The 72,089-nt window shown below is 41.3% G+C and overlaps 1 protein-coding gene and 1 non-coding gene across 4 annotated transcripts; both read right to left on the bottom strand.

The window, feature by feature from the left end:
* Positions 1-40,490: 40,490 nt before the first annotated feature.
* sc5d (sterol-C5-desaturase) lies at positions 40,491-51,472 on the bottom strand. Of its 3 annotated transcripts, XM_029627467.2 has the most exons (6): positions 51,375-51,455; positions 50,601-50,693; positions 45,852-46,069; positions 42,978-43,110; positions 42,754-42,854; positions 40,491-42,282 (listed from the first exon to the last, which is right to left on the bottom strand). In XM_029627467.2, exons 3-6 carry the CDS (start codon positions 46,059-46,061, stop codon positions 41,815-41,817), a joined length of 912 nt encoding a protein of 303 aa, XP_029483327.1. In that variant the 5' UTR covers positions 46,062-46,069; positions 50,601-50,693; positions 51,375-51,455; the 3' UTR covers positions 40,491-41,814. The 3 variants fall into 3 exon arrangements, with proteins under 3 accessions (XP_029483327.1, XP_029483326.1, XP_064863364.1); XM_029627466.2 differs by lacking the exon at positions 50,601-50,693 and having other exon boundaries at positions 51,375-51,472; XM_065007292.1 differs by lacking the exons at positions 50,601-50,693; positions 51,375-51,455 and adding an exon at positions 47,989-50,554.
* Positions 42,389-42,526, bottom strand: LOC115106063 (small nucleolar RNA SNORA57). Its single transcript, XR_003859979.1, has one exon. It is a non-coding gene; the product is annotated as a small nucleolar RNA SNORA57 (small nucleolar RNA).
* Positions 51,473-72,089: the final 20,617 nt, after the last annotated feature.

Here is a 72,089-nt window from a genome sequence, read left to right as displayed (position 1 = left end):
CATGAATGTTAACGTTGCGTTATGCTAATGAGCTTGCGGATAGATTTACACAATCCTGGATACAGGTTTCTTTCGTAGCTAAACGTGACGCAGAAAACGGAGCGATTTGTCCTAAACAAATAATATTTTTGTAAAAACTGAACATTTGCTATCTAACTGAGAGTCTCATTGAAAACATCTGAAGTTCTTCAAAGGTAAATTATTTTATTTGAATGTTTTTCTGGTTTTTGTGAAAATGTTGCTTGCTGAATGTCAGGCATAATACTATGCTAGGCTATCAATAGTGTTACACAAATGCTTGTTTTGCAATGGTTGAGAAGCATATTTTGAAAATCTGAGATGACAGTGTTGTTAACAAAAATCTAAGCTTGAGAGCTAGCATATTGATTTCATTTCATTTGCGATTTTCATTTTCATAGTTAACGTTGCGTTATGGTAATGAGCTTGAGGCTGTATTCACGATCCCGGATCCGGGATGGCTCGTCGCAACAGGTTAACTAAATTGATGGTTTATATTTAGGATAATGTTTTACAGCTTTGTCATTCTATTTTTTTATTTTAAAATCATCTTATTTAATTATGTCATATATTTTACATGTGATAAGGCCACACAGAGGGCCAGAGATCATTTCAGACACCTTTGATAATCTGAAGTACCCAAAAGGACCACCAAATGTCTTGTGATAGATTACATAATCATTGAATGATACCAATTCTGGTAGTTTACTTGTAAAATTCAAAAGTTTCCAGTAATATACCTTTCTTTGCAACCCTAATCCTGGGGTTAGGTAATCAGAAAAATTAGGCAGGTTTTACTTTTTCTGGATGTTGCTCCTTTCATATTTATTTTGATCCTGAAAAACTCCCAAGTCTCTACTGGTGTCAAGCATACCCTTAACATTATGCTGCCACCACATTACGTGAAAATAAGAGAGTTTCACTCTGTGATGTGTTGTATGTCTCAATTGTCTCAAGGCTTGAAGTGGATTCAACAGCTTTCACCTGGATTCACCTGGTCAGTCTATGTCATGGAAAGAGCAAGTGTTCCTAATGTTTTGTACACTCAGTGTATGTTGCCCTAAGAGATCTTCAGAGTTGGCATCATCTTATTCAAAATGATTTACAGCTGTAATTGCTGTCAAATGTGCTTCCATCAAGTATGGTAACACTTGACACCCAGCGGCATAACACGTTATGAGACGGTCATAACCATGTCATAGTATGTCATAACAGCTTACATAACTTATCCTAACCTCATAACACTCATGACACATATTTAGACCTGTTGTGACATAAGGTGCGTTATTTTATGGCTGGTTATGACACCTACATAAGTGTCAAAACCCTCAAAAGCAACCAAACAAAGCAGCACATTCCATTACACTATAGCCTAGTATTTTAACATTTTCTGAAATTGACCATATTAAATCATCATTGTAATTGTGCACACATTGATGTCAGACATACTCTGTGTCTGACTGGGATGAATGCAGGAGCATATTTTAGGAGCAGGACAAGACACGCTCTTTGTGAATGATGACTGACATAAGCACATGTACCTGATAGGCATATCTGGCTTATTTGATTATGATGGTCATAATGCTTCATGACAGTGTCATAAAGTGTATTTTCTTAGTCCAAGTAAAGTGACACAGGATGGTCATAATGCTTCATGACAGTGCCATAAAGTGTATTTTCTTAGTCCAAGTAAAGTAACACAGGATGGTCATAATGCTTCATGACAGTGTCATAAAGTGTATTTTCTTAGTCCAAGTAAAGTAACACAGGATGGTCATAATGCTTCATGACAGTGCCATAAAGTGTATTTTCTTAGTCCAAGTAAAGTAACACAGGATGGTCATAATGCTTCATGACTGTGTCATAAAGTGTATTTTCTTAGTCCAAGTAAAGTAACACAGGATGGTCATAATGCTTCATGACAGTGCCATAAAGTGTGTTTTCTACAAGTTATTTTAAATTATTTTTACAAAACACTGTATAGCATTCATTACAACAACAAAGCACTTAAGAAACAAATTATCAATTGAAAGCGAACTTCTTGCCAGTGAAAAAAAGACATTTGAATACATGTGGGTTTTGACACTCTTATGTAGGTGTCATAACCAGCCATAAAATAATGCAATATATGTCACAGCAGGTGTAAATATATGGGTCATGACAATGTTATAACCATTTTATGACAAGTTATGACATGGTTATGGCCGTGTCATAACGTGTTATGGCGCTGAGTGTCAAGTAAAGTGTAACCGCATGTTTTAAAATACATTTTCTTAAGAAATGTGGGGTAGGTTGTGTAGATCTGTAGGGAAACATCTAATTGAACCCCTTTTTTACATTTAAGGCAGCAAAATGGGACAGCTGTGTAAGCTGTGTGTAGACTCACTAGGCATAAAGTACAAAAACCATATATGGGCAGAATGTTTGGATAATAAAACCTACATTTTTAAGCATGTTTGCTCTCTTGTCAATATTTATTCGCTGCAGCATCCTTGTCAATATGTATTTGTTCTTGGATCATTCTATATTAACAACATGACATCAATAATGCTTGGTCCACACTAGACCGACAGACCCACATAAATCAATCATGTGCACAGCCAAATGATCAAAAGAAAAACTCCCCAATATGTCCCAACTCCACAGGTCTTAGGCCAGTAGGCGAGAGTAGGGTAAGTTGCCATTTTTACATTCAGCATCACTCCATCAAAAGGAAATATAGTATTCACTCTAACAAATATATCTATGTATATTTCAGGGTGTTGTGTATCCCTGGAAATAATCAGAATTCATGTAAACATTAGAGTTGAGAAAACAACATAGATGGTTCATGGGGTAAATTAAGCTGCTTACACATTTCTGTACTGAATTCAATATTACCACTAGCTTTTTAAAACCTAACACAATCACAATCGCTTTTTTGAGCATCTTTTAACACAGGTTTAACACCTAACAAACACTTGGTACTTTTAAAAACACTTTTAACATAGGCCAGGCCCTGTTGTTACCTCATATCCCAGTGATAATGCCTTGCATTATGCCTGGGAAGAAAACACTTAATTTTGGCTTAACTTACCCCAAGGCAAACATTTTGACTATATTAGCCCACACAGCTACACGGATGTACTTTCATGCTGGCTTTAGGACCTCATATTGAAACTTATAGAACCCTAACTGACATATAGAATAATCTTTACATTATTTACTTTGGTCACTACAAGCATCATGAAACCTCTAACACAAATTCATTTGATGAAAATCTGTTTTTTGTACCTAACATGCTAACCACTTTTTCCATTTAGTTTCTTCCTTCGCACACTCAAGGAAATTATGACCTCTTCCTAAATATTTGGTCAAATTATTAATTTTGTGTATGGTTTCCTAGAAACAAGACTGTCTCAACATACCCCATTCTCCCCTACAGACTAGAGTTATAGTGGTATAGAGTGCAGTGCCACTGCCACCTTAATCATGCATGGGGTGCTGTCCTGACCAGACCACAGCACTGGCTTGGCAGCACTCTCCCGCCTCCACATTCCCTCAGCGTCTGTTTTTAATTAACTGCTTTACTGGAGTTTCTCCTCCACCTGCTCCTCCTCACTCTCCTCTCCCACTGTCTAGCGTGCCACACCAGAGGCCTGCTCAAACCCATTCAGTCAACATTACTTTTATCAGGGAGCAGCTAGCCAGGCGGCTATCTGTGCAAAGAGAGAAATATTGACAGTGTCTGGCAGCCATCTTATTATCTCGCTGGTTGGCATTGACTGGTGGTGGCTTGAGAGAAGCTTTGCGTGGTGCCCATGTTTGCGAAGCTAACAAATCTGGAAGCGCTGTTGTTGGAGAAAGAAGTGGCGAATGCCTGCCACTGTCCATCACATTAGTGTGGCTGGCTCTGATAGCATGCAGGCAGGGCTAGATAGAATGGGGGCAGTGAGCGGGACAAGATCACTGACTTCGCTCGGTCCTCAGCAGCAAAGCTAGGGGCTACCTTTTGCTTAAGCACTGCCAGGGCCCACATTTATAAGGCCAAAATGAGAACACCAAGTCATGTTGTTGTTAATCACACACAAAATGGCTGTAAGAGGCCAAATTAAGTAATACCAACATGCATTTTGCATCAGACAACCCAATGACAAACGTTATTAACTACTGTCAATCTTCATGATCTGATTTCAAAATGTTTATTGAACTGAGTGAGCCTCAGAGTGCTTTGTATGAGGTAAATGCATTTAACCATACTGTCACAGCTCAGACATACTGAAGAGTTCAGCTTGGGTTCAGACCACAAATCTCCCATCCTTAAGGATACACTTCGCCGATAGCACCAAGCTCATGACAATAGCAATAGTCATAATAAAAGGCAGATTATTTACATTTTAGCCACAGAATCTGTCTAAACATAGCAATGTATCTAGTGGGATGGCTGCAAATATTGAGCTACTCACTAAGACAGTAGATTAATCAAAAGTTTTTTAGATGAAGTGCATGTTATGAAATGTAAATGTTGCCATCACAAGACTCCAAGTCCTTTGTATCTTTAATGCAAGCAGAAATAAAAGCAACTAGGTTAGAATGTGACGATGCAATCTAAAGGCTCTCTTTTTGAAGGTACAAAATCAATGATATGATGAATATTTGTTCCCGGTAAAAGTGTTTTGCCACATTTACATTGAACTGTTATACGTGTCTGAGTGTCTGTGCGTACAAGACGGCAATGTGTATGGTAAATATGTGTTTGAAGATAGTAGAAGCAGTTGAAAAGAAAAGTAGATCATCTTATTCACAGTCACCTAATTGCTATTCATCCTAGCTGCCAGTCAGTATGACAAAGCAATTGGAGAGAGAAAAAATATCTGGCTTTTTTTTGTAGATGGCTGAACAGAATTATTTTGAACTGACAACTTCAAAAGAGATCAAAGTGTATTCATTTTGGAGAGGCTTGAAAACAGAGGCAACTTCCCGGTTGCAGCACATGATAATTGAACACAGTCACAAAAGATAGATGGGACTAATGTATAATAATGTATACGTTTTTTATTTATTGATTTGTGTTTTATTATAGAAACATTTATTGTTGTCACAGTATTGTGATTTATTGTTGTCACAGTGATAATTGAACACAGTCACAAAAGATAGATGGGACTAATGTATAATAATGTATTTTTTATTTATTGATTTGTGTTTTATTCATGAATTCATGTTTCAAAGAGTGGCAATATAAAATAATTAAGAGATTAATAGATTTGCAATGATTGGAGGAATAGATGCATACGACACCGTGGAGAGACTTAGCAGGTGTGCTACAACTGTCCACGCCTACTGCTAAGTAAAATGTAACATATTTTGTATTAGTGATGATAAGATGCTTTTCACAACAACCTCAACTGAGTTGTAAGTTTTGAAATGGGCATATAGACTTACTATTATCATAACAAGTAGGCTAAGTAAAGAATCACCAGTCCCCACTGCTCTCCATTTTCAGATGACATAAGATGCTTTTCATATGTTCACGTTTTGAAATTAGGATACTTACTGTTACCATAAGAGAATGGTAAGGAATGAAAGCTCTGGCCTCTTTCCAGAAACGGAATATTGATCTTCAAAAACGTGAACATGAAAACGCAGAATATTCTGTTGCTGGGGTAGGCTGTTTTTTTTAATGCATCCATTTATGAAATGCAATCTGAACATATTGGCAATACTGGCAACATTTCCGCCACATCAAAGGACATCTCTTTTTGGGGACCAAATTACAGTGGGGCCCCACTTTTGTCTCGACTCCGCATTTGGAGGGGGAGGGACTGTGATCATTCGGATAAACACATTCGGAAAAAGAGAGAAAGAAACAACGCTCACAAAGGAGCTATTAACATCACTGCAGATTTCCTCAGAAAAGATGTAAGCTAGACCACTACTTGTTTAATGTCAAGTGAAGGAGAGCCAGGTACATGGATGATTGAATTCCTGCTATTACCACGTTGTCATGCTTGATTTCAAAGAACGTCAGCAAGTGCCTCAATAACAGGCAAAATATATATGCCGTTTTCCTACTGTCAGTGGAATGAGGCGGAAACAGGAATGGGGGCTAAATAAAAGGGGGGGGGGCTGTCAAGACACCAAGCACTCCTCGGATGGACCACTTACACATGACAGGCCCCAATTGTGGTGGGATAAGGAAAACAACTTGTAGTATTTGGGAGAATGACATTACTTGGCACTAGAATAGACTGATGCTTGTTGTTTTGGAAAGAGAACATTTTACTTTAATCAGTTAGTGTGTGTTGATAGCAAACACTGCAGGTTTAAACAACATCATTATGTTCTGGAAATTAAAATGGAAGGATTCTCTCTATTGAATTGAATCAATGAAGTTGTGCGACACTAGCATTACACTACACTACTGTCTACACTATCGTTTTTAGACACTAGGGGCATTTTGGTCATGTAGTTTGTTTTCAAGTAATACCGTGTCCCTAATCATCCACTCTTTGTACTTTATCATCCTAAATTCATTATCTAGCAAAAATCTCTTTTTTTATTACTATGTTCAGAAAGTTGCTGCCACACTCATCAACTCATTCACCGTTTCACAAACTTAGTGAGGAAAGATGTACATAAAAATAATGTTTCATCAATGTCTCTTGGAAGTCAAATCAGTTAATTGGTGGTTTTCATGAATCATCTAATCTTTTAATGACGAAAGCAAGGTGTGCAGTACCGCTGAGCATCACCCCGGAGAGGTTCGATGTGGCCAGCTAAGAGGACAGCTGTCTTCTGGACATGGCAACATTCATTTGATATTTCAGAGAGCTGACCTCCGTTTCCATGAAAGTAAACTTCAGGTCTTCCCCGCTTGGCTAGCTCGGGGAAAGTCAGCCACACTAAGCCTTTTGATAGATGAAAGGAAGATCGTTTTCTTAGCTTGTTAGCTAGAGTTGAGGTGTGCACCACTTTTCTCAGTAACTTTCTGTAGAGTTATTGGAGAGCAACATATCAGGGACAACTAGTCATATGGAATAGGTCAAGTAGTTTAGACCACACACTACAGTTCACTTCCACATTCCATTCCCCCTAGGGGCAGCAGCAACCATGTCCAGATATGCTGAGCCTGGTTGATAAGAAGACAGGTGCTGCCAATTAAGTGATCGCCAATCAGTTTGTCAGCTTGCAATCCCTGAGGCTGATTGTGTTGTTTGGTGGCCATGAGGCCTTTCGTTTGTTTTTTTGAGTCTTTAGTTTGGGCATGCCTTTGGTACACATTTATGTGTACATTTATCTGAACAAATAATAATGCGCTTAGACTGGCTGACCAAAAGAGTTGGCCCTGGGCCAAGGTAAGGTCGCTGTCTCCCTGGGCATATGCACATTCAACACCTAAGACCTCTAGACATCACGAGTGCAAAACAAAATCATCAGGCTAGTTATTGATAACACAAGAAAGAGGTGTCCCTGTCTTTTCAGAGGATTCGACTGAGACTATGATGGTGCAACATAGAGAAAGCACAACACAATGGTCTAGAAATACCATTCTAACATCATAGCCAGGTCACACTTAACATATGAACTCCGCTGAGGCAGGTTTTTCACCTGCTATACAGGACAACATTTTGCAAGCATGAGTGTGAGAGACTTTATCCTGTTCTCAAGTGTGAACTGCGTGTCAAAATCCTGAAACGGCCAGTATGTTGCCTGTATAAGGCTAACAGGGTTGTGGAGTAACTGATTACGCATAATCAATTACATGTAATCTGATTACAAAAAAACAAACTAATCAATTACCTTACCAGCTAAAATATTGTAATCAGATTACAGATACTTTGAAAAACTAGACACTTACTTCTCGGATTACTTTTAAATTCAGAAAGAATGTTTGCGGGAAAAAAGTACACTGACACCTTTTCTTTTTTCTCAATGACATTGAAAAAAGGTGCAAGTTTAAGTTTGTTCCACCTGAGCTAATCTGACCACAAGTCACAGACCACTATGATGACACACCAAATGCGTTTGATGGACTCTTTCAGTCATCTTATAATGCCGCTTAATTAAGGGGAAAGTCATCCAAAACTAACCACAAGTAATCAGATTACATTACTTTGGGTAATCCAAAAGTTATTTTACTGATTACATTTTTGCACAGGTAACTATACTGTAAATGTACCAGATTACATTTAGAAAGTAACCTACCCAACCCTTACGCTACATCATGAAATGCTCCTATTCCAGACAATCTTCAGCGAACACCTTTTTAGTGACTGATACATTCATATTTTGTGGAGAAATCGAACAGTGATTCTAGGACCTAAATAGCCCTGCTTTCAATAGTATACATTTTAGGATACTGGAGGGGCAATACTCAAACATGACAATGGAATCACATATCAAGGTTCATTTGAGATTGAGGACTACTGAAATAATTAATTCAGATGGAAATTAAAGATCCTCAAAAATACGTCCCATTTCACTTTCACATTGTGTGACTATGCCATGTGGGACAGTTTTGATCTTGGAGCGCTATCTCAACGCACCACCTGTGGTTGGGTGAAAAGACACGGCCGTCTTAGAATACCCTGCACCTCCTTAATTGGCTCTAAGAGAAGTCGAGACTCCCAGTCTAGTGTAGCCTCAGTTCGCTGCCGTTGAGCCACCCTGTGTAACACACTCTTTCACCACTTCGGCCAGTCCTCCGACCCCTCCTGGCTGTCTGTATTTCATGTCTGGTAATCTGGCTGTCTGCAGCGTGGCCCGTTTGAAGAGACTGAGTGACGGCCTTCTTTCCTCCTCGAGGACTGACAGAGTGGTGGCGTCTTGAAAGCTTTTCAGCAGGATAAATGCAAATCTAGCCGGCTGCCTGCCTGCCTGGTTATCTGCCTGTCTGTCTGCCATTGGAATTTTCACAATTTTTCTGTGGAGAAGTGGTTGCCTGGTTCCCTGGTTCCCTGGTTGTATCAAGTATAAATAGCGACTGAGATCATCTTTGTCTATTCATTCTGACACAAAGGAAGAGCTTGCACCAATTTGGATTATTTGAGTCCTTGTTCATTTAGCTCTACCTGGATACCCATTATGGGATTTGAATGTTTGAAGTCTTTGGTTTGTTTATAAGCCGCAACCAAAATAGTGTATAATTTACATCGCCGAAATAACAAGTTAGACAAGTGTTTGGAAGCTGTTAATAATAGGATGTCTTGTTAATATAGAAATGTTATTATTTCTCCTCAAAATAGCAAACTCGTTAGATAGGTATGAACACTAAGGATCAAGAGAACCAAGTGTGACAGGAGTTGGTGCTGGTATTGCATCATCAAAACACTGCCAATGTCACTGTCAGAGAAGCAGATGGCTTTAACTCTCTACAAAATCAAAACACTTGACATAATGTTTTTTCCCCCTAAGACAGCTCTTGCATGTCCCCCATAGCTACTGCACTTTTTGAAAATAATATACGTAGGGCCATTTCCTGACATCTCCTTGTTCCTAATCCAAATTGACAACAAGGCATATCTTCCCTGTCAGAGAAGCACGGCAGGGCAATTGAAGCAAGGATTCCCAGGAGTACGAGCCGAACAAAAAAAAAGGTTGAATCAGTGAGAAGGCTCTTTGGAATTCTGAGTTCCCTGTTTGGAATTCTGAGTTCCCTGTTTGGAATTCTGAGTTCTCTGTCATGGTTTGGTTTAAGCAGCTGCAATTTCCCGGCCATCAATTATGTGTCTCATCCCTCAAAGCACCTGGAACTTGAATCCTTTTACTTTAAATGCACTAAATATCCCTCCTCACCTTCTCATGCTGTGTTGAACCCCCAAAGCTTCTTCTGAAACAGCCTAGGACATATACCTATAATAGTGTGCTGGTTGAGTAGCATCTATTCTAAAATGTCACAAGGCAACAAATAGCAATGCTCTCAAATCCCTCTCCACAGTATTACCAAGTCTACTAGAGGGGCTGTGCTCTCCAAAGCAGACTTCTTCCCTTTTCATGTTGTCTATAAAAAAAATGATTTCTATTTAAGGGAAGCGATCCGCAGTCGGTACCTTGCTTTTGAATACATGTTGCTGTGCACTGTCCCAGGGCTAGGCCTTGCATCTGCACTGCTGCTGCTGAATCATTACTGCACACGGGTCGCTGAGCTTTCAGATGTGCAGGATGAAATTCTCTTGCCTGAATCACCTTCTCTTGCCTTGTCAGTAGCTGTTCATTTGAGATGATAGTCTTCTCTTGCCTTGTCAGTAGCTGTTAATTTCAGATGATAGTCTTCTCTTGCCTTGTCAGTAGCTGTTAATTTCAGATGATAGTCTTCTCTTGCCTTGTCAGTAGCTGTTAATTTGAGATGATAGTCTTCTCTTGCCTTGTCAGTAGCTGTTAATTTCAGATGATAGTCTTCTCTTGCCTTGTCAGTAGCTGTTAATTTCAGATGATAGTCTTCTCTTGCATATTAAATTCTGTGAGGATGATCTCCCAATGAGTATGTATGCGGGGCATCTGCAATCGGCGTTAAATACTGGTACCATCAAAACTGTGTTGCTCACAAAACTGCTGCACACTGTACAGATTGTTTTCAACAGATACACTACAGATTAAGGAGAGATCTCTAGGTGAGAAAGACTGCGCATTATAATCTAAATGTATTATTATTGTATTATTAAGACTGAGCGAGATGACAACCCATGCAGTTGGTTTGAAGTGGAAATGTGGAAAGCATTTGTCTTGTTAATGTGTCTCTGACGTAATGCTCGTACTGTCCTGCATATCCCTGTTGGCACCAACAACTACACCATGAATAACCTCTAGATCTATCTACTGTACTACCTGGCACAGCCAGTCATTTGGTCATCTCATTATATAAATCTGCTAACTCCGGAGAAGGCGACAGGAAAACTTCAACACAAAACAGAATTCAACATATTCAAGCTTTATGTTTTAAAGCTTGTTGAATGGGAATATAAACTCATACGTACAAATGCCATCATCAAAACAATTGTATGGTAGTAAATTGTATTCAGTCTATTCACAAAAAAGATAACATATTGGGTATTTGCTTTTTCTTCCAAAGTACAGTTATGTAATCTATTTTAAACCAATATGCAGAAACAGTTTGGGATAAATTGAAAACCTAAAACCTAAAATGTGCTATAGACACAAACATCTACCACAATAATCATATTACTTGTATTTTTTTCAACAAGCACCTTATAAACTGCACAAGCACCAAAACGCTGTTGTTTTGACAAGTAGCAATAAATCACTGATATAGATTAGGGGGGGTAGTACAGTAGATAGATCTAGAGGTTATTCATGGTGAAGTTTTTGGTACCAACAGGGATATGCCCTATGAGTCATCATCTTCCATAATTTTCAGCTGATCACTATCATTGTACTGCAGTACCCCAGTCAGTAGCCAGCTATATAAGTAGTTATTGTACAGAGTAAATTGTGACTCCTATACTTGTGGAATGACTACAAGAATGGGATTTCAATAGCTTGATGTATTCAGTTGTGCGGCGAGTGGTGCTTGCATATCATCGGGAACATCCTACCTTGTAGACCTACTTTCTAAGTTCGCATGCCATAGTCATGTTGTTTATTACGTCTTAGGTGGTAATCAATAATTCATCCACTGTACAGTCTGCACACAAAGATAAACCATCCTTATCCCATTTACTATTGTTTTTCGCGGTCTACACAGGCTCAGTTTCACATCAAATCAAATGTTATTAGTCACATGTGCTCGAATACGACAGGTGTAGACCTTACAGTGAAATGCTTACCTACAAGCCCCTAACCAACAATGCAGTTTAACAACAACAAAAATAGATACAAATACGAATAAGAAATAAAAGTAACAAGTAATTAAAGAGCAGCAGTAAAATAACAATAGCGAGACTAAATACAGGGGGGGTACCGGTATAGTCAATGTGCGGCGGCACCGGCTAGTCGAGGTAATTGAGGTAATATGTACATGTAATTAGAGTTATTAAAGTGACTATGCATAGATGATAACAACAGAGAGTGGCAGCGGTGTGGCGGGGGTGTAATGCAAATAGTCTGGGTAGCCATTTGATTAGATGTTCAGGAGTCTTATGGCTTTGGAGTAGAAGCTATTAAGGAGCCTCTTGAACCTCAACTTGGCGCTCCGGTACCACGCTCCGGTACCACTTGCCGGAGTCTATGACTAGGGTGGCTGGAGTCTTACACAATTTTTAGGGCCTTCCTCCGCCTGGTATAGAGGTTCTGGATTGTAGGAAGCTTTGCCCCAGTGATGTACTGGGCCGTACGCTCTACCCTCTGTACTGCCAAGCGGTCGGAGGCCAAGCAGAACCTTTTGAGGATCTGAGGACCCATGCCAAATCTTTCTCCTGAGGGGGAATAGGTTTAGGTATGTCCTGCCCTCTTCACGACTGTCTTGGTGTGCTTGGACCATGTTAGTTTGTTGGTGATGTGGACACCAAGGAACTTGAAGTGCTCAATCTGCTCCACCACAGCCCCGTCGATGAGAATGGGGCTGTGGTGAAACAATCATCTCCTTTGTCTTGATTACGTTGAGGGAGAGGTTGTTGTCCTGGCACCACATGGCCAGGTCTCTGACTTCCTCCCTATAGGCTGTCTTGTCGTTGTCGGTGATCAGGCCTACCACAGTTGTGTCATCGACAAATTTGATGATGGTGTTGGGGTCGTGCCTTGCCGTGCAGTCATGAGTGAACAGGGATTACAGGAGGGGACTGAGCACACACCCCTGAGGGGCCCATGTGTTGAGGATCATACGTGGCAGATGTGTTGTTACCTACCCTTACCACCTGGGGGCGGCCCGTCAGGAAGTCCAGGATCCAGTTGCAGAGGGAGGTGTTTAGTCCCAGGGTGCTTAGCTTAGTGAAGAGCTTTGAGGGCGCTATGGTGTTGAACAATGAGCTGTAGTCAATGAATAGCATTCTCACGTAAGTGTTCCTTTTGTCCAGGTGGGAATGGGCAGTGTGGAGTGCAATAGATATTGCATCATCTGTGGATCTGTTTGGGTGGTATGCAAATTGGAGTGGGTCTAGGGTTTCTGAGATAATGGGGTTGATGTGAACCATGACCAGACTTTCAAAGCAATTCATGGCTACAGGCATGAGTGTTACAGGTCACTAGTCATTTAGGCATGTTACCTTAGTGTTCTTAGGCACAGGAACTATGGTGGTTGGCTTGAAACATGTTGTTATTACAGATTCATACATGGAGAGGTTGAATATGTCAGTGAAGACACTTGCCAGTTGGTCAGCACATGCTCGCGGTACATGTCCTGGTAATCCGTCTGAATGTTGACCTGTTTAAAGGTCTTACTCACATCTGCTGTGGAGAACGTGATCACACAGTCTTCCGGAACAGCTTTTGTGCTCATGCATGCGTCAGTGTTATTTGCCTCTAAGAGAGCATAGAAGTAGTTAAGCTCATCTGGTAGGCTCGTGTCACTGGGCAGCTGTCGGCTGTGCTTCCTTTGGTAGTCTGCAATGGTTTGCAAGCACTGATTTCTTATAAGCTTCCGGGTTAGAGTCCTGCTCCTTGAAAGCGGCAGCTCTAGCCTTTTTAGCTCAGAGTGGATTTTACCTGTATTCCATGGCTTCTGATTGGGGTATGTACATACGGTCACTGTGGGGGCGACGCCATCGATACACTTATTGAGGAAGCCAAATACCAATGTGGTGTACTCCTCAATGCCATCGGAGGAATCCTGGAATATATTCCAGTCTGTGCTGGCAAAACAGTCCTGTAGCTTAGCATCTGACCACTTTTTTATTGATCGAGTCACTGGTGCTTCCTGCTTTAATTTTTGCTTGTAAGCAGGAATCAGGAGCATAGAATTATGGTCAGATTTGCCAAATGGAGGGCGAGGGAGAGCTTTGTATGCGTCTCTGTGTGTGGAGTAAAAGGTGGTCTAGAATGTTTTCCCCTCTGGTTGCACATTTAACATGCTGATAAAAATTTTGTGAGACTGATTTAAGTTTCCCTGCATTAAAGTCCCCGGACACAAGGAGCGCCGCCTCTGGTTGAGTGTTTCCTGTTTGCTTATGGCGGAATACAGCTCATTGAGTGTGGTCTTGGTGCCAGCCTCAGTCTGTGGTGGTATGTAGACAGCTACAAAAAATACAGATAAACTCTCTAGGTAGATAGTGTGGTCTACAGCTTATCATGAGACTCTACCTCAGTTGAGCAAAACCTCGAGACTTCCTTAGATATCGTGCACCAGCTGTTATTTGCAAAAATATATAGTCCACCACCCCTTGTCTTACCAGACGCCTGCTGTTTTATCCTGCCGATACCAGCCAGCTGTATGTTGATAATGGCGTCGTTCAGCCACAATTCCGTGAAGCATAAGATATTACAGTTTTGAATGTCCTTTTGGTATTTTAATCTTCCGCATTGGTCATCAATTTTATTTTCCAAAGATTTCACGTGTGCTAGCAGAATGGAAGGCAGTGGGTGTTTATTCGATCGCCTACGAATTCTCAGAAGGCAGCCCGCCCTCCGGCCCCTTTTTCTCCGCCTTCTCGTCACAAAATGACGGGGATCTGGGCCTGTTCCCGGGAAAGCAGTATGTCATTCACATCAGACTCGTTAAAGGAAAAATAAGATTCTGCCAGAACGTGGTGAGTAATCGCAGGTCTGATGTCCAGAAGTTATTTTTGTTCATAAGAGACAGTAGCAGCAACAGTATGTACAAAATAAGTTTGAAAAATACGTTACAAACAACGTAAAGAAACAAACAAAAAAACACAATTGGATAGGAACACGTAAAACGTCAGCCACATAGTATCACATTTGAAGTTCAGATGGGAAGCAGAAATGATAGAGAACTTTACAGATGTCAATTATTGTTGATTATGCATTCATTCTATTGATTTATTACATTCTGGTGGGTAAGGCTTTACTTTGCAGTCTAAAGCATTAAGTAATGACAGAAGAGAAGCTGCATGTATCTAATTATAGACAAGATGCCTAACAAATAGCCTACCTAATGTCAGAAATTATAAGCAGAATAATATTTAAATGAGGCTTAACTTTTTATTTTCGCAAGTTCCTGCCCAAAAAAATATTCCACCGTCCCTGGGTAAGCTAGGAATATTCTGTTTATTCATGGATACAGGGATACTCGTGAGTGGGATATCAAAGTTGCATGTAAACAGTTTATCCTGAGTAAGACCTTAACCGGAATATGAGCTATTATCCTGAATAATGTGTGTGTATAAACGTGGTCAATAAGACCCTCCTATAAACTCTGGGCTTCATTAGTGCACGGCTCATAGCAAGGCTGAAGGGCGATAAACAAGCCAAAGGAGACGTGTTCTGTAGCGTTCACTCACACAAACACAAACAACAGAGAAAGAAACCGTGTGGGAGAGAGGGGGTGGTGTAGAAAGAGAGCAGTCTAGTGCAGTAGATTCGAGGTGAATCTTAGTAGGCACAACATGCTCAGTGAGATACTGTATGTATCCTATTTGGTCTCTCTTTCTCTCTCCCTTCCACTCCCTCACTGTATATCACTGACACGCTCCCATAGGTGACAGCAGCATTACAGAGCAAGCCTGGGTACACTTGTGCTAACAAAGGCAGACTTCTACTCTTGATCACAACTTAATGCAATACCAAAACAAGACATTCTGGTTATCATTATAGTGAATATAACAGCAGTGTGTCAAAGGTTTTATAGGCAGCAGGTGATGGTTTGGAGCCTGATGCAACAGGGCATCTAAACCAAAACTAGCCTGTGTAGGAGGGATGGAGAGCAGGCGTAAAATCTGTTGCATGGAAAAGAGGGAGAAGTCTGGCTGAGAGGTTCCAGGGAGGATGGATATGCTTGAAGGAGCCAGATAGAAAAATATCAAATGAGGCATCAGAGGAATTGTGGCCAACATATTCTGATTTCAGTGTGTGTGTGTGTGTGTGTGTGTGTGTGATGGCCTGCCAACTCTTGGCAAACCTCATCATCTGCAGGGAGAAGAGGATTCCAGGCAACACATTTACTGAAATCATCATGGCCATCGAGCAAAGGGGGCTTTGATGGGAGGAAGACACTGGTGAAAGTATGACATGGCTCCTAGTGGTACCATAGGCCAGGTCAGGGGCCTAGCAAGCACAATGGCCTCAGGGCCAATGGACAATGTCACCCACATGTCTCAGAGTGGATGTGTGACTACATTAGTTTCTAAGGTAACTATACATATTGTAAGTATAATAGATTAAACAGCCAAAACAATTATTCCACTTAACAATGCATAGGTCTTTAGAAAGCATCACTGATTAGTTTTATCGCTTCCTTCTTTCTTCCTGAATAAAAACGCCAAATACTCTTGTCATGTATTGTTAAGTAGCTGTCAGTGAAAAACTCATTATTGAAGAAATCAGTATATTAATTTGTCCAATCTAACACAGAACATTTAATGATGAACAATTTAATTGGTTCACTCAAGTATATTGAAAGTTGCAAAACAGCAATCTGTGACCATGTTTCACTGTCAAAGGAACAGGTTCATTTGTTGGCTTTTTTAATGCAATCAATCATTCATTGAAGCAACAGAGAATCAGTTATACTGATAGCTTCAGCCACTCACGACTGCCACCATGATACTAAACACAAGCCCTCAAAGGCAGCAATTTCTACTAGTTTTCCCTTTTTTGCAATAAGTTTTGAGCTGTGAGAGTCAATGATTTTATGGTCAGGCCAATCAATGGCTAAATGATCAATGACGTGTTACAGAAAAGCCAAAGCAGCCACCATTTCTGCCCTCAAGGACGAGAGTAGTGCAACACTGATCTTTATGTATGGCACATAGGATTAAGGGTTTCGCATTAAATGACATTCGGCTCATAAAGGCTTCAGAAAGGCTTCATAATGCCTTCATAAGAACTACATACATGTGTTACAAAGCATCTATAACCTTATTTCCTGCTTTATAAAGGGTTCATAAATGTGGCATAACTGTGTGACATAATCACCAAGGTCAAATGTGACATAACCCACTATGTCAAGTATGATGTAAACATATGCTTTATAAAGATAGACATGTAGTGCTGAATGATGACATAAGCTCTAAAGTGATGTCATGTTAGTCACTTTACACCTAATCTTGTTCCTAGACACTTCCGCCCAAATGCAAGGAAGGTCTGGTGGATCAATGCATCAAACTTAGCCTTCATTAGTTATGGTTAGGTTTAAAATAAAGTTTTATGAAGTTAAATTGTGGTAATGGGCAGGGTTTAGCAATAATTATGACTTTTGACTGTGACGATGACCAATACTTTACCTATATAATTGTATTGTCACTCCCACTAAGGCCAACTTTGGAATGGATGATAGCACATACAAGCCTGGGATGTGTGCAATAGCCTAGGGACGACGTTACACCAAGATGAAAGCACCAACCTAAAGAAATGTAAAGCGTCTTTCTTCTCGAACCAAGTTACATGATCCTCAGTACACAAACATGCACATAACAAAAACAAGCCATACTGTGTGGTCTTTGACACACTCACCCACTCTCTCGCTGAAAAATCTGCCACAAAATGGTTAGCCCCATTGTAGCAGGTTATAATCAAGCCCTGGCCTGCAGCATGGGAACAGAAGAGGAATACCTGGTGCGGTAGTCTCAGGTTGGACTACTCCAAATCATCTTGGTTCTGACACACACACACACAAATGCAAGCTTTGCAGGTCCATCAACCAATTTAAATACTTCACACACCCTACAGTAAACTGTGGATCATGAGAGAACATTGTTTAATCCTCTTAAGTTAAACAGCAGTTACCTTGCCAGCTACATCACACAACTAAAGAGTAGCCAGTTTCTGTTCCTTTTGCAACTCGGTGAAAGAGCGCAACACGTACACTGAACTATGCTCAACTCTCCCTTGCTGGTCCAGCCAGCCTTCCAGAATCTTTGTCTTCACACAGCCTGTCAGCCCACTCTGTGGTGTCCACGTGGTCCTAAATCCAGTCAGTTAAATACTCCAAACAGTCTACACAACAGCTTGGAGGCCTCCGCATGGTCCTAAAGCACACCGTTGCCCTGTTTTGTGTCACCTTCCAATGCTAAAACTGCGGGGGACAAAAACGCAATTTCAGAATGTGGGGGGTACACATGTCCATCCCCAGTGAAAGTTGCACAGGTTTTATTGAACAATTACCATAATGTAGTATAACATGTACTGGCTACAGCATTATGTTCTAGCACAGTGGTCGATGGGTAGGCATGGGGAACTCAGTCCGGCTTTAAACTTATTCTGGAAAGTTGTAATAGTAGAATGTACAAGATTCAAATTGGTTAGTGCATCGTCAGTTCCTCTTGTCACATGAATATACATTACAAATGGCAAAATGTATAGAATTGCAAAATACTTGGCTTTAACACTTAACACTGTAGAATTGCAGAAAATAAGCTTTAAACCTGCAAAATTCTCTCCACCAATAAGATGGGTGTGTGTCATGAAAAGTGCTTCTGTCCACAGAAATAGGCGTGGAATGTGTGCATGTTCAGGGGGTGTGTGGGATGTTCCTCAATGCTGGAAGGGGGGCCCCAAGTGAAAATGTTTGGGAACACCTGTTCTAGCATACCCACCAGATGCCTCCACTGACATTATCTGAACGTTTTCCTGTTTAAATGGATCATTCTCCTTGCCCGTTATAGTGTAATGCAGTGAAGTTCACCCTCATCGCTATATCTACAGTACCTGTGTTATACAATACTATACAATGCTTCGAAAAAGCATATCATTATGAGACATTTTGTAAGGTGATTGTCATGTTTTGAGAAGCACGTAAGGAAATCGCCAGGAGACGGACAAAGGCGCCCAATGCTAATGTCATCGGTTTGAAAGACCACTGAAGTAAACGGATACCTTGTCTCCTCATCCAATTACTCATTATTTTCAAGTTAACCGGTAAGCAGCACAGATAAAGCGGTGACCTATAGCTTTAAAAGGAGAGAAAAACAATAGCTACAGTACCTTACTGATGATGAATGACAGGCATTTACATGAGCTAGAGGGGGAGGGGAATCACGTCCTGTTCCACTGCACTCTGTAGACACCAGGTTGACCGTGGATGTTAATACCACTATTCAGTCCTTAAGACATTTATGTTTGTAACCTAAACACATATTTCCATTTTCATATTCTTAGTAAAGTCCTTCTCTTTGCAAATGTTTCCGTTTCAAGTGTATTAGTCGTATATACGGAATACACATGTTATGCACCATCTAACCAAATACTTACTTGCCGATTCGTTCTCGACAGTGCAATATCGGTAATAAATAAGAATACGAACATAAAGTAAATGGCTGTAGCTGATATTTGAGAGAGGAAAATCTTTCTTCATCAAAATGGGCCTGACAAGATGTGCCATTCATGCAGTGACACTTCTTGAAAGTGGAGGATGCATATTACCCTCAAGGAACTTAGAAATCTATATATACACTGAACAAAAAATGTAATGTGTTGGTCCCATGTTTCATGAGCTGAAATAAAAGATCCCAGAAATTCTCTCTACTCTTATTTCTCAAATTTTGCACAAATTTGTTTACATCTCTGTTAGTGAGTATTTCTCCTTTGCCAAAATAATCCATTCACCTGACAGGTGTGGCATATCAAGAAGCTGATTAAACAGAATGATAATTACACAGGTGTACCTTGTGCTGGGGACAATAAAAGGCCACTTTTAAATGTGCCGTTTTGTCACATAACACAATACCACAGATATCTCCATTTTGAGGGAGCATGCAATTGGCATTCTGACTGCAGGAATGTCCATCAGCGCTGTTTCCTGAGAATTGAACATTAATTTCTCCACCAGAAGCCACCTCAGCGTCATTTAGAGAATTTGGCAGTACGTCCAACTGGCCTCACAACCCCAGACCACGTGTAACCACACCAGCCCAGGACCTCCACATCTGGCTTCTTTACTTGCGGGATCATCTGAGACCAGCCACCTGGACAGCTGATGAAAAAGGAGTATTTATGTCTGTAATAAAGCCCTTTTGTGGGGAGAAACTCATTTGGATAGGGCCTAATGAATGTATTTCAATTGACTGATATCCTTATATGAACTGTAACTCAGTCAAATTGTTGAAATTGTTGCATGTTGAGCTTATATTTCTGTTCAGTATATATTCAAAAAGAAGTCAGCTTTATGATGAAATTGTGTCATAAAGTCCCTTGACATTCAGCTTTTCTTCTGCTAGGACAATACATGACTAGCTCTGTGGAGACGGCTTTTGATGTTTGAAGTGCAAGGACGGGAATGGAGTTAGGCAGAGCAATCAAGCAAAGCACCAATTAAATTAGACAATTGTTCAAAACGAGAACACAGGTCACCAAGGCAACACTCCTTTGAATCAAACTGCTCCTGCGGCAAGTAACGGATCAAGCAATCATCTATCAGTAGGTTTGTACAGTGGGGTAAATGTATTTCTATTTTTCTCACTGGTCGTGTGTTTAAAGAATTCTCCTTGACCCTAAAGTCGATCTGCTTAGAGTCATCGCCGCCTCACACAGTGATTGACCTAGCCCCACTTGCTATTAACATACCGCTGTGCTACATTGGTTAAAATAATTTATTAAACCCAGCTGGGAAGACACTTTTTGCTATGGCAATCATTTTCTCTCAAAGTCTTTCGAAAAACATACATGGCTCCGGGCGAAAAGGCTACTGATGTGACCACAGTACACAGATGTCCCTTTATCATTTTCCTACTGCGCCGCAACCAAGTCTGTTTCATAACAGCGACTTATCTGGGCCCCCAAGAGAGCTACATCTACCGCTTCAGGCTTTTAAGGCTACAGGGAGGAGATTGGGCAGATAGTTTAACCTTGTTCCAAACAACCACTGCTGAAGCTTATAACAAGGGTTCTAAAATGGTTATTCTACAGGAACAAGGGTTCTACATGGTTCTAAGAGGGTTCTCTGGTGGGTGAAAGGTTCTACAGGGAACCGAAAAGAGGTACACGGGCAACGCAAAGAACGGTCTCTTAATGATTCTTGGAAGAATTGCTTTAAATGGTTTATAGTGGTTTTACTGCAAGGTCCACGTGCACAATGATTAGCGCATTATCCTTGGCTATAGACACATAACCATCACCCAACGGAGGACAACTGTATGCCCAATCATCTTGGGTGAACCTGTAGAACATAGAACATACACAAGAACAATAGCAGTCGCTGCAAATCTGTTTGCAATTGGGTCATAATGAAGACACTCGTCTCTCGTAGTGCAAACACTGCTGACATTTCCTTCTCGTTGTAAATACCATGACATTTTACCAGCCTGTAAGAAAGACACCAATGAGAACTAACAATTAGCTATCATCACATACTAAACATGTGTTCCTATTCACAAGCCATATGTATACACTGGTTTGTATGGCTATCTATTATTCATAAAATTATAGCACCCAGAGATAGCACTCTAAAGTATGTACACTACATGACAAAAAGTATGTGGACACCTGCTCGTCGAAAATCTAATTCCAAAATCATGGGCATTAATATGGAGTTGGTCCCCCCTATAATAGCCTCCACTCTTCTGGGAAGGCTTTCCACTAGATGTTGGAACGTTGCTGAGGGGACTTGCTTCCATTCAGCCACAAGAGCATTAGTGAGGTTGGGCACTGATGTTGGACGATTAGGCCTGGCTCGAAGTCAGCGTTCCAATTCATCCCAAAGGTATTCGATGGGGTTGAAGTCAGGGCTCTGTGCAGGCCAGTCAAGTTCTTCTACACCGATCTCTACAAACCATTTCTGTATGGATCTCGCTTTGTGCACGGGGGCATTGTCATGCTGAAACAGGAAAGGGCCTTCCCTAAACTATTGCCAGAAAGTTGGAAGCACAGAATAGTCTAGAACATCATTGTATGCTGTAGCATTAAGATTTCCCTTCACTGGAACTAAGGGGCCAGATGGTGAAGCGTGATTCATCACTCCAGAGAACGCGTTTCCACTGCTCCAAAGTCCAATGGCAGCCAGCTTTACACCACTCCAGCCGACACTTGGTATTGCGCATGGTGATCTTAGGCTTGTGTGCGGCTGCTCTGGCATGGAGGCATATTTCATGAAGCTCCCAACAAACAGTTATTGTGCTGACGTTGCTTTCAAAGGCAGTTTGGAACTCGGGAGTGAGTGTTGCAACCGAGGAAAGACGATTTTTACACGCTTCAGCACTCGATGGTCCCGTTCTGTGATCTTGTGTGGCCTACCACTTCGCGTCTGAGACATTGTTGCTCCTAGAGGTTTCCACTTAACACAATAATAGCACTTACAGTTGACCGGGGCAGCTCTAGCAGGGCAGAAATTTGACAAACTGACTTGTTGGAAAAGTGGCAGCCTATGACGGTGCCACGTTGAAAGTCACTGAGCTCTTCAGTAAGGCCATTCTCCTGCCAATGTTTGTCTATGGAGATTGCATTGCTGTGTGCTTGATTTTGTACACCTGTCAGCAACGGGTGTGGCTGAAATAGCCAGATACACTAATTTGAACGGGTGTCCACATACTTTTGTATACATAGTGTATGTATCAAGGTGACATCTAGATGGTTATCAATATTAGTTATTTATTGTGTAGGCTGTTATCTAACTTAGCCACATTAGCTACCGCCAGCAACACGACCATTAACCTGCTGCCTAGTAGGAAGCACCTCAGGTCAGCAGGCAACACCGGTGTACTGGTCGCAGGTTATCAACAGCCCAATCAGCCAACCAAAACGGTCGAGTGGCAACAAATCTGCCCAATTAGCTGATTCGCTTCCCATACACCCACTCATTTCAACACACCCACTCGCCCATACTCCTGTCAAACATATTAGGCTGCAGCTACCCATACTTAAAGCTACAGCGGTGTTTGTCAGACCAGGAAAAATAAATGGAAATGAATAGGCATTTCTATGTCAAGGTTTTTTTTTTTACCTTTATTTGTACTAGTCATTCCACAGTAAACAACCATTTTTTTGCTTTCTTACATATAGGACAGATACCACGTATGGGGCAGCAGGGTAGCCTAGTGGTTAGAGTGTTGGACTAGTAACCGAAAGGTTGCAAGTTCAAATCCTCGAGCTGACAAGGTACAAATCTGTCGTTCTGCCCCTGAACAGGCAGTTAACCCACTGTTCCTAGGCAGTCATTGAAAATAAGAATTTGTTCTTAACTGACTTGTCTAATTAAATAAAGGTTAAAAATGTTTTGATTAATGTGTTCTTTTCAATGTGTTGCTTTAGGTTAATAGCAGTAAGGCCAAATTCAATGGTTCATCAAATCAATTTATATATATACCTACAGAGGTCCTAAAACTGTATATCAAACAACTAAATGATCCATGGTACAGTTTGACCATCTTAAAACAATTCCATATGTTAGTTTAGTACACCCCCTCCTTTTCCCTGCAAAGGATTAGACTCGAGGCGGGGCACAGTGTAGCTATGGCTCCCATTGAAACAAAAAAAACACTCCATGACTGGGAAAGACCTAAAGGAAAAAGTGTCTGAGACCAAGCGTCTGCCTGCCGTGGGTTGCAGACAGACAGGGATAGTAAGGAACTAGTTGATGTGTACAGGGGCTAAAAAGAGTAACACTGAACAAGCTGCAATGTAACTTAACAGCATGAAACTTTTTTAAATAGCCTCTCTGGTACAAGCATTATTCAAAGCGTACAGACATTCATTTTTCTTATTACAGGGCATTCCAAGCCATAGTGCCACAGTGCTGGTGTAGCAGTGATTCGTCATCTTGTGTAGGGACGCTACTTTCCCAGACCTGTCACGAAGTGGAATTGTGACACGTTCTTAGGATCTGGGTTGAGCAGGCAGACTACAAATGACCCGTTTCAAACATTTATATAAGGCATGGTTTTTCCACAGCTGAACTCAAGACCATTCTTCATTCATATTTTCAAATTATTCCTGAGGGGTATACTACAATTGAAGCTAGATATACACAGAGTTTTCTAAAGTTAGACAGCTTCAGCTAGCTTCACATTCCAGCTAGTATTCATCCGTACCACAATGGTGGATATTGTTTGTCCACCTGCCCCTAACTCTTGCAGGCTTGTAACTGCGCGTGTATGTCGTACGTGGTTAGTTGAACGCTGAACTCTTCAGGCTTGTTAAAGTACCATCTTATTTTATTGCTTATTGTTAATGCCGTATTTGGTGTACTTTAATGTACTTATCAATGCACTAGCACCTATTTCCCCACTCCTATCATAAAATAATTTGTGTTAAGGCATACACAAATTGTCCTGTGCGTGAAGTTTAAAATGCATTCTGTTATTACTAAATGTGTAATGTGATAGGTATTTTAACAAAAAAAAATTACACAAAATATTTGATTAACAATATTTAAAGGTCCAATGCAGCTGTTTTATCTCAATATCAAATATTTCCTGGGTAAACAATAGAGTCATACCTTACTGCGAGAACAATCTATTAAAATGGTCAACAACAAAAAATAAACAAATAGGTTCTTAGCAAAGAGACATTTCTCAAGCAATAATTTTGCTAGGACCGTCTGAGAGTGATATGATTAGGGAGGGGATAACTCAAAACCAGCTGTCATTGGCAGAGAGGTTTGGAACTATCTTTCTTGTTGGTCTATTAACGAATGTATCACCTGGCGATTTCACCAGGCAGGCCAAAACTCCATCCCACCAGAACAAGCTGAAGTTTCAGGTGGTGTATTCCAACAGTTTTTACACTAAAAGGGTATTAATCATAATGTTCACAGTATTATTCCAACTTTGACTGCACTAGGCCTTTAAATCAGTCTTCCTCAAATAAAAGGGGATGATGCAAGAAGAGGAAGGGAATTGGATTTAATTGGTCCTCAACTCACAGCACAGACATTTCATTTAGGACATGGAGTTAGCCTGCACAGGAGCAGGTTAGTTCTAAAGGATTTCTTGCCATAGATATTTACCTGGCTGAAAGGTGAGCCACTTTCGTGGTACCGGTTATCCCGAGTTGAACTCTGAGTTGACCAAAGTTACCTGACTACTGTAACTCCTCAAACCACCTACGTAGTATAGGGCTCAGGAGGCAGGCGTCCATTTAAAAAAAAAAAAACAGTCCATCTCACAACCTTTAGTAGCCATGTGCTCTCATCAAACGCTTGCCACACGCTCTCTGCAACAGGGCTCCACCATGCCTCTGGACTGCATCACTTCCTGTGGGCTTTGCACCTCAAACAGAAAGATATACAAGTCATGTGAACATACAATTACTAAATGAACCAATGAAATGTCTGGAGAGTTAATGAGACAATCAATCACATATGGGAAAGACCCACCAAGTGAGCTGTCACCCATTTGGGTGGCTAGGTAGCCAATAAAGTTTAGTTGTTAGAACTGCTGATGTTGTAGTTTGGGGTACTGGAAGAAGCATGAGATCTAATCAAGGATCAAGTTGAAACACATTACAAAAGGGTATTTATTTTTCATACACAGTGCCAGCATTCAACAACACTAAGAGTTATGAATGCACACACATTCCGAATTCACCTAACATGAACGTTTCATTACATTCTCCTTTATATAAGCATCTTGGAGTGTCCGGCATAGTTTGAGTATGGTAAATGAACCAGAGAAGATGCTCAACATTGAGTTATTGGTATAACATTTAACAACAAAAAACGTGACCTCACTCCAAGTCATGTTCTCCAACGTGCAGTAATGACCAGAGAGTCTCTTGTTCTCTTCTCAGATCACATGTTTCTGACTGGGTAGAATTCCAGATTCCCTTCAGAAAACGAATTTGTCTCTTTTATGTCAAAGTACAAATAGTCAAAATAACATATTCTCTTTTGCTGCAACAAAAAATAAATAAATTAGCTTCACATCTATACTTTACACGAGCTGTTCTGAAAGAATTGCTCAATTAAATAGCATTTTTAATTACTCCACAGATCATCAAAGCTAGATGGCATCTCTCTCTGTCATCAGCAATCTGCATTTGAGATACTTTCAAGCGAAACAGTTTCTCATGCGTCCTAAGTTGTGGTGGCGAGGCAGACTGTAAATGGGACACGTTGGAAATGCACACTATGCACACTACTTTATGTATTTGCCTGTTACACGTTTCAAATGGTTAATAAAGATAGGAGGACACGAGGTGTTTTTGAGAGAAACTAATAACCACTATAAAACATGATTCAATATCGCCAAAGTAACCGTCAGTAAAGGTCTTTTATCGCTCATAAGGCAAAACAAATGCAAAGACAGTTGGATTTCCATGTTAAGGATCTAGAATAGAACTCAATAGACTAAAACTTTATTGTTCATCCCTTGTTCTTTGGCGTCACCTTCCATTAAAAGGATCACATACGCATACATACATTCTCACATCATACACATTTATACCAGTCAGTTCATCATGTTGCATACACTAAAAACATGTATACATTCAATCACAATCGACCGCTGTCCCAACTGCACTGCGTAGAGAATTACATACAGTATACTGATACAATTTACTTTGCATTTAGTAGTTCAACAGCACAAGGAACTAATGAATGTTTGATCACGTTCTACTTGGCCATGGGCATTCTGAGACGCCGGCTAGAGGGAAGCCTCTAGAGGGTGGGAGGGGTCGCCAACGACAGCCAGTGCCTTCTGTTTGGTTGCCTTGTGGAACAGACTGCTCAAATGTGCCTGTGGTCGACATATTACTTTACTATTCTGGACAGTTTACTTTTGCTCCTCACGCTCAGATTACCATACCAGACTGTCATATTGAACGTCAGGATGCTCTCCACCAAGCTGCTGTACACCCTCTCCGGAACATCCTGGCTGACCCCAAACTCCTTCATTTTCCTGATTAAAAACAGGCGCTGACTTGCTTTAAAAAAAAATACAGTCTGTATTCTCTGTAAAACTCAGCTTGTTATCAATTTACCAATTGAAATCATGAGAAATCTATACCGTAAGCTGTACATAATCAATAACCTATTTCGTCCATATATCCCTGTGGACATTCACTGTCATTTAGACAAAGGTAAGGTCAGAATGTTTATAATTTAATAGACTACTGGCTCAATGCAGCAAGGCCAATCCATTGGGGTTTCTAATATCACATTTGTAATAGTGAATTGTGCATGTCCAGCCCAGTAACCCATGGCAAGGAGAGGTTGCGCTATGACAATTATTCACTCCTACACATGGCACAGGCTGGGTTCATATGCATCCAATTATGCAGTCTGAATGCAGTCCATCAATTATCGACAATGAATGGCTGGGGACAAGCATTTTATGCTCAACAAAAGCAAAGCCCATCCCTCCCTTGCTCTTATACACATACCTCCCCTTCCCCATTAATTTGTAAAATAATGAATTTTAATTATATAGTAGCATCCCATCTCCTGTGAAGCGCACACACACACACACACACACACACACACACACACAGTCCGAGTACTGACCATGCAGAAGCTGAGCTTCAGCAGAAAGCCAGCACAGGCATGCAGGGAGATTGACTGACTGCTAAAACCTTCCCTGCGGTAGAATTCCCAAATTCTGACCTTGGGTTAAGGTGATTTATTCTCTGCACCCAAATGCTGCTCTGAGGGTAAAAATGAACCAAAATTCGGAATAATGTATCGTGGGCCTATCTGGGGCCTATCGTGGGCCTATCTAAAAGCTTTGAGGATGTCATAACATACTACATAAATGCCGACCCATCCAGAATGCTCTAATAGATAGGATCAAACACTAGATTGCCGCTCCTGGGGGAGCCATAATAAATTGACAGGATACATTCATCCACTGTCGCCAGGCAAGGTAATTGTTTTTGCTCGCCTGCTAAGCCAGCCGTAAATGGATGAAATAACGGGACTCTAAATCCATCAGAAGCATCTTTAGGCAAAACAGCCATAAGTAACACTTCTCTAGTAGGAGAGGAGAGATTGGAGGAGAAATTACAGCTGGCAACCCACATGAGTAAAACTAACACTCAACCTAACAGGACTAACACATATTCATGCCATTTCGGTGTTAGCAAAATCAGTCTTCAAAGTGCTTTTTCAGTCAGCGAAAGCACTTAGTTCGGAGACTGGTATTTCTTGCCTGAGTGCATTTTGTTGTGATCCCTTTATTTACTTATCGAGTGCAAATGATTGTGTAGAAACTGCGTATCTCTCTCCTGACTTGCCTGATTCAAATCAGTGGTTGATTCAAAAGTCCAGCTGCCAACCGTCCCGTCTTGGGTTCAAATCAAGGGTTGGGACCGGTTCAGAAAACAGAACTGAAAACCAGAAAATAACGAAATTATTTGAGGAAGAGAACCCGAACCGAAAACGAATGTGATCTATACTGTTCCGGAACAGAATCGCTATGTTAAAAGAATGGGAACTTTTTAATAATGTTTTACATTCTGGGCATTTTTTCTTCTTCAGTCCCACAAAGATGTCAACAAAGCGCCTATGCAAAGCAATCACTATTTGCCAGTAGGTGTGCATGTATGTGTAGACTACCTGCCCCTCCATTCTGAAGCATAAATTACTGTAGCCTACTGACTACATTACAAGCGTAATCCAGAAATTAGGGAGAGATGTTTAATTAAAGAAGAATGGATTTACTTTTCCAATGCTAGTTAAGGATACTAAATGTATCACGTTCCACATTGGATTAATTAACAACAAAAAGTGAGGAGATTTTTTTATTCTAGCGCTGTTCTGCATGCACAAATTTGTTAGCTAGTTAACCCACGTTAGCTAAACCACCCCAGTTTTTCAAGGCAAGCTTGTTCCATCCTCACTCGCTCTCTATTCACCCTCAAAATGTAATTGCGTCTCGATCCCTACACTGTGACTGGCAGCACAGTGTGTGTGTTTGTCTTTCATTGTGATTAAACCATGGTGTTACCGCAAAATACAATGTTCTTTTAATGACTTTCCAATACAGATTAAATCGCTTATGAGCCACAACAACCTGCTCTATCCGCACTGATTGGTGAAGTAATTTAATGTTTAAAAAAGTATGCCTATATTTCAAAGGTTTAAAAAGGAACAGAAAGGGGCGATATAAACCAGTGATTTTGGGGGGTTCAAACCGGTCCAGAACTTTATTTTGCTGGTCAGAAACAGTGGAACGGAACAATTTTTTAGCGGGTTCTGTTCAGAACTAAACAATTGGAAAATTATTTTGGTTCCAACACCTGGTTAAAATACTATTTGAAATCTTTCATATACTTTTAGTTTACTTTAGCCTGCCTAGAGTGCCAGATAGGCAGGGATTGCACTTTTGCAATTATTAAATTTGTTCCATTGTGCCAGTCAAACTCAATCAAACCCAGCTTTGAGTATTTGAAATTAGTTGACATAGTATTTAAACCCAGGTCTGCAACCTTGAGACACTGTTGGGAAGCGTTGCCTCTTTGCCACCACTGCCACAGTGCAGGGGGAAAACAGCTGTTAGATGCATAATGAGATCATTTAGACGGCACACTGTGACATTTTGTCTCAATCACGAACACTGGGTCAGGGCATGGATGTCTTCCAAGAGGAAATATAGTCCCAAACAGACAGTCAATCTCCCCTTGAGCCAAACTTGGCATCCTATCGTCCCATTTCATTAATCAACGCAGATCTAAACACTGGGCCAAGTGAGATCTAGATTCTAGAGGAAATATTTGGTATGGAGGGTAAAACTCCAGTCTCCTATGAAGATATGTAACCAATAAGCAGTCTGTACTCTCTTGAGTATGATAGAAAATACATACAAATGAGGCTACACAAAGTCTGACCTGTAGAGTTCCCCTTTACGCAAGGATTATGATGGCACTACGGTAGGCAGATAAATGCTGACAGATTGGTCCACTACCGTGGACCATTATCAGTTCTCTTTAAGGTGTCCTCATGGCGATGATCATAATGGGGGAGGGAAGTGCTGTAGCATGGCTGTCCACAATGTGGCCATCACCTCTGCACGGCATCTCCCAGAGTATTTCTAACCCAGTAAGTGAACTTTTAAATGATGTGTTCCTTCACCTTCACGAGTTGCCAGGATACAAATGAGTCACACAGCATCCCACACGCTCATGCGGTATAATAAACGGTATAATAAACCCATTTCACCCAGCAGGAAATAAAATATCATTTTCAAGTTCAGTGATTGGGTTCATGAACACTCTCTCTCTCTCTCTCTCTCTCTCTGGGTTTCAAACAAACACACAGACACACACATGAATTTAAAATGGATTCAATTGACATTTTGTGTCATTGGCCTACACACAATATCCCATAACGTCAAAGTGGAATGATGTTTTTAGAAATGTTTACAAATTAATTAAAAATGAAAAGCTGAAATGCCTTAAGTCAATGAGTATTCAACCCCTTTGTTATGGCAAGCCTAAATAAGTTCAGGAGTACACATTAGCTTAAGTCATATAATAAGTTGCATGGAGTCTGTGTGCAATAATAGTGTTTAACATGTTTTTTTTAATGACTACCTCATCTCTGTACCCCACACATACGGTCCCTCAGTCGAGCAGTGAATTTTAAACACCTATTTAACCATAAAGTCCAGGGAGGTTTTCTAATGTCTGGCAAAGAATGCACCAATTGGTAAAAAAGCAGACATTTAATATCCATTTGAGCATGGTGAAGTTATTAATTACACTTTGGATGGTGTATCAATACACCCAGTCACTACAAAGATACAGGCACCCTTCCTAACGCAGTTGCCTGAGAGGAAGGAAACCGCTCAGGGATTTCACTATGAGGTCAATGGTAACTTTAACACAGTTTATTGGCCATGATAGGAGAACACTGAGGATGGCTCACCGACATTGTTGTAACTCCACAATACAAACCTAAATGAAAGAGTGAAAAGAAGGAAGCTTGTACAGAATAAAAATATTCCAAAATATGCATCCTGTTTGCAACAAGGCACGAGAGTAAAACTGTAAAAATTGTGGCAAAGAAATGAACTTTATATCCTGAATACAAAACGTTATGTTTGGGGCAAATCCAACACAACACATTACATTACATTTTTAAGTCATTTAGCAGACGCTCTTATCCAGAGCGACTTACACTAAGTACCACTCAAGCACGGTGGTAGTGGCATCATGTTATGGGTATGTTTGTCATCGGCAAGGAATATGGAGTTTTTTAGGATAAAAATAAACGGAATAGAGTTAAGCACAGGCAAAATCCTAGAGAAAACCTTGGTTCAGTCTGCTTTCCAACAGACACTGGGAGACAAATTCAATTTTCAGCAGGACAATAACCTAAAGCACAAGCCCAAATATACAATGGAGTTGCTTACCAAGACGACATTGAATGTTCCTGAGTGGCCTAGTTACAGGTTTGACTTAAATCAGCTGGAAAATCTATAGCAAGACTTGAACATGGCTGTCTAGCAATAATCAACAACCAATTTGACAGAGCTTGAATAACTTTTAAAAGAATAATGTGCAAATTTTGTACAACCAAGTGCACAAAGCTCTTAAAGACTTACCCAGAAAGACTCACAGCTGTAATCACTGTCAAAGGTGATTCTAACATGTGAGAATCAATGTGATTCTAACTCAGTGGTGTGACTACTTATGCAAATGAGACATTTCTGTATTTATTTTCAATTCATGTGCAAAAATGTCAAAAAACATATTTTCACTTTGTCATTATGGGTATTGTGTTCAGATGGGAGGGTAAAAAAAATATTTAATCCATTTTGAATTCAGGATGTAACACAACAAAATGTGGAATAAGTCAAGGGGTAAGAATACTTTCAGAAGGAACTGTATATACAGTGCATTTGGAAAGAATTCAGACCTCTTGACTTTTTCAAAATGTTGTTACGTTACAGCCTTATTCTAAAGTTGATTAAATTAAAACAAATTCTCATCAATTTACACACAATACCGCATAAAAACGAGGCAAAAACAGGATTTAATTAAAAAAAATTGCAAATGTATTAAAAATAAAAAATAAACAGAAATACCTTATTTACATAAGTATTTAGACCCTTTGCTATGAAACTTGAAATTGAGCTCAGGTGCATCCTGTTTTCATTGACCATCCTTGAGATTCTACAACTTCATTGGAGTCAACCTGTGGTAAATGTAATTGTTTGGACATGAAAAAGGCACACACCTATCAATATAAGGTCCCACAGTTGACAGTGCATGTCAGAGCAAAAACCCAGCCATGAGGTCAAAGGAATTGTCCGTAAAGCTCAGAGACAGGTTGAGGCACAGATCTGGGGAAGGGTACCAAAAAATGTTCTTGAAGAACACAGTGGCCTCCATCATTCTTAAATGGAAGAGTTTGGAACCACCAAGACTCTCCCTTGAGCTGACCACCCGGCCAAACTGAGCAATCGAGGGAGAAGGGCCTTGCTCAGGGAGGTGACCAAGAACCTGATGGTCCTCCTGACAGAGCTCCAGAGTTCCTCTGTGGAGATGGGAGAACCTTCCAGAAGGACAACCATCTCTGCAGCACTCCACCAATCAGGCCTTTATCGTGGAGTGGCCAGAAGGAGGCCACTCCTCTGTAAAATGCACATGAAAGCCCACTTGAAGATTTCCTAAAAGGCACCTAAAGGACTCTCAGACCATGAGAAACAAGATACGGTGGTATGATGAAACCAAGATTGAAGTCTTTGGCCTGAATGCTAAGTGTCACGTCTGGAGAAAACCTGGCACCATCCCTATGGTGAAGCATGGTGGTGGCAGCATCCTGCTGTTGGGATATTTTTCAGTGGCAGGGACTGGGAAACTTGTCAGGATCGAGGGAAAGATGAACGGAGCAAAGTACAAATCAAATCAAATTCTATTGGTCACATACAGTTGAAGTCGGAAGTTTACATACACTTAGGTTAGAGTCATTAAAACTAGTTTTTCAACCACTCCACAAATTTCTTGTTGACAAACTATAGTTTTGGCAAGTCGGTTAGGACATCTACTTGCATGACACTATTGTTTACAGACTTACAGACAGATTATTTCACTTATATTTCACTGTATCACAATTCCAGTGGGTCAGAAGTTTACATACACTAAGTTGACTGTGCCTTTAAACAGCATGGAAAATTCCAGAAAATTATGTCATGGCTTTAGAGGCTTTGATAGGCTAATTGACATCATTTGAGTCAATTAGAGGTGTACTTGTGGATGTATTCCAAGTCTTACCTTCAAACTCAGTGCCTCTTTGCTTGACATCATGGGAAAATCAAAAAAAATCAGCCAAGACATCAGAAAACAAATGTAGACTGGTTCATCCTTGGGAGCAATTTCCAAATGCCTGAAGGTACCACGTTCATCTGTACAAACAATAGTACGCAAGTATAAACACCATGGGACCACGCAGCCGTCATACCGCTCAGGAAGGAGACATGTTCAGTCTCCTAGAGATGAACGTACTTTGGTGCGAAAAGTGCAAATCAATCCCAGAACAACAGCAAAGGACCTTGTGAAGATGCTGGAGGAAACGGGTACAAAAGTATTGATATCCACAGTAAAACGAGTCCTATATAACCTGAAGGGTCGCTCAGCAAGGAAAAATCCACTGCTCTAAAACCACCATTAAAAAAGCCAGACTACGGTTTGCAACTGCACATGGGGACAAAGATCGTATTTTGTGGAAAAATGTCCTCTGGTCTAATGAAACAAAAATATAACTGTTTGGCCATAATGACCATCGTTATGTTTGAAGGGAAAATGGGGAGGCTTGCAAGCCGAAGAACACCATCCCAACCGTGAAGCACGGGGGCGGCAGCATCATGTTGTGGGGGTGCTTTGCAGGAGGCACTGGTGCACTTCACAAAATAGATGGCATCATGAGGCAGGACAATTATATGGATATATTGAAGCAACATCTCAAGACATCAGTCAGGAAGTTAAAGTTAAAGCTTGGTCGCAAATGGGTCTTCCAAATGGACAATGACCCCAAGCAAAATGTGGCAAAATGGCTTAAGGATAACAACGTCAAGGTATTGGATTGGCCATCACAAAGCCCTGACCTCAATCCTATAGAACATTTGTGGGCAGAACTGAAAAAACATGTGCGAACAAGGAGGCCTACAAACCTGACTCAGTTACACCAGCTCTGTCAGAAGGAATGGGCCAAAATTCACCCAAATTATTGTGGGAGGCTTGTGGAAGGCTACCTGAAATGTTTGACCCAAGTTAAACAATTTAAAGACAATGATACCAAATACTAATTGAGTGTATATACACTTCTGAACCCACTGGGAATGTGATGAAAGAAATAAAAGCTGAAATAAATCATTCTCTCTACTATTATTCTGACATTTCACATTCTTAAAAGAAAGTGGTGATCCTAACTTACCTAAAACAGGGAATTTTACGAGGATTAAATGTCAGGAATTGTGAAAAACTGAGTTTAAATGTATTTGGCTATGGTGTATGTTAACTTCCAACTTCAACTGTACATACGGTTAGCAGATGTTATTACGAGTGTACCGAAATTATTGTGCTTCTAGTTCCGCTATCCACAAGTAATCTAACAATTCCACAACAACTACCTAATACACACAAATCTAAGTAAACGGATGGAATAAGAATATGTGCTGTACATATAAATATGGATGAGCAATGATTGAGCGACATAGGCAAGATGCAATAGATAGTATAAAATACAGTATATACATATGGATGAGTAATGCAGGATATGTAAACATCATTATTAAAGTGGCATTAATAAAGTGACTAGTGATCCATTTGTTAGAGTAGCCAATGATTTTAAGTCTGTATGTAGGCAGCAGCCTCTTGTGTTAGTGATGGCTGTTTAACAGTGTAATGGCCTTGAGATAGAAGCTATTTTTCAGTCTCTCGGTCCCAGCTTTGATGCCGCTGTACTGACCACGCCATCTGGATAGTAGAGGGGTGAACAGGCAGTGGCTCGGGTGGTTGTTGTCCTTGATTATTTTTTTGGACTTCCTGTGACATAGAGTGCTGTAGGTGTCCTGCAGGACAGGTCGTTTGCCTCCAGTGATGCGTTGTGCAGACAGCACCACCCTCTGGAGAGTCCTGCAGTTGTGGGCGGTGCAGTTGCCGTACCAGGCGGTGATACAGCCCGACAGGATGCTCTCAATTGTGCATCTGTAAAAGTTTGTGAGGGTTTTAGTTGACAAGCCAAATTTCTATAGCCGACTGAGGTTGAAGGGGCGCTGTTACAGAGAGATCCTTGATGAAAACCTGCTCCAGAGCACTCAGACTGGGCGAAGGTTCACCGTCCAACAGGACAACGACCCTAAGCACGCAACCAAGACAACGCAGGAGTGGCTTCGGGAGGAGTCTCTGAATGTCCTTAAGTGGCCCAGACAGAGCCCGGCCTGGAACACGATCGAACATCTCTGGAGAGACCTGGAAATAGCTGTGCAGCAACGGTCCCCATCCAACCTGACAGAGCTTGAGAGGATCTGCAGAGAAGAATGAGAGAAACTCCCCAAATACAGGTGTGCCAAGCTTGTAGCGTCATACCCAAGAAGACTCTAGGCTGTAATCACTGCCAAAGGTTCTTCAACAAAGTACTGAGTAAAGGCTCTGAATACTTACGTAAATGTGATATTTCAGTTGATTTAACATTTTACATTTGCAAACATTTCTAAAATCCTGTTTTTGCTTTGTCTTTATGGCTTATTGTGTGTTGATTGATGAGGGGGGAAAACAATGTATTCCATTTTGGAATAAGCCTGTAAAGTAACAAAATGTGGAAAATGTCAAGGGGTTCGTATACTTTCCAAATGCACTGTACTGCACTTAATATGTAGAGCCAGTTTCCAGACACAGATAAATCCTAGTCCTGGGGCCTCATTTATTAAAATGTTCTTAGATTTACACTTGAACTTAGTCGTAAGATCATTTCCGATGGTGTGCTTACGTTCGATTCATAAAAGATACTGAACATAAAAACCTTGCTTACGCAGGTTCTAAGAAACCCATTTGTAACTTACGCACCTGTGATCTATAAATCTCAAATTAACTTAAAATTGACGCCACCTGAACGTACCTTACAATCAGCGATTTCCCCTTATAGAATGCTTGCACAAATGAGGGTTTAGTCAGGAATAGCCATGGACCAAAAGAGAAAAGCAAACTTTTTGGAAGATGAGATCACGGCGATGGTAGAGGAGATTGAAGACAGGCAACACGTATTATTCGGTGGACTAAATAGTGAGTTGACAAACAAAGCCAAACAGGTAGCTTGGGTGTGTGTCGCTGCTGCAGTGAACGAGGTGGGGCAGCAAGACAGAACTTTGGCTGATGTGAAAAAGACATGGACCGACCTTAAACTGCAAGGGGAAAAAATAATAGCCATACATAACCAGCAGGTAAATCACTTATGTCGAGTCTAGACTTTGCGTAGCGATAAGATCATTTCCACATCAAAGTAAGGTTTCATAAATAACTACTTATACGTGGTTTTCTGCGTAAGTCATACTTAAGATCAAAATTGATCCTACGTCTGTTTTATAAATGAGGCCCCAGGACTAGGCTTCATCGGGGTCGGGGGAAAAGGCTGTAATGTTTAAGTATTTGGTACAATGCACTGCACAAGGTGGCTTTGAAACTGATCATGCTAGAAATCTAAAAGGTCTGGAACTGAAAGGCTCAGCACTGGCAAAACTAGGGACTGGAGAGATAAATTCCACTTGAACCCGAATCGCTCCCATCCATCAGTGTATGATCTTCAAGAATCTTCCCAGTCTGTCATTTGTCCAAGCTCAAAAGGCAAGACTGATCAAGGACTGAGGACAATAAAGTTGAAGCACTGACTGCCGTCTCAACACGAAGGGCACTAGAGTAACAAAGATGTTTTATCTCCAGCGCCGGGCATGAAATGGAAGAGCGCAGGATGAAAGGAAATAGTGAAGGAGGAGACCTCTATGGCCATGTGTCAAAAGCAAATACTGTATGGAGACATCCTCTTTTAAATCCTTTCAAAGGTGTTTTTTTTACAGAAAGATACAGAAGGAGCAAGACATAGTTAGGTCCATATTTATTGGCACCCTTGATAAAGATGAGCAAAAAATAATGTATAAAATACATAATACAAATACTGAGCTATATTGTATGCTACATTTACATTTTTGTAAAAATATTTTTGGTATTTTACCCCCTTTTTCAATCTTGTCTCATTGCTGAAACTCCCCAACGGGCTCGCGAGGTGGAGGTCAAGTCACATGTCCTTCGAAACATGACCTGTCAAACCGTTCTTCTTAACACCCGCCCACTTATCCCAGAAGCCAGCCGCACCAATGTGTTGGAGGAAACACAGTTCAACTGACGACCATTGTCAGCCTGCAGGCACCTGGCCCACCACAAGGAGTCACTAGAGCACGATGAGCCAAGTAAAGACCCACAGGCCAAATACTCCCCTAACCCGGATGGTGCTGTGCCAATTGTGCGCTGCCCTATAGGACTCCCGATCATGACCAGTTGTAACACAGCCTGGGAACGAACCGTGCCTCCACCACTGTGGTGCTGTGGCTTAGACCGCTGCACCACTCAGGAGGCCCCCTGCTACATATTTTTTTACATTATTATATTTTATACTAATACGATTGCTCAGAGAAAGAGATTTTGTTTAACAAGTAATACAAAAAAACACAAGAAGGTAGGGTTGACAATTATTGTCACCACAGTTTTCAATACTTTAGCACCTTCCCCTTGCAAGGGTAACAACACTGATAATTTTTCTAAATTGTTTTATAAGATTGGAGAACGCGTTAGGAGGGATCTTAGACCATTCCTTCATACAGAATCTTTCCAGATCTTTCAGATCCTTTGTCTGCTCTTACCACAGATTTTCAATGGGGTTCAAGTCTGGAGACTGAGATGGCCATTGCAAAATGTTGATTTTGTGGTCAATTACCATTTTTTTGTGGATTTTGATAAGTGCTTATGGTTATTGTCTTGCTGGAAGATCCACTTGCAGCCAAGTGTCAACCTCCTTGCAAAGGCAACCAGGTTTTTTGCTAAAATGGTACTTGGTAAAGTTCATGATACCGTTGACCTTAACAGGGGCCACAGGACCATGGAAGCATAATAGCCCCATAGCTTAAAATATCACCATATTTGACTGTAGGTATGAGTTACTTTTTTGCCTATGCTTCTGTAGTTTTTTTTACACCAAACCCACCACTGGTGTGTGGCCAAAGAGCTCTATTTTCATGTCATCTGACCATCTGACCAGCACTTTTATATACCATTTTTAAAATCAAGGGTGCTAATAATTATGGACATAACTGTATATAGTACAATTAAGCCATTTACAGTATTTACGACCTAGCCAAAGAAGCAGTACAACCAAGTGATTGAAGCAAGACAAATTTTTAGGGGCACTTGAGTGGCACAGTGGTCTAAGGCACTATATCTCAGTGCTAGAGTTGTCACTATAGACCCTGGTTCAATTCCAGGCTGTATCACAACCAGCTGTGATTGGGAGTCCCATAGGGTGATGCACAATTGGCCCAGTGTCATCCGGGTTAGCGTTTGGCTGGGGAAGGCTTTCATTGTATTTAAGAATTTATTCTTAACTGACTTGCCTATTTAAATAAAAAATGAACAATTTCATGCCAATAATTAAGTGTATTTGCTGAATGATTTTGATGGTAGATCAAGAGTGTTTGTAAAATGTGCACAAAGAGGACATTTTTATTCCCCAAAACACTCTTCCAGCCAAGACAGCAATGTTCATCTCCTATTCTTTTATATTGCTCACTTGGTTTGTTTGGTTCATAACTCAATTAAACTGTTGATGAACTGTGAGAGTACACTACAATTTCAAATGGATTTAATGCCAGAGACTCTCACAGTAGAAGGTGAGATTGATCAATCTTTTTTTTTTTTAAATGGGTGCCTGCAACATCACTTCCTGGAATAGCTCAAGATGTGCAGATTATGGTTGAGCTCCTCTTGCTCAGACTTTGCATGCATCAAACAATGGTTGCGTGCGACGTCAACGATTGTGTCATTGTCTGACAGATTTTAGCTGATACTTAAAATGCTTATCCAGGAGTTACAATATCTGGCAGGCGTCAGCAACACCTGGGCAGAGGAACGCGCCCATCGTCTTCATGAGACGCCATCTTAATCGACTTCATTTGGCTTCAATGCGCTTTTGAGTCTTCACATAGGAATGAAGGGTGTCACGTGATCGATGGCTTTGTCCATTAATTTATACAGTCATTGAATTATGTTAATGTAAATACAGCCAATTGTGTTTGTCTCCTCGCATCTCAGCTCAAGAGGTTTCCAGTTATATTCGTTATATAGTTATATATCTGTACAGAGCTTATTATTGAGGTTATTGTCCACACAGACTATTCATTTAGGAATTTTTGGGCTACATGTTTTGAGTCTTTGTTGCACCAATTGATTTTATAGAAAGGGATCCTAATGAAAACACAATAAAGTGTTATTTTGCTGTGTGTTCACCTGATGTTTTTATTCATAAGTTGAAAATATAAGACACTGAAAATAACCTTGTCATCTACATACTTTGGGTAATGCAATAGCTCCCTCTGCTGTACTTTGTCTGAAATAACACTTCAAGAGTGCTGAGTCATGCAAGCAAACGTCTTGGGAACATTCCATCCGTATTGCTAAGTATCGGTGGGTCCCCTGCGGGACGGTTGAGCTAACGTAGGCTAATGCGATTAGCATGAGGTTGTAAGTAACAAGATCATTTCCCAGGGCATAGATATATCTGATATTGGCAGAAAGCTTAAATTCTTGTTAATCTAACTGCACTGTCCCATTTACAGTAGCTATTAGTGAAAGAATACCATGCTATTGTTTGAGAGTGCACAATTTTGAACTTGAAAAGTTATTAACAAATTAGGCACATTTGGGCAGTCTTGATACAACATTGTGAACAGAAATGCAATGGTTCATTGGATCAATCTAAAACGTTGCACATACACTGCCATCTAGTGGCCGAAATCTAAATTGCACCTGGGCTGTAATAATACATTATGGCCTTTCTCTTACATTTCAAAGATGATGGCACACAAAAAATACAAAAGAACAGTTTTTTTTTCTCTGTATTATCTTTTACCAGATCTATTGTGTTATATTCTCCTACATTTCTTTCACATTTCCACAAACCTCAAAGTGTTTCCCTTCAAATGGTACCAATATGCATATCCTTGCTTCAGGGCCTGAGCTACAGGCAGTTAGATTTGGGCATGTCATTTTATGCGAAAATTGGGAAAAAAGGGTCAGATCCTTAAGAGGTTTGAGACAACACAAAGAATAATTTATGAAATCAAACTGTTTGGTTTAACAGATATTGCTTCTCAGATATTGTGATATAATTGTGGCCTTTCTAGCAATTTCAAATGGGAGATTCCACAGCACTTTGATAAGATTTCAAGTTCTAAATTCAAACTCTGCTTACGTCACTGGAGATTCAAAAGACGAGTTTAAAGGTGGCCTTTGTCAGACACTGATAGAACTACTCATTTTTCTGCCACCTGCAGACTCTAAATAAAAGGACAGAGACGTTTTCATATTAGTTTCCATGTTTATTGAGAAAATAGGATAGAACCAAGTCACACTACTGTTATATTGAAAACAACCAATATATTTTCCCGGGTATCCATGGTGGCAGGTAGCTTAGTGCTTAAGAGCATTGGCCAATCCCTGAGCAGACTAGGTGAAAAATCGGTCTGCGCCCCTTGAGCAAGGCACTCAACTTGAGTTGCTCTGGATATGAGCATCTGCTAAATGACTAAATTGTAAAATATCCATGAAAACTTCTCCCTTCCATTTATAGACATAAATTATTTACAACTAGATTATGTGACTATGTGCATTACTGTACACATTGCCTCATTCCATCTGTGAGTTTTGTCGCCAACTTCTATCATACATGGTAATGCAATAAAAATAAAAAAAAGAGTTGGCTGCAGCACATACAGTAAGTAGCCGATGGGATAAGGTTAGTGTTCATGGACATGTGTCCACATACAATAGGATTCACTTTGCTCAACTTCCCAAATGGCCACGTTTTTTGTATTTTATTTCATTCCCCAGATATGTCTGCTTTAAAATGCAAAACATTCAGGTAAACACACTTCCATTCGTCATAGACGTTTTACTTTTATCTTGTTGGAGAAAAGTCCCAGAGGGTTAACTACTGGATATGAGCATGACCAAATCTGACGAGTCATGGTGTGTAGAATCCCAGTTCCTGCCATTAACCACTACAACCTTAATATCTTATAGTACATAGGGGTTGTAGGAAGTCATGCATTTTCATTTTCTTGCATTAATCAGCACTAGACATCCTATTTCATTGTCACCTCCCCTCAGATACCCCAAAAAATCCATACAACACATAACACCTCCAAACAGGCACAATCAATCAGCATGCACTCAATGAACTTCATTAAAATAAGCAATTATTTCTCAAGTCAATGATGACAATCCAAGAAATGGCCTGCTAGGTTTCTATAGCTTTTGACTATGAGAATAGCTTGGTGCATTTGTCTAAATTCTCATTAAGTATTTGTGTGGCAAATGCAGAAACTGAAATTAAGTTCCAAACAATTATATCACCCACATGTTCAGTATATCAGTGCTTTTCAGTGAAATGTCAAGACATTATTGCCTCCTCCATTTCCCTAGCATTGAAACAATGAGGAAAATTAATAAAGGGACAGTTTAAGAAAGATAAGCAACTGTAGCTTGATTATTTATAATGGGATAATGAATGAAAACAATCTATGTGTGAAGGAGTATGTGAGCTATTCCTTATCAATGACACCTAGCTTAGCTTTATCAACTAAGAACTCATTCATCATGACACTATACCACATGTACCAACTACTCCTCCTTACTCTTTGTACCGCTTACGTTAGCATGCCCATTCGTGTGCCCATTGGCATTAGCCCCATTAGCGCTCATCTTCCCCTCGGCAGTCAGTCTACGAATGCAGTCGAGGGGGCCCTTCCCTTCGAGTACTGAGGGGTTGCGGTAAGACCCGCCAATGCGGTCCCACAGGGTGAAGTACTGGCCATAGTTGACGTCGAAGAAGAGGTGGTGGTCCGTGTGGTGGGCCGCCCCGTTGACCACTTCCTGCAGTGGTCCGGGCACGCGGTAGTCGCCGTCATGGATAGACACAGTCCAGATATTGACGAAGATGTAGAGGGCCAGGTAGAGCACCTTGTGCAGAGGGAAGAGGAAGGGGTAGATGTGGTAGGGCAGACCCTGCAGGAAGCCATCCAGCGGGTGGAAGGCGTGGCTGGCAAACGGGGTGGGGATCTTCCACACATGGTGTGGCTTGTGGAAGTGCTGAGGGGAGGGAACATGCCACCATATTCAAAAGGAACTGTATGTAGAACATATTTGCTGAGGAACAGATAGCATATGAAACTTATGGCCCCGTTGGATCACTTTCAAGTGTGCCAGCGATTGAAGATAGGACCAGCAGACGATAACACACACTGGTACTGAAGACATAGCACTGGCTTTGTTCTAGCTCCGTACATTACATACACAAGTTCTTAGCAAATACATGTATGCCAAAAAATTGAGGGGAAAAACTGCACATTTGTTAATCAACATTAAGACAATGTCAACTACCTTAATCTCATTAAGAAAAATGAGCAGAATGATATGACTTAATATACAGGATGTCTGTCATTGTGGACTGATCTGTAACTGTAGATCACATCTAGAGTAATAATCCACATTCAATTGACAGTGAAGGGACCTACCCAGTAGCACACTTCCCCATTGGTAACAAGACTTTGTAATGCTCACCTTGTAAATACTCTTGTGGTGAAGAAACCGATGAATCCAATAAATGCACCCGTCCGTGAATAACAAGAAGGAAATCATGCTGAGAAGCACAAACGGCCAGCCTGAAAAAACAAACCACCATTAGCATCATAATGACAATCCTGTTAGACAAAGTTGCATAACAAAATGAACAGTATAAACATTACATTACAGTCCCAGCGTCGGTGAACACAGCATTGTCTTACCCATGGGAGACTCTTCGACGTGGTCATAGAGCTTGCTGTATCCTCTGACCTCAAAGAAAAATAACGCCACAGTGGGTATACTGATTATGGGTAGCGAGGTCATGGCGTATTTGATCTCCCGCCGCACCTGGTTCTGAGGACCAACAATGATCTGAGATCAGGGATCAATTCCAATAATATATATATATATATATATATAAAATATATATACACACTGCTCAAAAAAATTAAGGGAACACTAAAATAACACATCCTAGATCTGAATGAATGAAATATAGTTATTAAAACCTGTTAATCCTACCCCCTACTTTTTCGAACATTCTGTTAAAAATCGCGCAACATTTCAGTGTCCTGCTACTCATGCCAGGAATATAGTATATGCATATGATTAGCATGTGTCGATAGAAAACACTGACGTTTCTAAAACTGGTTAAATCATGGCTGTGACTATAACAGAACGTGTGTTTCATCGAAAAGCGCAGGAAAATCTGATCACTGAAAAATATATCAATGCGCCACTTGCATGTATTGTTGAATGGAAACCAAATTACATGGGGCCGAGATTGCAATTCCTACAGCTTCCACACGATGTCACCAGTCTTGTCATTTGCCTAAGCTTTGTTTCTTGGTCAAACGAACAAGAGACAGCCCATTTCTTCCGGTCTCCGACAGGACGTTTTGGATGGGAAATATCCGGACATGATTTGAAGACTTGGAGCTATTGAATACACATCGCCCCGTGATCAATTTGATAGATTATTAACGTTTACTAATACCTAAAGTTGCATTACAAAAGTATTTCGAAGTGTTTTGTGAAAGTTTATCGTCAACTTTTTTAATTTAAAAAAATGACGTTGCGTTATAAAACGCTGTTTTTTCCTTGATCACACAGTCTTCATAGATCGATATCTAGGCTATATATGGACCGAATTAATCGAAAAAAAGACCCAATAGTGATGTTTATGGGACATCTAGGAGTGCCAACAAAGAAGATCAAAGGTAATGAATGTTTTATATTTTATTTCTGCGTTTTGTGTAGCGCCGACTATGCTAATTATTTTGTTTACGCTCCCTTTGGTTCTTTTGGGGTGTTGCATGCTATCAGATAATAGCTTCTCATGCTTTCGCCGAAAAGCATTTTAAAAATCTGACTTGTTGGCTGGATTCACAACGAGTGTAGCTATAATTCAGTACCCTGCATGTGTGTTTTAATGAACGTTTGAGTTTTAACGAGTGCTATTAGCATTTAGCGTAGCGCATTTGCATTTCCAGATGTCTAGATGGGACGCCTGCGTGTCGGGTCGACTTAAGAGGTTAAATACTTTTTTTTTTTTTTTACATAGTTGAATGTGCTGACAACAAAATCACGCAGAAATTATCAATGGAAATCAAATTTATCAACCCATGGAGGTCTGGATTTGGAGTCACACTCAAAATTAAAGTGGAAAACCACACTACAGGCTGATCCAACTTTGATGTAACGTCCTTAAAACAAGTCAAAATGAGGCTCAGTCGTGTGTGTGGCCTGCAACTGCCTGTATGACCTCCCTACAATGCCTGGGCATGCTCCTGATGAGGTGGCGGATGGTCTCCTGAGGGATCTCCTCCCAGACCTGGACTAAAGCATCCGCCAACTCCTGGACAGTCTGTGGTGCAACGTGGCGTTGGTGGATGGAGCGAGACATGATGTCCCAGATGTGCTCAATTGGATTCAGGTCTGGGGAACGGGCGGGCAAGTCCATAGCATCAATGCCTTCCTCTTGCTGGAACTGCTAACACACTCCAGCCACATGAGGTCTAGCATTGTCTAGCAACCGCACCAGCATATGGTCTCACAAGGGGTCTGAGGATCTCGGTACCTAATGGCAGTCAGGCTACCTCTGGCGAGCACATGGAGGGCTGTGCGGCCCCCCCAAAGAAATGCCACCCCACACCATGACTGACCCACCGCCAAACCGGTCATGCTGGAGGATGTTGCAGGCAGTAGAACGTTCTCCACGGCGTCCAGACTCTGTCACGTCCGTAATATGTGCTCAGTGTGAACCTGCTTTCATCTGTGAAGAGCACAGGGCACCAGTGGCGAATTCTCCAAACTTGGTATTCTCTGGCAAGTGCCAAACGTCCTGCACGGTGTTGGGCTGTAAGCACAACCCCCACCTGTGGACGTCGGGCCCTCATACCACCCTCATGGAGTCTGTTTCTTGCACAAAGGAGGAGGTAGCGGTCCTGCTGCTGGGTTGTTGCCCTCCTACGGCCTCCTCCACGTCTCCTGATGTACTGGCCTGTCTCCTGGTAGCACCTCCATGCTCTGGACACTACGCTGACAGACACAGCAAACCTTCTTGCCACAGCTCGCATTGACGTACCATCCTGGATGAGCTGCACTACCTGAGCCACTTGTGTGGGTTGTAGACTCCGTCTCATGCTACCACTAGAGTGAAAGCACCGCCAGTATTCAAAAGCGACCAAAACATCAGCCAGGAAGCATAGGAACTGAGAAGTGGTCTGTGGTTACCACCTGCAGAACCACTCCTTTATTGGGGGTGTCTTGCTAATTGCCTATAATTTCCACCTGTTGTCTATTCCATTTGCACAACAGCATGTGAAATGTATTGTCAATCAGTGTTGCTTCCTAAGTGGACAGTTTGATTTCACAGAAGTGTGATTGACTTGGAGTTACATTGTGTTGTTTAAGTGTTCCCTTTATTTTTTTGAGCAGTGTATATAGTTTGTCGCAGTTAAACTGCATACAACTATATTGTGGCCTGGTCCCAGATCTTTTTGTGTTCTCTTGCCAAGTCCTACAGGCGTTGTGACATTTAACAAGATCTGGGACCAGGCTACAAGTATTGAGTAATATAAAGAAGGACATACCTTTAAAAACTGTGGATGTTTCATGAGGTTGTGGTCAAAGATGAAGTGGTAGCTCAGCCACCCCAGGCCCAGGTAGAGGACTGCGGCTCCCAGGTTGGTGACTACCAACAGGCTGATGATCTGGCGCAGCGCCCCGTCTTCAGGCCACGACGACGGGTACACGTAGGGGGTGAGGACATAGTGGTCGGCGACATTCAGCACAAGATCCATGTCTGATTCTGCCAAGTTGATAAGTAATGGCTTTGAGCATAGCCTTGTAGACTCCTCCTCTCAAGTAGCCTATCCTACCCACATATCACAAGTGACAAATAATTTCTCACTTCTCAAAACCACAGAAAAGGCTCCGACACAGAGAAGGCTCCGACACAGAGAAGGCTCCGACACAGAGAAGGCTCCGACACAGAGAAGGCTCCGACACAGAGAAGGCTCCGACACAGAGAGGCTCAGACACAGAGTAGGCTCAGACACAGAGTAGGCTCAGACACAGAGTAGGCTCAGACACAGAGTAGGCTCAGACACAGAGTAGGCTCAGACACAGAGTAGGCTCAGACTCAGAGTAGGCTCAGACTCAGAGAAGGCTCAGACTCAGAGAAGGCTCAGACTCAGAGAAGGCTCAGACTCAGAGAAGGCTCAGACTCAGAGAAGGCTCAGACACAGAGAAGGCTCAGACACAGAGAAGGCTCAGACACAGAAAAGGCTCAGACACAGAGTAGGCTCAGACACAGAGTAGGCTCCGACACAGAGTAGGCTCCGACACAGAGAAGGCTCCGACACAGAGAAGGCTCCGACACAGAGAAGGCTCCGACACAGAGAAGGCTCAGACACAGAGAAGGCTCAGACACAGAGTAGGCTCAGACACAGAGAAGGCTCAGACACAGAGAAGGCTCAGACTCAGAGAAGGCTCAGACTCAGAGAAGGCTCAGACACAGAGTAGGCTCAGACACAGAGAAGGCTCAGACTCAGAGAAGGCTCAGGTTTTGAGAAGTGATGAATTCGCAGCTGGAGCAGACAATGTCATAAATTATTTGTGGGCAGAATTGACTTCTTGAGAGTGACACATCACATGTAAACTGGCTTTTGGACAGGGTGGGTAGTCAACTAGTCAATGTTAGATCTATAGGCAATATCAATCATATTTTCATCATACATATACAGTAGTGGTTTACTAGGGCTGGGCGGTATACTGTATTTTACTATATACACCGGTATTGATGCACGAACCGGTTTGGGTTTTTACTTTACCTTCTATAACGGTATTTTAATGTTTAGTTTGTTAAATGTGATACGCCGTGTGTAACGTCCATTTTTATAGTTTACTCCGCTACTTGAGTCATCCCTCTCCGCGCTGCTTTCCACACAGACCTAGTCCCACCCCGTCACTCAAGGAGCGCATTTGTTGTTGCTTGACCACGAGACACTTTCGTTCAGTCTGCATAGTCAATGCAGCACATGCAACAATGTTGATGACAACAATGTTGTTTCCAATTTGATCTTAATATATATCCACTAGCGTTCTATAATTACAATATTACATCTGTAAACAGCTAGTTTGTATTTTCTTAGCTAGTTAAGCTAAATCGTCTTAACCAATAATACTAATCGCTAGTTAGCTGGCTAGCTAATAAAAGTACTGAGTCAGAGCAAACGTAGCTAGCTGGTGGAGGCCTAAATCAGCATGTTGTTTGTGCAACTATATATTCTAAATCAGAGGAATAGGCGAAGCATGAATATGTAGGCTATATGAATAAAGATTTACACGTTTGGTTCCTACCCTGTCACAATAACTCATCCATGGACTTTTCATTCGTTGTCACATCAAACAACGATAATGATAATAAATTATAATAAACATTCTATTTCCATGATTCCAAAAGTTCACCCAAGTGGTTTGATCTAAATTGCAATTGCAAAATTTGGTTAAAAATATGGGCTAGTATTTTTGCCCACAACGTTGCAGTGTGGAAATGATCTCAAATGAGTGCAGGAAATGCAGATTGAAGTTGAATTGAACAGTATTTTATTTTACCTTCATTTAACTAGGCAAGTCAGTTAAGAACAAATTCTTATTCACAGTGACGGCCTACCGGGGAACAATGGGTTAACTGCCTTGTTCAGGGGTAGAACGACAGATTTTTACCTTGTCAGTTCGGGGATTCGATCCAGCAACTTTTCGGTTACAGGCCCAATGCAGTGGGTTAACCACTAGGCTACCTGCCACCCAAAGTATAAAACAATCCGAATGGAATAATTTAGAATATATGTGTTGCCACCCTAGGGTCACGCACTACTCATAAAGAAAATTTGGAACTTTCATTAATCAAAAACATAAAATACTGTCAAATACGTCACACCGTCAAAAATGTGAAAAATACCATACATGTTATGATATTTTGGCCATATCGCCCAGCCCTATGCGTTACTAGAACTCAGATAACGTACAGTAAATAACAGTATGATAAATGGGAGGCGGGCCTAGTACTGTAGGTGTATTTGGGGGAATGCTACTGATAGTGCTTTTTAAAGCAGTGACATTTGAGAATACCTTGGGGTAAACTACTGTAGTGTTTCACTAGGCAATCTTTTCAGTGTCCCGGCACTACCAAAGGTTTTCCAGGAATGTGAATTCTTATTTGGGTACAAGCTAGTCATTTTTTATTTTTTATTTCACCTTTATTTAACCAGGTAAGCCAGTTGAGAACAAGTTCTCATTTACAACTGCGACCTGGCCAAGATAAAGCAAAGCATTGCAACACAAGCAACAACACAGAGTAACACATGGAATAAACAAATGTACAGTCAATAACACAATAGAAAAATATATATATACAGTGTGTGCAAATGAAGTAAGATTAGGGAGGTAGGGCAATAAATAGGCCGTAGTGGCGAAATAATTACAATTTAGCAAATAAACACTGGAGTGATAGATGTGCAGAAGATGAATGTGCAAGTAAAGATACTGGGGTGCAAAGGAGCAAACAAATAAATAAATAATATGGGGATGAGGTAGTTGGATGGGCTATTTACAGATGGGCTATGTACAGGTGCAATGATTTGTACGCTGCTCTGGTAGCTGATGCTTAAAGTTAGTGAGGGAGATATGAGTCTCCAGCTTCAGTGATTTTTGCCATTTGTTCCAGTCATTGGCAGCAGAGAACTGGAAGGAAAGGGGGCCAAAGGAGGAATTGACTTTGGGGGTGACCAGTGAAATATACCTGCTGGAGCGTGTGCTACGGGTGGGTGCTGCTATGGTGACCAGTGAGCTGAGATAAGGCGAGGCTTTACCTAGCAAAGACTTGTAGATTACCTGGAGCCAGTGGTTTTAGCGACAAATATGAAGCGAGGGCCAGCCAACGAAAGCATACAGGTCGCAGTTCCATTAGTATATGGGGCTTTGGTAAAGAAACGAATGGCACTGCGATAGACTGCATCCAATTTGCTGAGTAGAGTGTTGGAGGCTATTTTGTAAATTACATCTCCGAAGTCAAGGATCGGTAGGATAGTCAGTTTTACGAGGGTATGTTTGGCAGAATAAGTGAAGGATGCTTTGTTGCGAAATAGGAAGCCGATTCTAGATTTAATTTTGGATTGGAGATGCTTAATATGAGTCTGGAAGGAGAGTTTACTATATAACCAGACACCTAGGTATTTGTAGTTGTCCACATATTCTAAGTCAGGATCGTCCAGAACAGTGATGCTAGGCTGGCGGGCAGGTGTGGGCAGCGATCGGTTAAAGAGCATGCATTTAGTTTTACTTGCATTTAAGAGCAGTTAGAGGCCACGGAAGGAGAGTTGTATGGAATTGAAGCTTGTCTGGAGGTTAGTTAACACAGTGTCCAAAGAAGGGCCAAAAGTATACAGAATGGTGTTGTCATTGTTGATCCTTGGTATTTAAGAAAGATGATAGCATGCATATCCCATATGATGGGTCAGAAGATACATGCCATCACCTTGAATTTTTTGGAGTACCAAGGATCTAATTTGGTTCAAACAGGTGCCATTAATACAGGTAACGAGTGGAGGACAGAGGAGCCTCTTAAGAAGAAGTTACAGGTCTGTGAGAGCCAGAAATCATGCTTGTTTGTAGGTGACCAAATACTTATTTTCCACCATAATTTGCAAATAAATTCATAAAAAATCCTACAATGTGATTTTCTGGATTTTTTTCCGAATTTTGTCTGTCATAGTTGAAGTGTACCTATGATGAAAATGACAGGCCTCTCTCATCCTTTTAAGTGGGAGAACTTGCACAATTGGTGGCTGGCTAAATATTTTTTTGCCCCACTGTATGTGGAAGCCAGGATATGCTAAATGTGTTTATGTTAATTAACGCTCAATTACCGTGCGACCAGCAGTTATTTGCTTGACAATCACCGTCTGACAAAATGTCATGACCACCACAGCCCTACTCAAGACCGCTCATGCTGTAAACACAGTCCATTTAAAAGTGAATGGCACAGATTCATATATTGCAATTTGCATATAGGCCTACTGCAGCTCTGATTGGTTATTCCGCACCAGTCTGTGTAGAGTATGGGCTGAGTCGTGCATTTCAGTGCAATAGAATCCTACTCGAATGGGTTCTGCCTACAACAAAATCTCTTGCATAGTTAATTTCGTTTTTCAGTATGTTGCATTGAAAGTGGCTATTATGGCGTTGATTTTATCACAATTCCCACAGTAAAGGGACATGTTGATAGTGTTAACTAAGAAGGCAAACTCTAGTAAGTTGAGTAAAGTTCAATTACATGCCTCTCTGTGTGGGCTGATATTTCTTCTGCGGCAGTCCTGGGGGAGTCTGTTGTCACTGAAAATTACTGTCGGCTGCATCTGTGATAAAGCCGGCTAAAACAGTGTACAGTAAGTGTATATTTTGCATTTGTGAAAGTATTTTGATGTGGTATGAAAGTAAAGGGCTTTATGTTCCTAAAAATGTATTCCAATTGAGAATCGATTCACGTTTTGATGGAGTATTAGGCTGTGTTGGCTGCCAGAGCCAGTCTACCACTGAAAATAACAAAAGGTCCTTGGACCTTTGAGTAACAGTAGGCTCCTTAAGAGTACATATTGGGCTATGTAGGATCTAAGAAACATACTACAAATTACAAATACATTCCCAAGTAGGTTTGACATCTCAATCCAATAGAATGCATTAGTGTTAATTAATTACTCTACCTACTTTTACAAGTGTATCAAATAAAGGCCCCATGTACCCATTTAGCACACTACCATATTTGGCCTCAAAAAAAAAAAAGCGAATTACATTGTGTGCATTCCTTTATAGATAGACAATCAATTCAAAACATATCACCTCATAATACGTGAACATGTTTCAGATAAGTGAGATTCGTGTAATATGTGCTCACACATTGAAGCTAGATCTACCAAAAAATAAATAATGACTTAACTGCCATTAATCCCCATTCTACATCATGCATATGCGCCCATGGCATATCCCAATGTAATGTCCCACAACACATATAAACGCACAACTATATCGCTGATTTGTAAATGTTCGTTACATACCTGACGCAGTTGTCCACTTTACCAAGCCACTTGATAAGGCGAACAATGTCATCAAAATATAGGTATTCGGGTAACCAATCTGCAACTCCCTGTTTAAAGAAACAACTACGTAATTGCACACATATCCAATGGAAAGATACTTCCTTGTCACGAAAGGGCTGCATCTTTCGTTTGATTGGACAACTGCCTGATGTGATCATGGCGCGACGAATTTTTAGAGGTGAATTTAAAGAGACATGACTATATACACAGTTATGAAACATCGGCATTACTAAATGAATTAACGTCGGCGCCAAACTATCAAAACAGCTGTTTCATATAGCGTGGCATAAAGTATGCATAAAGTAATAAAGTAATAGTATGCATAAAGTAATAGTCCACATATTACTCTCACCCTCTGAGACAAGCTAAGAAAGACGCAATATGCAACATTTGGGTGTATTCACTCTACAAAATTCCTATGTGATTATTAGTGATTTTTTTCCCAATAGGATACGTTTTTTCCTATTGGATTAAAAAAAAAAGTAATCATACTGGATCCTATAGGGTTCTCGAAGTTCTATAGGTCGGCGCACAATTGGCCCAGCATTGACCGGGTTTGGCCGGTGTAGGTCATCATTGTAAATGATGGGGCGGCAGGTAGCCTAGTGGTTCGAGCGTTGGGCCAGTAACCTTAAAAGGTTGCTAGATAGAATCCCAGAGCTGACAAAGTAAAAATATGTAGTTCTGCCGCTGAACAAGGCAGTTAACCCATTGCTCCCTGGTAGGCCGTCATTGTAAATAAGAATTTCTTCTTAATTATCTGACTTGAATAGTTAAATAAAGGTTCAAATAAAACATTAAAATATTTTTTTCTTCACTGACTTGCCTAGTCAAATAAAGGTTAAAAATAAAAAAAATATATAGGCTTTTGTGTAACCTGTATCAGAATTTTATTGGACAACTTTTTTCCTATTGGGAATCAAAAGTGATCCTATTGGACTCTATATAATTCTCGCAATCCAACAGGATTTTGTATCACCAAATTCAGAATCCTGAAAGTAATCCGATTGGATCCTATAGATTTTTGATAAGTACTGTAGGATTTTGTCACCCCAATCTTGAACCCATTAAATTATAATTTGTTGTCATTAGTTACAGCACAATACAACAACATTAATTACAACATTTTCAACAACAGTTCTACACTGAAAAAAACATATAAAAATGCAACATGTAAAGTGTTTCATGAGCTGTTTAGAAAAAATCCCAGGAATGTTTCATACGCACAAAAGCTTATTTCTCTCCAATTTTGTGCACAAATTTGTTTACATCGCTATTATTGAGAATTTATCACCTAACCCATCCACCTGTTTAAACAACTGATTAAACAGCATGATCGTTACACAGGTGCACCTTGTGCCGGGGACAATAAAAGACCACTCTAAAATGCAACCGGTCTCACAACTGCAGATCTGTGTAACCACGCCAGCCCAGGACCTCCTTCTTCACCTGCGGGATCGTCTGAGACCAGCCACCCAGACAGCTGATGAAACTGAGTCTGTAATAAAGCCCTTTTGTGGGGAAAAACTCATTCTGATTGGCTGGGCCTGACTCCCCAGTGGGTGGGCATATACTCGCCCAGGCCCACCAATGGCTGCGCCCCTGCCCCGTCAAGTGAAATACATAGATTAGGGCCTAATTAATTTATTTCAGTTGACAAATTTCCTTATACGAACTGTAACTCAGTTGCATGTTGCGTTTTTATTTTTGTTCAGTATATATTAATTTCTGTTTTATTCACCTGTAAGAAAGCCTTTCCCTTTAAGAGTGACTGATGACTTCACATCTAGCATGAGCTGGCAGTGTTTATTAGCCTAACCAGAGAGGAAGGCGTAGAGAGAGGCACAACTCAGTGGAAAATCTGTCTCCCTCCAGCAGGTGGCGGGTTTTTACCGTTTTTCTGCCCACCAAGCAAGCAGTTTTTGTGTGGAGGTCAATGAGTGTCGAATTTGTTCAACAAAACAGTAAATGGTTTATTTGGTGAGGTTTATTTGATTGAATCAAAGTGTTGTAATGCTTAGGTTGCTAGGAGTGTACTGATATAAGTAGGACATATGACATCACCGCATCTTTGAGAAAAAAAACTATATTGGAGTTGTCTCGAGATGGCTATGCATATTCATGGCATGAGGCGAGTAGCATAGTGTCTCTCTCCATTGAATACAGGCCATTGATGTCAACAACCCTAATTGAATATTCAAAAAAGTATTAAAATAATGAGATGTATCCACCAATCCAAAGCAAGGATAGGCGGGTGCTAGACAGCCTGCCATGCCGCTTTGTGGACAATGACTCCCATTGTTAGGGCGAAGAGAAAAGTATCTTGTCGGTATATCCATAATCTTCGGCCTAATGCCCAAGTTCATTAGTAGTGGAAAGACATAGGAATAAGAGAGATCATGATACTGAAAGCAGTTGAGTCTAGTAAAGAAAGCATAAAGAGGGCCAAGGTAGGAAGAAAGAGTAATAATGTGTCCGAGTGGAAAGGGGTGATGGTGTTTGATGAGACCACAGGGCCTCATTTACACCCTATCCAGACTAACCAATGCTGTAGAGAAAGAGATAGGTGAAGTCAAACAAGCCTGGTACGTTGGGAAATGTAGATTGCTGGTAGACAGGATCAGCAAGGGAAAATTCTGCAAATGGAAAAGCTTAAATGGGAATAAGATTAAAAGCCATGACCCTTGGTGGTTATGCTAGGTTGAGGAGAGTTATCACTGGGGACCCAATATCTTTATCCATAGATTATATATATATTTTAATCTGAAGGGAGGCGGAGTTATTGAGGCCAAAAGATTGATCAGTAGAAAAGAGGGTCAAAGAAGTGAAAGCTATCAGTGCTGCTGAGGTTTGAGAAGGTTTTGCTTGGAAAAGTACAGATAGGATTCCTTAGTTTCAATGTCAGAAAAATGTGTCCCCTCCCCATTATGTTTTGAAGGTCAAATAATGGGACATGTAGCTGATCAGTGTAAAGGACAGAAAACACGTGCCAAGTGTGGAGGGGAACATGATTCTGGTGAATGTGGGAGCAATGTGAAGGTTAGGTATTGTAATTGTGGGGGGAAACATTTGGTGGATGCCAGGTGCAGAGAGAAACAAGAGAAGCTCAGAAATATAGAATCAGTCATGATGTATCATATGCAGAGGCTGTAAAACAGATTGGTGGAACTAGAGTGCGGACTGATGGAGTTACCATGGCTGTTCTTGTTCAAAGTGGATCTACTGTCAGGGCTGGTGCATCTGTTGGTCCTGGCATGGTTTTGAGACCTGTTCAGAAATGTTGCGATCATGAATGTGCTGTGTCAAAGGACACATCTGTTGGTTTGATAGTGAATGAGGTTAACTTCATAGCATTCATTGGTAATGTTATCAACATGACTCGGGTTGTGGAAAGCAGAAATGCCAGATTGAAGGTTATAGTGGATAAGGCAAAATAGTTATTGGTGGCAACAGATGTTACTGTCGAAATGGTTGTTGACATGCTGAATAATCCTAAAGGTGGATTGTTTCAGCATGGTATTGATAACGTTTAATGGATTGCACTTTAAAAATGTGTTTGTGGACCACCATGATATCATAAATGAAGAACTCCTAAATTCAGCTCACCACATGTGGCTGTGCTGAGAATCTCACTTTTTCTAATATTATTCAACTATTTTATCCCTCACTGTGCATGAATGCAAGAACTGTGAGTACAGTATTTGTTTCCTTATGTTTCCTGATGAAGTTGTCAATGTTTTTGTCATATTTTTCATCATTGTACAGCATTTTATGCACTTGTTTTTATGCTAACTGAGCAAATACTGTCAGCCACATTTTGCTTGTTAGCTGACTAGCTAGCTTATGTACCAGTTTATTTACTTACATGTCAATATCTGATTGGGGTTAAAATAACAATAATAACATTGATAAAAACATGACAACATACATTATGTTCAAGTACCTGCAACAATGATCAAAGGACAGCACATAAGATGTGCATAGCTCAATGATGTTGATGTCTGTTGATTCTATCATGGAAACTGTGCATTAGCAGGGAGCTAATGCTGCCATTACATTTAGAACATGCTGGCTAACTTGCTCATACAGAAATAAGATACAGTGCCTTCAGAAAGTATTCATACCCTTTGACTTATTCCACATTTTGTTGTGTTACAACCTGAATTAAAAATTGATTAAATTCATTTTTCTTCTCTCTTCCATCTACACACAATACCCCATGACGACAAAGCGAAAACATGTTTTTACATGTTTTTGCTAGGCGCCAGCAATTACGGCTGTGAGTCTTTCTGGGTAAAGGTGTCAGCATGCTACGGTTTGGCTGGCGCCTAGCCGAACTCAGCTAGCCAAATGGAATGAGTGTGCTCACACACACCCTTAAAAGACCTTCGCTTAAAAAACAAGAAAAAAAGTGCTAATAGTACTGTTTGTCCATTTTAAGACACCATAGCCAGTATACACTTCCTCAAAATAGTCAGAATTAATCTAAGCTAACTCAAGAAATCTGTCATTATTACTTTTTTGCAGAAGAGCTCTTAGTCACGCAATTTTATATTGAAGATGTTTGGTGCAGTATATTTCAATTAAAAAACGTGTATGAAAATGAGTCAGCCGTCCCTCATTGATTGACAACAAAAACCTTATTGAAGAATCCCTACTGTTGACCAATCATCAACAAAGGGGCGTAGACTTTGGCTCCGAACTTCGGCTTGCCTCCAGAAAAAATGGCATGTGCCTGAACAGACTTAAAAACTTACCGAAGTTCAAAACGATCAAGAACATCACAAAATGCCATCATAATATACTGTACAGTATGCACGAACTCTACCGAACTGTATCAGCTGGGAAGCATGCGGACGACTTAAGTCTCAAAGACCTTTCCGCACCTGGATTGTGCAGCATTTGCCCATTACTCTTTTCAAAATTCTTCATGCTCTGTCAAATTGGTTGTTGATCATTGCTAAAACACAATTTTCAGGTCTTGCCATATATTTTCAAGTAGATTTAAGTCAAAACTGTAACTCTGCCTCTCAGGAACATTCACCTTGTGTTTTAGGTTATTCACCAACTGAAAGGTGAATTCAACTCCCAGTGTCTGGTGAAAAGCAGACTGAACCAGGTCTTCCTCTAGGATTTTGCCTGTTCTTAGCTCCATTCCAATTATTTTGTATCCTGAAAAACTCCCCAGTCCGTAATGATTACAAGCATACCCATAACATGATGCAGCCACCACTATGCTTGAAAATATGGAGAGTGGTGTTCAGTTTGTCATGCGGTAGTAGAGAGAACAGTCTATGACTGTGGTGGCTGGGGTCTTTGACAATATTTAGGGCCTTCCTCTGACACCGCCTGGTGTAGAGGTCCTGGATGACAGGCAGCTTTGCCCCAGTGATGTACTGGACCGTACGCACTACCCCCTGAAGTGCCTTGCGGTCGGAGGCCGAGCAATTACCGTACCAGGCAGTGATGCAACCGTTCAGGATGCTCTCGATGTTGCAGCTGTAGAACCTTTTGAGGATTTCAGGACCCATGCCAAATCTTTTTAGTTTTCTGAGGGGGAATAGGCTTTCTCGTGCCATATTCACGACTGTCTTGGTGTGTTTGGACCAATCTAATTTGTTTTTTGATGTGGACACCAAGGAATTTGAAGCTCTCAACCTGCTCCACTACAGCCCCATCAATGAGAATGGGGGTGTGCTCGGTGCTCCTGTTCTAGTAGTCCACAATCATCTCCTTAGTCTTGGTTACGTTGAGGGATAGGTTGTTATTCTGGCACCACCCGGCCAGGTCTCTGACCTCCTCCCTATAGACTGTCTTGTCGGTGATCAGGCCTATCACTGTTGTGTCGTCAGCAAACTTAATGATCGTGTTGGAGTCGTGCCTGGCCATGCAGTCGTGGGTGAACAGGGAGTAGAGGAGGGGACTGAGCACGCACCCCTGGGGAGCTCCAGTGTTGAGGATCAGCGTGGCAGATGTGTTGCTACCTACCCTCACCAATTGGGGGCAGCCTGACATGAAGTCCAGGATCCAGTTTCAGAGGGAGGTGTTTAGTCCCAGGATCCTTAGCTTGGTGCTGAGCTTTGAGGGTACTATGGTGTTGAACGCTGAGCTGTAGTCAATGAACAGCATTCTCACATAGGTGTTCCTTTTGTCCAGGTGGGAAAGGGCAGTGTGGAGTGCAATAGAGATTGCATCATCTGTGGATCTGTTTGGGCGGTATGCAATTGAAGTGGGTCTAGGGTTTCTGGGATAATGGTGTTGATGTGAGCCATTACCAGCCTTTCAAAGCACTTCATGGCTACGGACGTGAGTGCTACGGGTCTGTAGTCATTTAGGCAGGTTGCCTTTGTGTTCTTGGGCAAAAGGTTGCCACTTTTAGTGAGTTTGGTACACATCTGGTGGATAGGGAGCCGTTTATTACGTTCAACATAGGAGGGCCAAGCACAGGAAGCAGCTCCTTCAGTAGTTTGCAGCTTGAAGGTGTAGAGGTCATGACTATTTTCATGAATGGGTCAGAAAATAGAGTATTCAAAAACTCCATTGATACAAGATCCTGGCAGTGTTGTTCAGACTCAGGGCGTAATTTGCTTTCTAATGATCCTGATCTTTCGTCTAAGAAGTTTAGGAATTCATCACTGCTGAAGTGAAAGCCATCCTATCTTGGGAAATTCTGCTTTTTGGTTAGTTTAGCAACAGTATCAAAAAATACATGTTGGATTATTCTTAATCTCCTCAATTAGGTCGGAAAAATAGGATATTCGATATAGCAGGTACTGTCTTTCCAAGCTAGTCGGAAGACTTCTAGTTTGTTGGCACGCCATTTCCGTTCCAATTTTCTGGAAGCTTGCTTAAGAGCTCGGGTATTTTCTGTATACCAGGGTGCTAGTTTCTTGTGACAAATGTTTTTTGTTTTTAGGGGTGTGAATAGGGCTGTGGAGGTCACAACATTTCGTCAGCCAGTGATTGTCAAAGAAATAACTGTGGGTCTCAAGGTAATTGACTGTTAATTAACATAAACACATTTAGCATCTCCTGTCTTCCAGACATAGCCTACAAGCCACTGATGCAGACCTTTGGAACATCTACATTTTATAAAGTCTAATAAATACATGTAATATAGCCTACAACTTCACAATAAATCCATTATTTATTTTAGACAGGTCTAATGAAGAAAATGTCTATTTTAGAAGAAAATAATAGCATACTCTGAGTTGTCCTTATGTTAGGTCCCGATGTGGCTATGCCAAATGGATGTGGGCTACACTCGTTCATTTAGCAGTCGAGATTTGCTAGTATGAAGAATACAATTGAACAAAATATAAATATTTTCTCCAAATGATTTGAGGCAGTGCGAACATGTGGCTATTCTGTGTTGAGCGGTTAATGAAGAAATAGGTACTCCTATATGCTTAATTTAGAGGTATTCATATAATTGTTTTACAAACGTAAGGCTATACGTTTAGATTTTTAATACATTGTAAGGCTGCATGATGCAACTCTAATGATGATTTGGAGAAAAGTTGCTTGAAAAGGCATGAGCTCTGCTTTTTGTTTTTTTGTGCATGCTGTACACACTCCAGTACTCTCTTATTCACAAATGACAAGCACTTGATAATGTCTCGAATTTCACTGCAGCATCCTCTTTGTGGCCGAAATCCACCCAAAGAAAAGCCATGGCTTTTGCTGTGTTGTGCCCTTCTCGCTTAGTGTGCTGCACAACATAAAGCATCTCACAAGAGATCTCCTTCACATGATCGGGTCTTTCTCACAGGCTACAAGTTAAGACAGACACATTGGGGACACAACTGAGCACGTCCTTATCTAATTCCGAGGTGCATATTGAAGATATTGAATGAACTATTCACTTTTCGTCAGCCAACAAGATGAGTAGGCCTAACGAACAGCAAAAGCACTAGCCTATGTCAATCTACTATCCCCCATAGTACACAAGCTGACCTATTCTATTCTGTGCAACAACAAAAAATATTCCAAACAGTCTGGGACAGTTGTGGGATGCGATAGATCCCAAATTAATACAACCGCTAGCATAAAAAAAAAATCTTTGCACTGACGCAACAAATCATAACGTTTAGCTTAAAATGTTGATAAACTATTAGGCTATTTCATCACATTATAAGCGCAGCAATGTGCACATGGTAGTAGGCTATACGTGCGAATGTTCCATTAGCTGAAAACACCATTATCAAAAAAGTTACCCCCAAATGCAATTATGCATGTAATGCTTTTATTATAAAGGTGCATTGTTATGGTGAAAATGTACCCCCAAATTTTAAACTCACGCGCTGATTATATATGCCAGATAATCTGCTTTACAAGGGGTGTAGAGCCTAATGTTTTTCTTATTTTATTTAACCTTTATTTAACTAGGCAAGTCAGTTAAGAACAAATTCTTATTTACAATGACACGGCCTACCAAAAGGCAAAAGGCCTCCTGTGGGGACGGGGGCTGGGATTAAAAATAAAAAATTAAATATAAATATAGGACAAAAAACACTACACAAAGAGAGACATAAGACAACAACAACATAGCAAGGCAGCAACACATGACAGCATAGCATGGTAGCAACACAACATAACAACATGGTAGCAACACAACATGGTAGCAGCACAAAACATGGTACAAACATTATTGGGCACAGACAACAGCATGACGGGCGAGAAGGTAGAGACAACAATACATCACACAACTGTCAGTCTTTGAAGAGATTGAGATAAAACTGTGCTTAATTTTAAGAAGTTATTTGGCCACTTTAGTTACTAAAACCTAAAACATATTGGTCTATGGGCTAGGCTACATAAGGTGTGCAACTATGATTCGAACAAGTCGCAAAAAAAGGCATTGTTTCTTATGCTGGGCTTCATTCACAAGTGATAATATATAATTCACAATTGATAGGCTAATATTGTCACCCATCAGACTATTCTTGATTTAATCTGGTCTTTATATATACACTTTATAATATATGTGTGACATTTGTTATGATTTAGCATGGATCCTTATCATGCACCTGTATCGAAACAGGGGCAGCGCGAAAAAATAAATACATATCATCTATGCACTTAAATAGCGAATGGAGGATGCTTTTCCCTGTGCCAGCCAGGTAGGCTATAGTCCTGTTTTAAATATAAGCAATGTGCTTGATATTAGGAAAGTTGAGAAATAAATATAGTAAGCCTTTAGAAAGCTCCTCTTTTTATTAGCAGCCATCACTCAGGTTTTCTCCCACAATTGCATAGCCTATAGAAATGTTGTGCCCAACATGAGCTCGTGGGCACTCAGTGTTTCATTAGATTTTCAAAGACATTTGCATTGATGTCAAAGTGATTAGAGGGGCAATAAAGTGCTGAGTACCAGTCAGTTAGCACCTTGGAGATGCCTAATTACCGTGACTAAACGGTCATGTGGAATTTGACTTCTTTCATGACTATGGTCACCGTAACAGCCCTAAGTGTGACTGCATCTAGGGTATTACGCAAGGTTGAATGTAGTTCCTCAGTTAGGTGGTCAACAGATTTTTGTACTCCAACGTCCTTGGGTAGGTAGAGGGAGTCTGGAAGGGCATCTAGGAATCTTTGGGTTGTCCAAGAATTTATAGAATGCTTTTAATGATCCTTGGTTGGGGTCTAAGCAGATTATTTGTTGCGATTGCAAACATAATAAAATGGTGGTTCGATAGTCCAGGATTATAAGGACAAACATTTAGAGCCACAATATTTATTCCATGGGACAAAACTAGGTCCAGGGTATGACTGTGGCAGTGAATAGGTCCGGAGACATGTTGGACAAAACCCACTGAGTCGATGATGGCTCCGAAAGCCTTTTGGAGTGGGTCTGTGGACTGAATATTAAAGTCACCAAAAATGTGAATATTATCTGCCATGACTACAAGGTCCGATAGGAAATTAGGGAACTCAGTGAGGAACGCTGTATACGACCCAGGAGGCCTGTAAACAGTAGCTATAAAAAGTGATTGAGTAGACTGCATAGATTTCATGAGTAGAAGCTCAAAAGACAAAAAACAAGTCAGATTTGTTTTTGTAAATTAAATTTGCTATCGTAAATGTTAGCAACACCTCTGCCTTTGCGGGATGCGTGGGGGATATGGTAACTAGTGTAACCAGGAGAGGCCTCATTTAACCCAGTAAATTCATTAGACTTAAGCCATGGTTCATTTTAAAAATGTATTTAACTAGGCAAGTCAGTTAAGAACAAATTCTTATTTACAATGACAGCCTAGGAACAGTGGGTTAACTGCCTTGTTCAGGGGCAGAACGACATATTTTTTCCTTGTCAGCTTGGGGATTCAATCTAGCAACCTTTTGGTTACTGGTCCAATGTTCTAACCACTAGGCTACCTACCACCCCAGTTAGGTCAATCACATCAATATTATGATCAGTGATTAGTTCATTGACTATAACTCCCTTGGAAGAGAGGGATCTAACATTAAGTAGCCCTATTTTGAGATGTGAGATATCACAATCTATTTCAATAATGACGGGAATGGAGGAGATTGCGAACAATGCCATGTTTAGTTTTGCCCAACCTAGATTGAGGCACAGACAGTCTCAATGGGAATAGCTGAGCTGACTGTTGTCGTGTCTTTAGCTAAGCCCAGATAAAATAAATCAATTTTCACTCTTTTCACTAATGGCCAATGATTGCATCTTATTATATTTAGCTACCCGTTTATTACATTTTTATCATCATAGATTCCCAATTTGCACAAGGACAAGGCTACTACTAGGCTACTTTTGCCTTCTTACCAAGCAATACTTCAACCATTAGAAACTGCAAACACATGGTCTAAAGTTTGCGGGAGGAGAAGCACATTCTCAGGTCAAGTTCAGTTTTTATTAAAGCTAACTTTTGCATGAACTGGCGCACGCACATTTTGGGGCATATTTTATGTGTATACAACAATAAGAAATGAGGCCCCTGACAACTTACGGACAGACTGGATGATGGAATGATCTTTCCAATGGGTTGCTCCAGTGACCTTGCTTCAGGATGTCGCACTGCTGGTCTTTGGGGCCTTGCTTCAGGATGTCACACGGTTGGTCCTGGGGTATTGCTTCGTCGCTCGTCGCTCGGCTGGTCATGGGGGATGGGCCTATGGAGTAGAATACATAGTACAGGATACATAAAATGTATTTTTTTGGAACCTTGTATGACAGCTCACTCAAAATATGTGTACTCCAGCCTTTTATGATTAAAATGGATACAACATGAGTTGGCATTCCATGCCTGCTACAGCCTACCTGGACATCTCCTGGAAACATGCTCTGTGTGGCTCCCAAGGGACAGTCTCTGCATTCCGGTGGATTATGGCGGAAAGGCTCCCTCTGACATCCCCTCAGATGGATGTGACAACTACTGTATACAAACAAACCTTTACTGCGATGGCAATTGATGAAGTTGAATCTGAAAACCAGTAGACCAAAAAAAATGAAATTTTTAGGGCTTCAAACGGTCTTGAGCGAGTGTATAACATGTGACCTTGGTGAATTTGTAGTCTACAGTCAGCGATTACAGGGAACATTGTTCACGGCACTAATAGGCAAAGGAGCAAATGCAAAATTGTACACCTGCCGGAACCAAACTAATGCTTTTAATTTCTTGCTTCTGACATTGACAACATCTCAGCACACAACAATCCAGAGCTACAAGGCAGCACACTGGCAGATACGCCAAAGGCAGTTCCAAGTCAAAGCAAAACACACCAAATCTATTCAGAGATAAGAGCAGACAACTGCCATAGTAAAGGGCTGGCCCTTTCCAGAACAGACAAGCCCCTACCTAAGGTAGACAATATGGGTTAAGCATTAGGATCGTAGCCATTCCAAGAGACCATGCAAAGTTGCAGCACAGGTTTGCTGCAGACAATAATTAAAATCAACACAAACTCCACAGACAGACAAGGGAGCCCAACAGGCAAATGTACATAGCAGTAGAGCAAAAACCACAGTGACAAACCAAACAGCCAAGCATCAAGCAGTGGCAGAAAATCAATGAACAGCACCAAACAATCCTATAGCCAAAGGCACTTCCAAGATGAAAGAAATCGAACACTGCCTGGAGGAACACATTGGCATCCATGGTTGATTTTGATTTAGGGAGGTGAAGTAGCATCGAAAATGTGGATTTAATACTTGTGCGCTGCTCTGTAATGTAAATGTGTTTTTTTAGGAACTGTCTACCAATTTCGGACATACCTTCCGAAGTGGAAAAAAAAAAGAGGTGACACTTTAATACCCTGAGACGGAATGTTACTTTAAAACAACTGTACTTATAAGTTATTAACTGTAAACATGACTATGAACGCTGCTAATATTCAAGCAAACCTTCAATGCAGGAAAGTATATTGTAGCGATCCTTGCTAATGAGCCACTTTGCACTTAACCCTATTGCCGCGATGCAAAGAGTGGTTGCCTTTCGCGGCCCTGCCACTGCCCAGTCATGTGAAATCATTAGATTAGGGCCTAATTTATTTATTTCAATTAACTGATTTCCTTATATGAACTGTACTCAGTAAAATCTTTGAAATTGTTGCATGTTTTTTTTATTTAAATTTGGTTCATTATATATTCATTTCAGTTTTTCCCCCTGTAAGAAAGCCTTTCTCTTTAACTTCTTTGGGATTGGTTTCCCTTCCACGGGACGGTTGAGCTAACATAGGCTAATGAGGAGAGTGCACAATTTTGAGCATGAAAAGTTATTAATAAAAACAAATTAAGCACATTCCTACGGTCTTGACACAACATTTTGAACAGAAATGCAATGGTTCATTGGATCAGTCTAAAACTTTGCACATACACTGCTGCCATCTAGCATGTAGAGTGTAAAAAATGTCTGTCCTCGGTTGCAACACTCAAAACCGAGTTCCAAACTGCCTCCGGAAGCAATGTCAGCACAAGAACTGTTCGTTGGGAGCTTCATGAAATGGGTTTCCATAGCCAAGCAGCCTCACACAAGCCTAAGGTCACCATGCACAGTGCCAAGTGTCGGCTGGAGTGGTATAAAGCTCGCCGCCATTGGACTCTGAAACAGTAGAAACGTGTTTTCTGGAGTGATGAATCACGCTTCACCATCTGGCAATCCAACGGACCAATCTGGGTTTGGCAGATGCCAGGAGAACGCTACCTGCCCCAATACATAGTGCCAACTGTAAAGTTTGGTGGATGGTTGTTTTTCATGGTTTGGGCTATGCCCCTTAGTTCCAGTGAAGGGAAATCGTAATGGTACAACATACAATGACATTCTAGATGATTCTATGCTTCCAACTTTGTGGCAACAGTTTGAGGAAGGTCCTTTCCTGATGTAGCGTGACAAATCCCCTGTGCACAAGCAAGGTCCATACAGAAATGGTTTGTCGAGATCGGTGTGGAAGAACTTGACTGGCCTGCACAGAGCCATGACCTCAACCCCATCAAACACCTTTGGGATGAATTGGAACGCCGACTGCGAGCTAGGCCTAATCGTCCAACATCAGTGCCCGACCTCACTAATGCTTGTGGCTGAATGGAAGCAAGTCCCCACAGCAAATGTTCCAACATCTAGTGGTAAGCCTTCTCAGAAGAGTGGAGGCTGTTATTGCAGCAAAGGGGGACCAACTCCATATTAATGTCCATGATTTTGGAATGAGACGTTCAATGGGCAGGTGTCCACATACACTACATGGCCAAAATTATCTCTCCAGTCGGAAACAAAATGGAATTTAACTTTGCGGATTAAGTTCAGAATGACACAATTTCATGTGTACAACATATAAAGAACTGCTTCACTATACTGAGAGCATTGCCATTTTTAAAAGGACGTGTTTGGGTGTTTTTAGAGCCTTTTGTTAATGTTTTTTCAGGGCTCCCATACTACACAATGAGGATGAGAAGGTGATTTGCTGTTTGGGGTAAATTTCTCAAAAACATGTGAAATCACAAAAAGGGTGTCTGTACCCTTTACCCTAAAATTTCATTTACATAAATAAATGAGATTTGATTGTAAAAAAAATATCCCTCAATATATTTTTGGACATATCCTTTATTATTTTACATACAAATGTGCCTTGTTGCAACTCATAAAATAAATGAACTTAGTTCCTACTGTACATTCATTTCCTCTCTTCCTTTTTAAATGTAACGCATGGTAAAGATAATGTGTAACAACATTCAGGTAACCTTAGCGAAATTGGCTAAATATCAAGGTAAATATTTTTCTTTTAAAACTCAATTTCTTTTACTGAGTACTTTTTAAATTTGCTACATTTTACTTGAGCAGTTCTTACACCAGTAGTTGTACTTAAGTAAAATGTCATTCAAGTAACAGTACTTCTACTTGAATAAGATATTTTAGTACTCTTTCCACTCCTGGATTTTGGTAATATTACTGAAGTATTTTATACCAAAATGACATGATACATGTTTTGCTCATGGATTCATTACCAAAATTAGAACATTTGCTTGTTTACAAATCTGAAATATAACCACTGAGCTATGAAGCTAATTTAAATGACCAACTAACAACAATCAAGGTAATGAAAGACTAAAGGATGTCAAATATGTACTTTGCCCAGAAATCTCTCAACATAATGACCAAATGAATTTGTTGAACATTGATTCTAATTGGTCAAGTGTTTGTAACTCATTGACCAATCACATCACTCCATTTATTGGATGTGTAGCACAAAGGTGGACATTTTGAAAAGTCTGATTTGACCGCTTTCTGTTAATAAATTGCTTACACTGATGAAGGCACTAGTAAATGGGCATTCCGAGTGTTTTCAGTGAGCCACATCTTTTGAGAACGATGCAGCCGCAGCCTGCAATTCGGGGCATTCCTGCATCTGCAGGAACCCCTCTTTATACTTATATTGGTCCATTTTTAAGCTATGACTCCAGTACCTAGGCAAGAGGGGTGTCAGGTAGCCTAGTGGTTAGAGTGTTGGGCCAGTAACCGAAAGATTGCTGGATCTAATCCCCGAGCTGACAAGGTAAAAATCTGTTGTTCTTTCCCTGAACAAGGCAGTTAATCCAATGTTCCCCGTTGGGCTGTCATTGTAAATAAGAATTTGTTCTTAACTGACTTACCTAGTTGAATAAAGGATTAAAAAAAGTGCTCAACTACAGTAGATGGTGGTAATGCACCATAACGTTGGATGCCAACTGACATGAAATTCCACAAAAGAAGTGGGGATAACAATGGTAGATTGCTATAGCTAGTACACATTGGGTAGAGTTTTCTTGCCCCTGCCTGTGGGGCACAGTTTTCTCCGGGAAACAGCAGGCGGGGGCAACATGTGCAATCTAGCTAGTTAACACATGGTGTAGCTTCCAGCCTCCTGCCTGCAGTACTAGCGGGTCGTCTGGTAGACAGTGTCCTTGTCCCTCTGCCGGTCAGGCATAGTTTTCTCCAGTACACAGCAGGCGGGAGCGACATCACGTGCAAGATATTTTTTAAATTTTACCTTTATTTATACAGGTTTTTTCTCATTGAGATAACCGTCACGTCCTGAACATAGAGAGTCCTTAATTTTCTATGGTGGAGTAGGTCAGGGCGTGACTGGGGGGGGGTTAGTCTAGTTTATATTTTCTATGTGGGGTTCTAGTTTTGTTTTCTATGTTGGTGTTTGGTATGATTCCCAATTAGAGGCAGCTGGCTATCGTTGTCTCTAATTGGGGATCATATTTAAGTCGCATTTTCCCACCTGTGTTTTGTGGATATTGTTTATGGGTAGTTATATGTCAGCACACCATTGTCGTCACGTTTTGTTCTTTCTTTCTTGTTTTGCTTAAGTTTCACTTAGAAATAAAGATGTGGAACTCAACCTCCGCTGTACCTTGGTCCGATAATTATTATTTTGACGAACTTGACAGAATATCCCACCACAACAGGACCAAGCAGCGTGCCCAGGAGGAGAGGGTAACATGGACTTGGGAGGAGATTCTGGATGGGAAGGGATCCTGGACTTGGGAGGAAATCCTGGCAGGACAGAATCGCCTTCCTTGGCAGGAGACGCAAGGAGAGAAGGGAGGACAGCGACAACGCCGGTGTTTGCGGCCACAGAAAAAGCCCCAAAGTTTTTTTTGTTGGGGGGTGGTCGGCGGAACCGGGGAGTGAGCCAGAGCCTGTGTGGGAGTCGATTGAAAAGGGTAATGAGAGATACCGGAGAAAGGTTGTGGAAAGAAGTATGCTGTAGCGCAGGCACGTTGAAAAGCGCCTTCTCAGCCCGGCACCATCTGTGCCAGCTCTACGCACGTGGTCTCCAGTACGCCTCCACAGCCCAGTACGTCCTGTGCCAACTCCACGCACCAGGCCTCCAGTGCGCCTCCCCAGTCCAGTACGTCCTGTGCCAGCTCCACGCACCAGGCCTCCAGTGCGCCTCCCCAGCTCCACGCACCAGGCCTCCAGTGCGCCTCCCTAGTCCGGTACGTCCTGTGCCAGCTCCACGCACTCGCCCTGAAGTCCATGTCACCAGTCCGGTACCACCTGTTCCGGCTCCACGCATCAGGCCTCCAGTGCAACTCCCCAGTCCATTACGTCCTGTGCCGGCTCCACGCACTAGGCCTCCAGTGCGCCTCTCCAGTCCAGAGCTTCCAGCGACGGTCCACGGTCCGGAACCTTCAGCTCCAGGGCAGGAACCTTCCTCTGTGCTGATGCCCAGTCCAGACACGGCGTCCAGTCCAGCTCACTGGCAGGAGTCTTCCTCTGCACCGATGTCCAGTCCAGCTCCATGGCAGGAGCCTTCCTCTGCACCGATGTCCAGTCCAGCTCCATGGCAGGAGTCTTCCTCTGCACCGATGTCCAGTCCAGCTCCATGGCAGGAGCCTTCCTCTGCACCGATGTCCAGTCCAGCTCCATGGCAGGAGTCTTCCTCTGCACCGATGTCCAGTCCAGCTCCATGGCAGGAGTCTTCCTCTGCACCGATGTCCAGTCCAGCTCCATGGCAGGAGTCTTCCTCTGCACCGATGTCCAGTCTAGCTCCATGGCAGGAGCCTTTCTAGGTCCAGTCCAGGCACAGTGTTCATGTCTGGATCCGAGGGATGAGCGGGTTCTTCGGCCCGCACCAGAGCCACCACCAAATCCGCCATTAGTCTAGTTTATTATTTCTAATTGGGGTTCTAGTGTTGTTTTTCTATGTTGGTGATTTTGTATGATTCCCAAATAGAAGTAGCTGGTAATCGTTGTCTCTAATTGGGGATCATATTTAAGTAGCATTTTTTCCCACCTGTGTTTGTGGGATATTGCATGTTAGCACTCCATTGTCGTCACGTTTAGTTTATTCTTTATTGTTTTGTTGTGTGGTTCACTTACTTTAAATAAAAAAGATGTGGAACCCAGATCACACTGCACGTTGGTCCGAGTATGCTTCCAACGATCGTGACAATAACATCTCTTTTCCAAGAGAGACCTGGTCCAATAGCAGCAGAGGGAACAAAGTTTCAGACAAAACATCTTACATACACTAACACAACATTAAAACAAAACTACAAACACACGACATTAAAAACACAAACGTCTTGACTAAAAACAGCTGGCCTAAAAACAATTACACTCTTCTATGATATATACATCGATCAAGTGTTTAAACTCCCAACGAAACTAGATCATCACATTTTAAAATGTTCAGGAGAGAATTCCAGGACCACGGAGCTAAGTCACAAACTATTTCTACCATGACCTGTTCTAATTTTTGGTATGTTAGAAGCAAATCAGAATGGGACCATAATTGATATTTATTTACTGACCTGACTAAAAGAGAACAGAGATAAAATGGCATTTTACCCAATATGGCCTTATAAATCAGTGTATACCAGTGTTTAAGCCTACGTAAGGTCAATGATGACCAGCCAACAACACTGTAGAGATCACAATGATGTGTTCAAATCAAATCAAATCAAATTTATTTATATAGCCCTTCGTACATCAGCTGATATCTCAAAGTGCTGTACAGAAACCCAGCCTAAAACCCCAAACAGCAAACAATGCAGGTGTAAAAGCACGGTGGCTAGGAAAAACTCCCTAGAAAGGCCAAAACCTAGGAAGAAACCTAGAGAGGAACCAGGCTATGTGGGGTGGCCAGTCCTCTTCTGGCTGTGCCGGGTAGAGATTATAACAGAACATGACCAAGATGTTAAAATGTTCATAAATGACCAGCATGGTCGAATAATAATAAGGCAGAACAGTTGAAACTGGAGCAGCAGCACAGTCAGGTGGACTGGGGACAGCAAGGAGTCATCATGTCAGGTAGTCCTGGGGCACGGTCCTAGGGCTCAGGTCCTCCGAGAGAGAGAGAAAGAAAGAGAGAATTAGAGAGAGCATATGTGGGGTGGCCAGTCCTCTTCTGGCTGTGCCGGGTGGAGATTATAACAGAACGTGGCCAAGATGTTCAAATGTTCATAAATGACCAGCATGGTTGAATAATAGTAAGGCAGAACAGTTGAAACTGGAGCAGCAGCATGGCCAGGTGGACTGGGGACAGCAAGGAGTCATCATGTCAGGTAGTCCTGGGACATGGTCCTAGGGCCCAGGCCAGTTGAAACTGGAGCAGCAGCATGGCCAGGTGGACTGGGGACAGCAAGGAGTCATCATGTCAGGTAGTCCTGGGGCATGGTCCTAGGGCTCAGGTCCTCCGAGAGAGAGAAAGAAAGAAGGAGAGAATTAGAGAACGCACACTTAGATTCACACAGGACACCGAATAGGACAGGAGAAGTACTCCAGATATAACAAACTGACCCTAGCCCCCCGACACATAAACTAATGCAGCATAAATACTGGAGGCTGAGACAGGAGGGGTCAGGAGACACTGTGGCCCCATCCGAGGACACCCCCGGACAGGGCCAAACAGGAAGGATATAACCCCACCCACTTTGCCAAAGCACAGCCCCCACACCACTAGAGGGATATCTTCAACCACCAACTTACCATCCTGAGACAAGGCCGAGTATAGCCCACAAAGATCTCCGCCACGGCACAACCCAAGGGGGGGGCGCCAACCCAGACAGGCCGACCACAACAGTGAATCAACCCACCCAGGTGACGCACCCCCCCCCAGGGACGGCATGAGAGAGCCCCAGTAAGCCAGTGACTCAGCCCCCGTAACAGGGTGTTCGGTTCATTACAAATCAGAAATGTCTGAGGGCTGCATGATACACTGAATCAAGTGCTCTCATGGTAGTGGCTGAGGCCTGCATATATATAACATCTCTAAAACCGACAGTAATGTACACCGTACTAGCTCCTTCCTGGCCTCAAAAGAAAAACAAGCCTTATGCCGGTAATAAAATTATATTTTCAGCTTGAGCTTTCTTATCAAGTTCTCTACATGCACAGTGAAGCTCAGCTTATCAACCCACACACCCAAATATTTGTACACTAACTTGCTCTATAGCATGTCCAGCCAATGTAGCAATGACATGATTTGTAACATGCCTGGCATTTGAAAATACCATGCATTTTGTTTTAGCCGAATTTAGAACCAGCTTTAAAATCATACAGATTGTTGTATGATGTTAAATGCTCTTTGGGCATTTTCAAAAGCTAAAGATAAACTACTACCACTTGAATAAAGAACAGTATCATCTGCATAAAAATGAACATCCTCTGTTTCAATAAGATCCCCAATGTTGTTGATATACAAAATGAACAACACTGGGTCCAAAATAGAACCTTGCGGAACACCTGAGCACACCTCTATGGAGGTACACATTGTGTACGATTTGATAGGTAATTTATAAACCAACCTAGAGCATGACCAGTAATTCCACAACATTTTAACCTTTGCACTAACACAGCATGGTCCACGGTGTCAAAAGCCTTCGACAAATCAATAAAAACAGACACACAATGTAACTTCTTATAAAGTGCACAGTAGATGTAATTTAAAACCTTCAAAGTTGCTGAAACAGTGCTGTGGCCAGACCTAAAACCTGATTGCATTCCATTTAATATGTTGTTTTCTTGGAAGTAGGCCTTTAGCTGCTGACTAACTAAGGACTCCAGTACCTTTGACAGTACAGACAATTTTGATATGGGTCAATAGTTGTCAAGTAGCGAAGGATCTCCACCTTTCAGGAGAGACAGTATAAAAGCAGATTTCCATAACTTGGGGAATTCCTTAACATCAAGCATGAGGTTAAAAATACATGTTAAGGGGGAGCAATGATGTCTGCAGCTAGGTGAACGAGGCGGGGGTCTAGTTCATCAGGGCCAGGGGATTTTTTAAAATCAATTTCTTTCAGGGCTTTACACACTTCTGAAACAGAGAAGGATGAAAAGGAGAACCGTTTCACCTGGTGAAGGAGTGCACAGGGGTGTCAGGTAAATTCACAGGGGGCTCAATTATCCCTTTGACCTTTTCAAATAAACTGCCTGCATCTAAAAAATGCTGATTCAAGGCTTTCAGAATGGTTCTCTCAATCTGTGTGTCTACCAACAATTGTTTGGGAAGCTGTGTATCTTTTTTGCACTCCAAACCTTTCACTACTTGCCAAGATTTGGATGGATTATTTAAATTATATGAAGTAAATTTCAGGTAGTGGTCTGCTTTCAATTTACGGATCATAGCCACACCCATATTTCGAAGACGTTTAAAAGCCATCCAATCATCTGCCACACCAGTCCCTCTTCCTTTAGCCCACATAGCATTTCGTTCCCTTAT

The sequence above is a fragment of the Oncorhynchus nerka genome, linkage group LG22 (assembly GCF_034236695.1).
Source record: "Oncorhynchus nerka isolate Pitt River linkage group LG22, Oner_Uvic_2.0, whole genome shotgun sequence".
Taxonomy (NCBI): Eukaryota; Metazoa; Chordata; class Actinopteri; order Salmoniformes; family Salmonidae; genus Oncorhynchus; species Oncorhynchus nerka.
The sequence above is the reverse complement of the archived record's forward strand: the minus strand, read 5'-3'. Positions and strand labels throughout refer to the sequence as shown.

Excerpts from the sequence above, each read along its gene's own strand:
- sc5d (XM_029627466.2), bottom strand. The coding sequence starts at position 51,426 with ATGACATTGTTCGCCTTATCAAGTGGCTTGGTAAAGTGGACAACTGCG. Across the intron at positions 42,855-42,977 it reads CGTCGAAGAGTCTCCCATGG|GCTGGCCGTTTGTGCTTCTC; the intron begins GTAAGACAATGC and ends TTGTTTTTTCAG. Across the intron at positions 42,283-42,753 it reads ACCACAAGAGTATTTACAAG|CACTTCCACAAGCCACACCA; the intron begins GTGAGCATTACA and ends CCCTCCCCTCAG.